The sequence below is a fragment of the Varanus komodoensis genome, unplaced genomic scaffold (assembly GCF_004798865.1).
Source record: "Varanus komodoensis strain SLA01 unplaced genomic scaffold, ASM479886v1 scaffold15, whole genome shotgun sequence".
NCBI classification, from domain to species: Eukaryota; Metazoa; Chordata; class Lepidosauria; order Squamata; family Varanidae; genus Varanus; species Varanus komodoensis.
The window spans coordinates 9,625,911-9,695,951 of NW_025335440.1; the positions used below are offsets into that span (position 1 = coordinate 9,625,911).

The 70,041-nt window shown below is 48.9% G+C and overlaps 2 protein-coding genes across 3 annotated transcripts in view; one reads left to right on the forward strand and one right to left on the reverse strand.

Annotated features, from left to right (window-relative positions):
* The first annotated feature begins 12,496 nt into the window (after positions 1–12,496).
* Positions 12,497–44,221, forward strand: CSRNP1 (cysteine and serine rich nuclear protein 1). Of its 2 annotated transcripts, XM_044424806.1 has the most exons (5): positions 12,497–12,710; positions 30,994–31,197; positions 36,859–37,118; positions 38,193–38,489; positions 39,859–44,221. In XM_044424806.1, exons 2-5 carry the CDS (start codon positions 31,020–31,022, stop codon positions 40,882–40,884), a joined length of 1,761 nt encoding a protein of 586 aa, XP_044280741.1. In that variant the 5' UTR covers positions 12,497–12,710; positions 30,994–31,019; the 3' UTR covers positions 40,885–44,221. The 2 variants fall into 2 exon arrangements, with proteins under 2 accessions (XP_044280741.1, XP_044280740.1); XM_044424805.1 differs by lacking the exon at positions 12,497–12,710 and having other exon boundaries at positions 29,096–31,197.
* Positions 44,222–53,500: 9,279 nt separating this feature from the next.
* TTC21A (tetratricopeptide repeat domain 21A) overlaps positions 53,501–70,041 on the reverse strand; it is a 36,234-nt gene continuing 19,693 nt past the window's right edge. The window contains exons 16-29 of the mRNA XM_044424995.1: positions 69,934–70,006; positions 68,797–68,907; positions 66,829–66,967; positions 65,117–65,223; positions 63,902–64,090; positions 63,153–63,263; positions 62,192–62,273; positions 61,757–61,907; positions 60,678–60,842; positions 59,261–59,456; positions 57,200–57,424; positions 56,430–56,550; positions 55,004–55,071; positions 53,501–53,638 (exon numbers count right to left, since the gene is read on the reverse strand). Of these exons, the coding sequence (XP_044280930.1) occupies positions 53,561–53,638; positions 55,004–55,071; positions 56,430–56,550; positions 57,200–57,424; positions 59,261–59,456; positions 60,678–60,842; positions 61,757–61,907; positions 62,192–62,273; positions 63,153–63,263; positions 63,902–64,090; positions 65,117–65,223; positions 66,829–66,967; positions 68,797–68,907; positions 69,934–70,006 (1,816 nt within the window). The 3' untranslated portion in view covers positions 53,501–53,560. The remainder of the gene's footprint in view (positions 53,639–55,003; positions 55,072–56,429; positions 56,551–57,199; positions 57,425–59,260; positions 59,457–60,677; positions 60,843–61,756; positions 61,908–62,191; positions 62,274–63,152; positions 63,264–63,901; positions 64,091–65,116; positions 65,224–66,828; positions 66,968–68,796; positions 68,908–69,933; positions 70,007–70,041) is intronic.

The following is a 70,041-nucleotide window of genomic DNA, read 5'->3' on the forward strand; positions in this document are numbered from 1 at the left end:
CCCTTGTTTCAAATCATCCTTTCACACCTATCAGAAGAGCTGAATATGACAGTGAACCAGCTGCCTGGAGAGGTCATGGGCTCTCCTATTAGAGTTATTCAAGACAAAACAGGACAGCCATCTGAATGGGATGGTGTAAATTGCTGTCCCTGAGCTTAAGTGGACTCGGGGGGGGGGGGGGATGGTGGAGGACAGGAAGGCCTGGAGGAATGTTGTCCTTGGGGTCGCGATATGTCGGGCATGACTTCGTGACTAAAAACAACAAAATTGCTGTCCTGCAATAGCAGGTTGGACCTGATGGCCTTCATGGCCCCTTCCAACTCTACCATGAATGGTGCTGGACAGTTTGCGGGGCTGGCATTCATAGGGTCGTCATAAGTCAGAGATGACACATAACAACAGCAAATGATACACACAGGGCAGCACAGGTCACTTCTCTATGGTTTTTCCACACATTTTGGATTCTCTGGTGTTTTCTCGATATTCCTTTTTTCTGGGCCACATTAATTGAATGAATCCAGCTGAAAAAATGCAAGACAAACTCCTTGAAAGGACACGCAATGTTTCCTGTATTCTTGGCTCCAGTCCCAGCTGAGTGTCGTCCATCCGACCCTCGTATCTTCTAAAGCAGCGGCCTTATGAAACGGGGGAATGGAATTCATAATGGAGGAGACATTCGAGATCCAGCCAGACAGCCATCTGAGAGGGATGGTTTAACTTGGAGTTCTGTACAGAGCAGAGGGCTGGACCTGATGGACTTCTTGGCCCCTTCCAACCCTCTGTGAGTCTACTTTTGTTGAAGTGCTGGGGGTGGGGGCATACATCAGTAGAGGGGAAAGCGGCAAGTCCCAAGGACTGAAAATACCGACATCTTTTAGCTGGACACTCCTGTCAAGACGCTTAGGCATGTCAACCCTTCAGAAAGAGGGGCATGGGGTGGAATCGCGCAAAATCCAGGAAAGGGGCATGGGCGTCTAAGAACTTAAGAAGTTAGGCTTAGCCTCCAGAGCCTGAAGTTCCACACCCCTGCTATAAAGCAACGAACGTACCTTGTTGGTACGTGCCATCAGGGCATCTCCCTCTACAGATGGAAGCCCTCCAAGGTGTCCTGCCCTTCACAGCCCTGCTCAGCTCTTGCAAATTTGAGGCTGCAGCTTCTTTTATGAAGTCAATCCATCTCGTATTTGGTTTTCCACTTCCTTTTCTTCTGTGTACAAGATTCCCTGGCATGAATGTCTTCTCCAGCAAGTCCTGCCTTCTCATAATGCACCTGAATACAACAGGCTCAGTTTTGCCATTTTTGTTTTCGGGGAAAATTCTGGCTTGATTTGCTCGAGGGCCTACTTGCTATGGGTCAGACCAGGGTCTCTGCAAAGCTCTCCTCCAACACCATGTTTTGAAGGCATCCATTTCTGTCCTGTCCTCTTTCTTCACTGTCCAACTTGCACACCCATCCAGGGTGATCAGACCTGCAACAGTGCGCTTGATTTTGGCCTTTGGTCTCTGGGGAAACATCCTTAAGGGAAAAGCAAACACATTTATCCTGACCTCAGCCTTTGTGTGTTATAGCCCACTTCTTCAGATATATGGAGTACTCGCAGAGTTTCAGGTTCATGTACCACTGTACCTGTGATGGTGAAGAAGGAAACTAAATGCGGGAAGCATTGGAGAGGGACAATCACTGTGTGAACGATCACAATGCTACCAGCACAGGCTGGGAAGCCCATTAACACATGCAGTGTGATTTTAACCCCACCCCCAAGAACCTTATCCCAATTCAAGCCTCAGGTAGCCAAGGTTCCCTGCTCTTTTGAAATGTTAACTTCTGCAGCTGAGAGCCAAACTAGATGTGCTGTTAAAGGCAAAGGCTAATTTGTTGGGTATTTATATAGAGAATGAAAATGGGGGCGGGGCCTGAAAAGGAGTAGGATCAGAGCATTCCTGGGGAGGGACATTAACGCTTTCCTGTGCTCCCTGCCCTACACAAAGGAAAATCCTTCTTGTAAAGTTAGCATTTACGTTTTGTTTGATCCTGTCCCCTCCCCCAACAGTGTTTTTTGCATATTTTCCTAAGGCTTGGATCTAACAGCAACCCCTCTCTTGCCCCCAGAATCTGCAGTTTAAGTTTTGAATGCTAAAGAAGTGGATCTTTCGAACAGCAGTCCTAAATACTTCTACAGTGAGCCCCACTAAATACGGGGGACCTCGTTCCAGGGAAACATCGAACTGTAAACAGGAAATACCCATAACGGCACGTCCCAAGCTGGGCGGCAGCTTCTCCCACGTGTTGCTGTTTTTGCACTTGCTTTGGCGTCTCCAAGTCACCGCGATCCAGGCTGTAGTAATACCTAGTTATTACCGGTGAATCCCTTGATGACAAATCCATTACAAATTGCTTGATTGCTTTCTTCCTGGAGTGGCATTCGTGCACAACGCTGCGATGGCACCCAGCGCGAAGGGGGTGAGCCAGTGGGCATCCCCGCTTCTGCAGAAAGGGCTGCTTGCGGCAGTTCCCACCCAGCTGCAAGCTGCTCCCCCGCTGGTTTTCCTTTTGCGCTGAGTCACGCCCGAGACCTGTGGCCTCCTTCCTTACTCAGCAGTTCTGTGCCAGCGCCTTCCCTTCCCGAGCCAGGGCCCCTTGTGAGAAACGGGGCAGAGCTCGGCTCCTTCCTTTATCTGCCTCTTGTTAAGTGGGCTACATGGCATGTTTACATTACAGCCAGTCATTTCCTTTACAAGTCTCTCGTGGCTGGAGAAGCTCACTTTAGGGCACTCTTACACACCCCTGCCTCGCACGCACATCACTGGCCTCACGGTGCTAAGGACCTCACCACTATCTGACAGCCTCCCACTCAGAACCCCTGGATTTTGCCCTCTTTCTCACACCACTTTTGTGAATCGACCCCTCTGTCTGAAGCAGGGCGATGTGGCTTCAGTTCACTTCTGCTAAATCCTTCCCGAAGCTTGGCAAGTCACAAGGGCGTGTGAGGGATGGGGGCTGCTCAGCCTCTTGGCAGAGGCTGAGCGATGCAGGAAGGGAAGGAGTTTCGCTGTGGTCAGGAGGTTTGCTGGATCTCCCACGTCCGGAAGCTTTTGCCTATATAAAGACTTAGACTGGAAGCTGTCTGCATGTGTCACTGCAGGGCCGTGCCGGGCCTGAGCTGGCCTTCGTGTCACTCTGAAGTCAGGCAGTGAAGTCATGATGCTCACAGGGGGAGGTGACCTGTCTGGTTACGCGGCACACACAGAGAAATCTCTTGCGGCAACTGTGAGCCTTATACATCCTCCTGACGTCCTGCAACCCAGGTGGGAGGGTGCAGTGACCTGCTTGTGGGCTTCCTGATGTGTGAACCAAATACTGGACTGGGTGGGCCTTTGGGCTGACCCAGCAGGGTGCTTCTGATATTCTTCTGCAATTGAGTGTCCTTCAGATGCGCTGGACTACAGTGTAGTTGGGCTTGGTGAGAGTTGTGGTCCAACCCATCCAGAAGACACCAGGTTGGAGAAGACTTCTTTGACCATACCATCTCCCTGTCCCCTGTGCTCAGGTTTCTTTTAGGAGCTAGAAGGAAGCACCTCTGATGGAATCTACAGCTCCCATCATCTCCCCATCTGCAGGACGGGCTGAGGAAGTTTGCCAGCAAAGTGCGCCAAATTTCATTTTTTTTCACCTAATGCATGCATGGCTTTGTAACAGAGCACCTGGAAAGCCTTGTGTTGCAGTACACCCTGCAAATATTGTTCTGGGTGCAGTTCCCATCATCCACAACAACTAGGTGGGAGTTGGGCATCTCAGGGACACCAGGCTGGGGAAAGCTGACAGAAGGTTGTTCATTATTTTCCTAGCATATCTTTAATCAAAGGGGCGATTCCCCTTTGCCTTCACCTGACTGCCAGGGAGACTTTTGCAACAGAAATATTAGTACGATATTCTGGCCAGGGTGGGAGAGCTAGCTCAGATAGTGATCCCCGGTGTAAGAAAAGAGGAGTTGTTAAACATTCTAGCATGCTCGTCCTCAAGCCCTCATGGCTGCACAGTGCAACCTCAGAACAGCCTTCTCTTTTCCTGTGCAACCATTCTGAGTTACGGTACACCACACTGTTGGTCACTTGCGATAAGCTAGTGTGTAAACAAGACCTCCTACCTGATACCTATCAAGGCCACGATTTTTTTCTTAATTTCTTTGGTCATTGAATTCACATACTTCCTGACTCTTACATCTTTCCAATTCCTTGTTTCAAGCCACTTCTAAAATAGGGAATTCTTGGAATTTGGCACGTTCTCATTGTTGAGCATCACATTCCTATAGGTTTCCCCATTGGTTTGGGTGTGAATTCCACTGCTCGCCACAGGATGAGCTTTCCAACTTGAGGGTGCACTGGCTTGGCACAATTATGAAGAAAATCGGAGTGCGTTGGAGCAGCAGCGAGTGTCCTTTGCAGAAAGTGTTGGATCTGAAGGCAGGATAGGAAAATGCTGAGCCTTGGAGGCCGCAGAACGAGCTTCAGAAACTTTTTGTTCTCAGGGGCTTCAGAATCATGTTGGGATGGGACCCCTTTTCTCTTTCTGCCATCCTGTCCCCCCCTTTCTCTTTTGCCACCCCTTTCCTCTCTTTTTCTAATACTTCCCTCTGTCTTCCTCATTGCCCAGAAGAGGGACAAACTGCTGTTGAAAGAGGTCTGAATGGATCTTCTGCAGAAGGCTATTTTAAATTAGGCCAATGAAAGCATTTATGTATGTATGTATGTATGTATTATTTATCTTATAGATAACTAAGTTATAAATTTATAACTTATTTATTCTATATTGCATTAATGCATTAAATGAATGAAAGCATTAATTTAGGCATTAATTTATGGCCCTGCCACAGAAGCTATATCTAAACTATGGACTAACAGTGCAATCCTAAACCTGTCTACTCAGTTGAAAGCCCCACTGAGTTCAATGAGGCTTACTCCCACATAAGCGGGTACAGAATTACAGCCTTAGCTGCACACTTTCCTGGAAGTAAGTCCTGTTGAAAGTGGTGTGCTTTACCCCTGAGACAAATATGCACACGATTGCACTGCTTAAGTCATTTAATAGCCATTCCTGGGCAATCCTTGCACCTGTGCCATGACAAGGGCAGGTGCAGTTCAAGGTTTGAGGAGGCAACAGGCTTCTGGTGGCCCCACGGCCTCTTTTCCAGGGATCGGCTGTAATTGCCTGGAATGCTAACCCATGACGTTCTGGGATTAGGGCTCTCTGAGCAGAGAAGCCCCCGTGTCTTCTTCAAACTACATTTCCCAGGATTCTTTGAGGAAAGCCATACCAGTAAAAGCTGGTATGAAGCCACATAAACAGGTTCCTCACCAGAATATTGAATGCAGTAACAAGCATAATAAATGTGTAGCCAAGAGGGCCCTGAGCAACACACTTAGCTGGGCTTAGCTCCCCATTGTTATTCAGTATTTCTTGAACACCATAGGTTTTTCCTCTTGCAAAGACCTCCTCTCCACTTTTTGTCTGCACAACAACCCTGTGAGGTGGGTTTGGCTGAGAGTCAGTGCCTGGCCCAAAGTCACCCAGTGAGCTGTCTGGCCAAATGAGGACCAGACCCTGGACCCCCCGAGCACTCTAATTTCCATGCCATGCTTGCTCACGGTTACCCAAATTGCAAATTATAGGGCACTTTGAATAATTAGAGCCACAAGTTTATGTTTAGACAGAATGTGATCCTACAACTGCCAGAATTCCCCAGAACCATTACCTGGTTCCAGAGAAATAGTTTCGCTATAGCTAACTGAACTCCAGATATACTGAACTTCTCTTCTGCAGCCAACACCGTTCCTTTATTTTTAAAATCCACAGCAAAAGAGAATGAACAAACCCCATTCACATATGGTCTAATAAAGAGTCTTATGTTGTCCTTAATTTTTAGTTTAGATGTTTAAAACACACCAATACAAACCCCCTTCTGCTGTTTTCCGTGCATCGCCATTCTACCGACAGGACCAACATTACACTAATGATCTTTTTTTTTTTTTACAAGAAACACTTTCAGACAAATAGGTCTGGCAATTCCTATTACCTCATGGCGACCCAATGCAGAAACCCTGGCACACCTTAGGAGAATTTCTGAGTGCACCAAGTAATGAAGGTTTTGTCCTTTCGAGACAGGGAATGGTGGTTAGGACTGGCTGCATGCCAGTTCCAAAGCTGGAATTGGAGACCGGAGAGCTGGTGCAGAGGAGAACCCTAAAAATGGGCTTATTACAGGGACTCGCTGCCCCATAACCTCTCTCTTCCGTTTCATGAAAAAGCTCTATTGTAGCCGGCCTTTTTTCCTCCTCTTCGGGGGTTTTCTCAAAGATCAGAAACACCCATATTTGAAGTGCCCAAGAGAAGCATTTCTATTATTGCCTAGCCAGCTTTCGTGAAGGTTAGTAGTTTGATAGGTTGTCTATCATCTGCAAGGCACTACCTTTGCCATGCCGAGCAATGGAATTGCACACACAGGATCTCTTCTGCAGATTTGTCAACTGGTACGTGCTCTTTTAAAACAAGAAAGGATTCTCTTTGAAAAAGCAGCGGGGCTGAACTGTTTGTGAGTGTGTGAGGCATACAGAAGTGGGATCCTCCTGGACATAGGCCAGGACAAGTGCCCTGTGATGCCGACCCCTGGCGCCCGGTGGCTGAGGATCTCTTAAAAGGGCTCTCTCAGTTCCTTCATCAAAGGACAGTTTTTCCAGGCTGCTTTGGGGCAGGCCATGCTCCTTGTGCCTCTCTCTTTCCTGACACCCTGAGAACACCAACTACTGGGAAGGTTAATTGAGGACAGCTGTGATGTTGTGGGTTACGCAGTAATGCCTTTGTCTCCAAGGATGTAATCAGCCTATGCAAGGTACAGGTCTGTAAGTGTACCTCTGCATCTGCTCCACCCTCTTAAGGCAGCGGAGGCAATCGGTTCCAAAGCAGTGTTTGGCTGCAAAAAATGAGGTCTAGAAACTTCCTTTAGAGGCGGCATTCTGCGTCAGGGGCTGTACAGTTTGGCCTCTGGCGCTGCCTTCCCTGACCACTTGCTTGGGAGTAAGCTCCACGGAAATCAGTGCGACTAACTTCGGAGTAAGTAGCTTTGCCTTACCTTGTCTGCTGCATCTATGGATGCAGTTCTGGCTTGACCAGGAGTGGCCAGAGAAAGAGAGGTGTGCTTATGGAAGCCTCCAAATGCAACTTTCAGCCGTCTGAGAGAGACCCTGCTCTGCCTGGAGATGGGGGCAGAGTGCAGAGCAAGGGACCTCTTCCCCAGGGGAACTTGGCACGGCCAGTGCAGGGTCACTCCGCAAAAGAGCCCAGTCAGCTGAAATGAAAGGGGGAAGCCAGATCCAGCCTGTCAGGTAAGGGATTTCCCCTCGCGAGGTTGGGGGGAACCCCTTCCCCGTGCCCCCCTCTGCTAGCCAGGCACGGTAGTTGCGAAGGAGGACAACACATATCTTGGATCTAATCTTGCAAGCATTCTAATACCGGTTTGCCACTGGCAGGGTTTAGAAAGGTTATTTCTAGAAAACCTGGAGTGTTGGGAAACAAACTCACTAGGGGCAGCTTTAGATTGCCACTGTGCATTCACCTGTGGGGTTCAGCCCATGGGCCCTGCCCTTCTTCCAAAGAGATTGGGGAGGGGGCATTCGTCGCCTCTCTTGTCTTCTCAGCAACCCTGCAGGGTGGTTTAGGCTGAGAGAGAGCCTGACGGGTCCAAGGGCACTCACTGTGTAGCCCTGTATATGTCTCCTCTGAAGTAAACCTCTTAGTTCAGTGGGGCTTAATCCCACGGAAGTGAGCACAGACTAGAGGAGGTTGTGAGTGACTTGAACTCTCTCCTGCCGAGCCTGACATGCTAACAGTTCAGTACACAAACCTGAAAGCCGCTGTGGTGTCGTGGTGAAGAGCACAGGAGTGGGTCTGTGGTGATCTGGGTTCTAGTCCCCACTCGGCCATGCAGCCAACCGGACCTTCACAGGCCCAGCCAACCTAACAGGGCTGTTGTTGCGGGGATAAGATCAAGAGCAGCAGAATGGTGTCAGCCATTCTGGGTGTGTGCAGCTTATACAGAAGTTAGCACCCACCACATAAGCCCCCGTCCCAGAACAAACGGGAGCTTGAATCTGCAGAGTGGCTGCACAACAGCCCAGTGGCTTATTACTACTCGGATGAACCACAAGGGGCTGTTGTGAACCGGCCCACCATGGTGATAATGGGGAGGGGGGCGCCCATGTGTGTGCAGTTGGGCAGGATCAACATTTATTGACTGCTTTACAGTATCTATATATCCCTAAGTATAGTAAATACTTTAGTACGTATTATTTATATGCTTGTTTATTGTTTTGGAAGCTGTCCCGAGGCTTATGCAAATAGAACGGCATACAAAAACTCCAAATAAATAAATAAATCCCACACTCGATTACCTATAAACAACAAACACCTAAATGCAGATCTTTCCCTGTATTTGATTATGTCTCTTATTGTTTCAAAAACCAAGCAATTGCCCATTAGTTGAACTCAGCACAATAACAGAAGACAAAGCAGGTTTGCTCTTGCTATCAACTGGTAGAATCCCGAGAATGGGTTTTAATTGCCCTGCCACGCCACGCCATGGCAACCTACTTTGCATGGCTGCTCTGCCTTCCCTCAGAGAAGTGATTTGTTGCTGGAAACACCCCACCCCAGCAGCCCCAAGGACTGGAGCTTTGCTGAAGTGGGGCGACCAGGGATTTCAGCTTATAGCTCTTAAAGAAGTGGTGGCGTTGCGTCTCTGCAGGCCCCGCTTCCACTACACCACCGCTTGTGGAGATTTCTGTCTTTCCCCTGTGGGGCCAGAACACCCCGGGGCATCTTCCGGATCTGCTTCAAGGCAAGAGCTGACAGCAGCTTCTGTCTTGCCCCATTCCTGCCCCTTCCCCCAAGTTCAACCTCAGTTAAGTTCACGCTGCAGCAAACGCACATCAACAGAATGTCCAGGAATGTGATGTACAGGATGCATAGCTTATCAATGAATCATTTCTACCTGATGTATTTTCCAGGAAAGCCACAAACTTAGAGGCCCTTGTCCCTTCCAGAAAGGGTGAATGTTGGAGACGCGTGGGGAGGCGGGATGCAGGGGGTGGTGAGGAAGGCCTGGCTCGGCTCGCATTCAGCAAACTGGCAAACAAGAGCAGCAACAGCACTATCTGTCCAGTTTATGCAACACATTGTAAAGCTAAACGCTCGTCCTGTCCAAACGCAGAAGAGCACCTCGTTCCAGCAGGCCAGGCGAGCTGCCAGGACTGCAAAAGACGTGATTGGACAAGACACATTCCCCCCCTGCCCCCTTCCTGCCCCTTTCCTAGCACTATTATCTTTGTTTTGCAATCATGTGGTCTGTTGTTCCCTAGGAGCTTATCTGTCGTGAAGTTTTAAGCAAGAGCAGGTCTTTAAAAAAGAGAGTCCACTTTTAAAGTGTGAAATGGCAGACTTCTCCACAGAGCACAACTGCAAAATGAACTGTGGGGCTTATGTCGCTCAAACCAGATTCCACAAAAAATGCGCCAGAGTTTGAATTCTCCAGAAGTTTTCATCAGGTTAGGTGCTTTAAATCCCATCTAAACCTGGAGAAGAATTTTGCAGAACTAGAAAGATTGTGACTGATGTGGGATTTTGATCATTGCTGCTAAGCTGTTACATGGAAAGGCCTGAAGCTGGAAATCCAAATGCCAACCCTTTGCCTATTAATTAAGCTGTGCACGATTCAGCAAAATGCTTCTCCACATAAGTGCTGAGGTGCAGCAGGAGTGCAGAAACATTTCCATGCTCTGGTGGGCATAAGATTGCAAGGGGAGTGCCAACCGGATTACTGATTTTGCTCCTTTTGCATGTTCCATCAAGAATCTCACCGAATCAGACACTAGCTTGCTCTCTCTTCCCCACCCCTTAATTCTGCTACATAACAGGCAGAAATGTAACAGGTGGAACTTTTCCCACTCACTGCATCTGCAGACTGCAGAAAGCCACACCTATTGAATTTCTGCCCAGCCAGAAGCACTGTCCAACATTGTTTACTGCTGTGAACAAGGTTACATTTGCCATGAACACCCAGTACTTCTGCTCTTCGCACACTCTCACCCCAGGCTTAAATCCAGAAACCATGTTAGGGATAGGGTTGACTTTGGCGGCAGCCCTGGCCAAAGTTGAAGGCCGAAGTTCCCTGAAGGCCACCCCCCCTGGACATTTACTGAAATAAAAGATCTCTCTTGCACCTGGTCTCCCAAATGAGCCGGGCTTTTACCCACATGGATTTCACCTGCAGCCACCCCTTGCCGCTCTCTGCCTGAGGTTTTTGCTGGAATCAACTAGTCTCCCTTTTCACAAATAGGGGTGTCCTTGGGAGACAAGGACATGCAAAGACGCAGAGCACTGCACACCTGAGCATATGCTATTTGTTTCTTGTTTTCGTCTTGTGTGGCTGAGCTCTAGATCTTTAGGTAGCAAGTTTTGCTCCTGTAAACTGGTGTCGTTGTTGCATCTTCCAAGAGCAACCTGAAATTGCAGCGGAAGCCATGGCCTAAGGGAGGTGCGGGTCTCTCCCACACTGGAGGCATGAAGAGGCAGTTGGGCAACTCGGCCAGGGATGTGTTAACTGGCATCCTGCACTGAGCCCCTTCCAACTCTACTAGTCTGTGATTCTGGAACTCCCAGTATTTCTGTGCATGGATGAACTTGCAACAAATTTCATCTCCTTCATTTCAGTCGGTCCTGCTGCAGTGAAAGGCATAGCTGCAAAAGGTGGAGGAAAAAAAGAGCAATTTAGTTCTGCAAGGGGTGTGGGGTGGCAGTTTAAAGGATCAGAACTACTTTTAGAACATGACAAGAAAACAAATACAGGCCAAATACACTGCCTTTAAGGGTTACTTTTTGCATGTAAGAGTGTGCGGAAAGGACCGTTGTGCATCAGACAATCTACTCTGCATAAGGGCCCTGATCCGCCTCAGAGGCCTAAGTTAACTGCTTTTAGCACTTTCCCCCAGGCGTAAAAAACAATCCGAATTTGGTGTTTCGAGTGTCTCACTTTTAAAAAAGAAAGCAAGTTTCCGCTACAAATGTATGGCCCCAACAACAAACCTTTACAGGTAGTGGTGTATTTTCAAAAGCTAAAGTGTGTGTGCAGGGGGGTGCATGCAGCAGAGACTTCCAGGTGCCGCGCACGTGTCTGGATGGGGGGGGGTTGCTTCAGTAGCTTGCAGAGCACTTTGCCCCCCTCTCACCCTAGCAACAGCAAGAAGAATTGCGCAAGAGAAGCTGAGCTGGGCAGACTGCAAGGTTGTGCCCACGTCCATGTGGGTGCTGGGGGAAGGCAGAGCAGCCAGGGCAAAGAGCAAAACAGGTCAGATACAGAGTGCTCGCGGGGCCTTTGCACAGGATAAGTTCAGCCCCCCCCCCCGCCCTACCCTGCATAAATCTCGGAAGCCCCACTGAACACGCGCGCAGCGGGGAGTAGGTAGTATCTCTCTCTGCAAGCATACACGACGGTGGATGCCGCGTAAACCGGTATGGTTATGTTGGCCGGGAAAGAAAAGCCTTCCTGCATGCTGTGGGGAAAAGCAACTCCATCGCGTGCTTTTTAAAAAATCCGAAATAACGACTTTCTTTAAAAAGAAGGGAAATGAATGAAAGTAATTATAGAATTCTAAACGCCCAAAGGCGGGGGCATCTTAACATCGCAAGCCCACTCATGCTTAGTCAGAGGTAAGTCCCACGGAGGTGAACGGCGCTTATTCTGAAGTAAGGGCATCTGCAGGCCTGGGAATAACCGCCACGACCAGACAGAGCGCTGGGAGGGGGTCAGCTCGCAGGACGCCTGGCTCGTCTGAACGAGCGACACGCCACGCTCCACAGCAGTGGCGCGCGTTGCCCCGGGGAGTGCGCGTCCCACTGCCGGCCGCGAGGGGATTTTACTCGCGAGTACCGCCCCCCAGCCCCCGCAAGGGCCGGGAGCAGCCCCCAGCCCTCGTCCTGCGTAGGGCAGACCCGTTGCACTGCGGGTCGTGCCTTCAGTCGCGTTCATTCCGATGGTTCTATTCTACTCTACGCAGGGACACTTCTGAACCCTGTCCACGGGCGGGGAGGGGGCTGAAGAAGTCCTGCAGGGAAGCGTGGCGGGGGGGGGGGTCGAGGGCGCGCGCGCGCACCAGCACGCACTGCACTGGTTCACGTGTGAACCCGCACCGCCGCCGCCGCCGATTCCGGCTCCTGCGGGGGCGCGCGCTCCCGGTTTTCCGGGGAAGGAAGGGCGGCCTCTCGGCTGCCCGGCGTCTCCTCCTCCTGCCGGGCACTGGTGAGACGGACGGGAGGGAGGGGACGGGAGGAAGGAGGCGGGCAGGAAGCGGCGTGTGGGCTGGGAGCGGGCCGGGCTCTCGGCTGAGGCTCCCTTGTCACCTCCTGCGTCAGAGCCCAGGAGTTTTCCACTGACGAAAAAGGGCAGCGCAGCGCAGCAGCAGCTGCTGAGCCTGGCGGAGGAGGCGGAGCGGCGGCGGTTCAGTCCAGCGCCAGGCACGGCGAGCGGCGCAGCCAGCAGCCTCTCCGTCTCCCCGCAGTCGCGACGACGATGAGAGCTTGAGCAGCGCCGCTCCTCGCCTCCTCCTCCGCCTGCCCCCAGTAGCAGCGGCAGCGGCGCCCGTCCGAGGAGCTCCCCGCGACGCCGGTAGGTGCCTCGGCGCGCCCGGCTTGTCGCCGTCGGGCCAGCGGCAGCGTCTCGGCTTGAAGCGCTCGGAGCGCCTGGGCGCCCCCAGCCGGCGCCCGCGGGGTGGGGGCAGGAAGCGGGGTAGGAACTTGGGGGTGGGGCGCCCCCGTTCTCCCCTGGGGTCCCCTAAATGGGGGCAGTTGTGGCAGGGGGCAGAACGGAGGCTGGGTGGCGAGGGACGATGGGCATTGGAGGAGGGGGAGGGACCGGATGGGGGGCCGGGCTGAGTTGGCGGCGCTGTGGCTCAAGATCTGGTGCAACCGGTAGGGGGCGCCCTGGAGACAGGGGAGGAATAAAGCTAGACGGGCAGGACTGTACGTGGAGCTCCGGCTAGTGAATGGGGTTATTTATTTATTAAAACATTTTTATGCCGCCCCATTCGCCGAAGCCTCGGGGCGGCTTACAACAATTAGTTATGGAAGATATGGAAGCAGGGCGAGGGGTGGCAATGAAGTTGGGGGTGATGAAGCTCGGAGGTGGACGCAGCTGTCTTCTGGCGCTCCACTCTGGCCTTGGGGGCGCTGACTGCTTCAGTAGACGGCGGTACGTCTAAAGAGACGGGGAAGGGAGCAAGAAATCCTTCGGGGGGAAGGGCCCTGTTGGAGGAGCAGAACAGCGAAGCGCCAGTGCCCGGCCTGCAGGGGGAGCTGTAGAGCGGGCGCGACGTAGCGCTCCGGCCGTCTGAAGGGGGCGCGCGCCGTGGGGTCGCTGCTGTGATTGCGGGGGCGCAGGATGCGTCTGGCGGGAAAGCCGTGGCGCCTTCGGTGGCAGCGCGCAGCAACGGATCGTGGCCTTCGAGCTGGAGAGCGCTCTGGCCCCGCAGTGGGGAAGCCTGAGAGCGGGCGCCTTTGGGAAACCCCTTCGGGGGCTTGCCCTCGGGGCATCTGGCCAAGGGCGTGGGGCGGCCATGCGCGGGGGAGGGGATGTTGCCGTTCCTGCACATCGTCTGAGATTGGGAAGTCGCTTTCCTGGGCGGATCGTGGCCCCCGCCCTGCTGGCGCTGGTGGTCGGCGCCCCCGCCGGCGCCCGCGCGCCTCCCGGCGCGATTTGCTCATGCCGGACGCTTCCCTTGCACCTGACCTCCGCCGAGGCGCCTGCTCGGCTCCCGGGTTCCTCCTAGCCGGAGAGGCGCCGCGCCTCCCTCCTCCGGAGCCTGCTTTTGTTGTTTTGGAGCCAGCGCGCGCGCGCAGGTAGAATCGACTTCTGCGGTTTGCTCAGGTTAAGCAACTCCGCCGGGTCCAGCCGCGCGCCCCCTCCCCCTCTCCCCCCCCTCCCCCCCCGTTACTTTCTAATGTCCTGGAGTGGATCGGCAGTAAAACAGTTCAAAAGAAGTTAATTAAGTTTCCCAAATTCCCTCGCCCTCGGAGCTCACGCTGCGCGGCCCCCCGCCGGGCCGTCTCTGAAGGGCCTGAAGACGCGCCCCACCCCCGGGGCAAGGTACCCAAATGCGCGAGGCTAATTGGGATTTTTTAAATTTCAAGGCGCGCACGCGCCGCCCCCGTCGCTCCCTCTCCCGGCCTGGCCTTTCCTGGAACTGAGGAGAGGGAATCCGCTGCGCCTGGAAGCGAAGCCGCTCCTGGAGCGCGGTCCTGGCCGCAGCCCCCCCGTCCCGCGGGGATGTTCCGCTGGGCTGGCTCGCCGCCGCGTCCCACCCTCCCTTGGTCTGTTTTCCTGCCCCTCGCCCGTGTCGTAGTTACGGGGAAATACTACGCTTTGCTCGAAGCCGCTGATGCCAGGGGGGTGAGTCACGGTGCCTTCAACACGGGCTCTTGGGACGTCAGAGTTCCCGGCGTTGCATCACGGCCGCCGCGCTGCCCGCCGCTGAATCAGGGCGGAGGAATTCCGGTGCCACCGGTGCCCCCTGAGCGAGCCTTGCCCGCGTAAGAGCCAGCTCCAGCTCTTCCCCTTATTTTTTACCCCCCGGATTATAATCGGACACCCGGACACACAGCGTAGCATTGTAGTAGGAGTTCTTTGGGTAAAATTAATTCTGGTTGGGGACACCTCTTGTTGATGGAGAAAGGAGGGGGGAAGTCGCATAAGGATTTTTATATGCCAGGGAAGATCATTTTAAAAGAACTGGTATGCTATATTTCTGTACTGATCCGATGTAGTAAAATCCTCAAGCAGCCACAAATCAGCTTTCTCCAGTCTGGTGTCCCCCAGATGTGATGGGAATACCACTCCCTGTGGGTTGTGGATGATGGGAGTTGGACTCAAGCACACCTGGAGGACACCCAGTTGGAGAAGGTTGGTAAGTGAGCTTTTCTCTTTGTCTGAGGCTGCTTGCTTTGCGTTGTGATGGGGCAAAGCCAGGCTAAGACTGCCCCCTTCAAGATGACGTGTTGAGCTTCATTTCAAGTCAATGCCCGTTGGATCTGGTTATCTTGTGTCATGGTGTACCTACTGTCTAGTAAGGGTGGCTTGAATTTGGTGTGGTTTCCCAGTGAGTCATCAGGGTTTGGCAAAAGTCAGCTCAATCACCAAGAATTCTCATCTTCTATTTTCCTCTGTAAAAAGGATTCTTGTAAGCTGAGCATGAGGAAGCCTGTTTTAAGTCTAGAGAAGGAAAGGTTGGCTAGTTCCTCCCTTCCTTTGATACAGGCCTATTTCCAAGGGAGTACTAGCCATATTATCCACAGTGTGATTTATTTGTTAACTTTTTGGCACATTTTGAGGATGTGTTAGTCTTTCTGCCTGTCAAAGCTCTGTGAAATCTGGAAGTCTACATAGTTTGTTCAGAACAGAACTAGCCAAATGGGTCTTTTCTTTTTGTGTTCCATGATGTGTGTGTCTTGCTATTTGCCAGGACCAACAAACAACAGCAGTTTCTTTCTTTCTTTTTTCCAATTGCAGTTTTATAAGAACTGCCAGTCTCTTTCCCTCTCCCTTGTAGCGAGAGCAACACCTACTGGTGCAAAGTTAGATTGATCCGTAATAGCTTTGTTCATGAGACGGTATGCACCCTGTGGGCGAAGATGGTGCAGGGGGTGGGTGTGGGAGACAGACAGACAGACAGACAGACAGAGAGACAGAATCCATAGCATTCCGAGATAGGACAGTTGTCATACCCAGATTGACTGAAAGGTGTTTGCAAGCAGTGGTTCGGCGTGTTTATCAGCCAAAAGAGATTTGCATGTCATAGAGTGGATCCTCTTGGTCTAGAGCAGCCTTTTCCCAAAGGAACAACTCCCATCATCCCCAGCAGCAAGTGTATACCAGTTCAGGGAGAAGGCTGTGTTAAAGTGTCCCTTATAGTGTCTTCAGTCTGTTCATTTTTCAATAAGAAGGATGAAGTCAGGGCAAGTGAAATATTTTTAATCACTTGCTTAGTTTGGCTTTTATCCAGTTAATTGATTAAACCTGTGCATATTAAGCAGAGAGAAGACCTGTGAGCAATGGGCCTTTTTTCTGTCTGAACATGACAGGCATGTCCCTTAAGAGACCCTATGAAGAGATGGATTTTGGAAGACCTAAGCACGCATAATGTGCCCAAGGTTGTATGTGAGTCCTCAGACTTTATAAGATTGTGCTTCAGCCCTGTGCACACTTGTCTGGAAGTCAGTGGAATGAACCCCCAGTAGACCTGCGCTGCATTGTGCTGTTGGAGAGTGTGGCTGTGAATTGAAAGAAACCCAGTGCCCTTCTTTGGGGTGTCCTCAGGTGTGAATAACCTAAAATTTGATGCATGCATTTCTTTTTGCCTTTAGAAATCTGTAATGCAGAATACCCCTGATGGGCTCTGGCATCTTGCACTTACCATCGTGGCTTCAGTATTGTGGAAAATTCAAATTTTAAGAGGTGTTTGGTACGGAAATGGAGAGTGTCCAGCTAAGATCAGTTGAGTGCAGCTCTGCTTGCAGAAGTTCAAAGAGTTGCAGTTTCCCTTCAGGGTGGTTACTTCTTGGGAAGAGCTTGGCACATTCCCCCCCCCCCCCCCAGAATCAAATGCTGCCTCTGGAACTCCGCCTGAGGATTGGCCCCTTGGTTCAAAGTCCCCTGTGCAGTTTGCTGCTGCTCATTCCCCCTTAATTGATTTTTGTTGCTTTCAGCTGTACTTCCAATGCACTTTTAACAAATCCTAAAACATTTTACTTTTTTTCTAAGTGCCCTCACATTCCTCCCCATGGAGGACAACTATAAACCTGGAGGAAAGATAGTTAACTTAGTGCCCTCTTGAGTTACATGCACCCTGGGACAAAGGTGGCATTTGTGCACACAGATACTGTCTGTGGAGTATGGGGGAGAGGGTTAACCATAGCAAGCAGGATGCATTGACGTCTCCATTAAAGAGCAAATAGTTTCCTATTGCACCTTGAAACAATTTGCAAACATCCTCACAGGGGGGCCTGAGCTACAGGTTAGCATTTGCCAGAGGCAAATCAAAGAGTGAGATGACAAGGTCCACCTTGAAGAGTGTGTGAATGGCACAGACTCAAGGGATGCTCTCTGTTTATGGGGTGCCACTCCGCCTCCTCTCCCTCTGTCTCTCGTTCTGTTTGAAGTTGTGCATGGGATCCGAGGTAGCAATTCAGCTGTAGCCTGATCCGAAAGTCCTTTGCGCAGCTGTTGGCTGTACTCTGTTGAGTGGCCAGCCTCTCTTCCTGCCACAGTCCCCTACCTGCAATGGGCAGGGGGTTGGCCTACTTTGCAGGGTTGTTCGTAAGGATTCCCTAGTGAATGTATACGGTGTACCTTAAGTACAGGTAGCCAGGTGGCTGGCTATTTCTCTGGCTGGGGCGCTGCTCTTCTGTCGAAGAGCGTGGGGCCAGCTGTCTTGTGCAAGGAGACTCGTGGGGCATTGCAGCTGAAGCACTGGAATGATGCCTGTTGGAGTGCATCCTTGGCTCACCGTGACTCCAGCCGACGGTGGTCCCCCCCTCCCTCCCACATTTCTCCTTTTTGCCTTTCCCAACCATCTTGCCCTGCAGCTGTGTTGGACTGGGACTCTCATCATCCCCAGCCAGCAAGGCCTCATTCATCACCGTTCTCCCTGGCAGTATGGTTTAGCTTGGGTCCTTGCAGGTCAGCGTTAGTCCCTAGCCATGGATTGCCAGGTGTGCTTCGAAGGCAGTGCTTTCAGCCAGCCTCGTCCAGCCCTTTACTGGGCTGTTCTGCATGCAGGCCAGAGGTTGACATGCATAGTCCTGACTTTGACTGGAAGCACTACACTATATTTGCCAGAGCCACCCTTGCTTGGGTGAATAAGTCCCAGTGGATGGAACTTTGCTTGAATTTCTGAGGAGCAGGAAGAGTCTGCAGTGGCTCAGTTGTTGTTGTTGAGTACCAAACTGATTCGGCTGCTCCATCTACCACTGATCTCCTTGTGAGTAAATATGAGCCCTGAGATCAAGCTTGGCAGTATCAAAAGAGAATAATCTTAGCATTAAGAACATTCATATATGCCATCTTGCCCATTCTCACAACAATCCTGCCGAGTAGACTGGTGTTGTTGTTATTTATACCCATTTCCATGCTGGGTTCTTGAGGCCATAGCAAGTTGAAGGCCCAGACTGGTTCACAGCCCTGCATGTCAGCTTCTGGGCTAGCTCCCTCCTGCAAGGCCTTTCCCAGAAGCCTTTGAAGCAGCCACGCCGTATAAAGTGGCCAGTTTCTGTTTTCCTCTCTGTTGTGATTCATGCAGAAGTTGGATTCAGTGCAAATGCCCCTTACCTTTTTTCTAGACTTGTGACAGGATGCCATGGATACCACTTAGTTTATGATACAGGTGTCCGCTTCCTCCCGTTCCTGCTGCTTTTAATTTTTTTATTTTTTTTGCAAGCACAGTGATTGTATTCTAAGCCCATCCCAATCTGGCAGCTTAATCCTGGCAGCCGGCTTCCTCCTAAAGTGTCTCCAGCTGCTGGCCGGTCTCCTGCATTAGCAAAAACGGGACACAGGAGCAGCTACATTTAAAGTTAAAAGGCAGAACATACAATGTGTACTGACCAAAGGACCAGCTTGGGAGCTGCTCTGAATTATTCGCTGGGGCAATCAAAGAGGGGATTCGCCTAGGTGTGGAGAGAGTGCCCTTGCAAATTTGCATGGCTGCACTGGCCACCCTATTTGAATCTGGGCTTAAAGTCAGGCATAAAATGAACCTTACTTTAAGCCCAGATTTTTCTTGCAGGTGCATTTATCACTGATTCACGTTTCGTGATAAACGGCGGGTTAATTCAAGCAGCCAACCACCCTGCCTGCGGGCACATGGGAGCCTCTGCTACCTGTAGCAGCTCCTGGCCTGGTTGGCTACTACAGTGAGTAGCTTGCTCTGCTGTCCACTGCCTGAGCTAGAGGAGGAGAGGGAGGAGGTACCCAGGATGGAGTGCAACTCTGAAGAACACCTGTCTGACTGTAGTGGTGTGAGATTGGACCTGGGAGCTGCTACAGGCAGGGGGAGGCTTCTGTATGCCTGAGCTTCAACGGGTCTGTTGACAGAGAAAACAGAGTAAGACCGAGCCGCAGTGGTGCTAGGGTCTTTGTGTGTGAGGCTTATGCAGGAATGCGCAGCAGCTTTCTCATACTTCTGGTGGTGGTATTTACAGCAAGACTGTCTGATTGGTGTAGTCCAAAGTACTGGGTTCAACACATCGTGCCCTCAGTCTGCTGTAAAACATCTGGCTGGGTGGAGCAGGAGTGCCTAGTAGATGCGTGTGTATTCTGTGTTTTAAAATCGTCAGTTTTCTGCACCAAGAAAGCCTAATCCTGTGGCCCGATGTACAGATTATATGAAACAAATCAAATTGGTGTATCCTGAGCTGGTGATAATTTGTTTGCTTTAGTAAGTCAGAAAGAGGAGGAAAAGTGTTAAGGCCTTAATCCTGAACCACTGTAAGCATTGTTTGCTTCTGTCCTTCCTTTTCTGAGAATTCCTAGGGACTAGAAACTTTTTCTTCCTGTTAAAAGGAAAGGCTGTATAAAACAGCACACATTCCTCTTGCTGGGGCAGGGCAGGAGAAGGGAGAGAATTGCTTCATCAGTCTCTGCTTGCTGGAGAGAATCCCTCCCCCCACTCCCAACTGATTCATGCTTTTATTTTGAGATGGGAAATGTGCAAAACTGCCCCCCCTCCATTTCTGTCCTGTGGCAGGCGCTGTGTCTATTTTTAGCTGCAGAGAGGTTATGAAACCTTAGAGCCACTAGGCTTTAAACATAGGCAGCTTGAATGAAGCAGGAATCCTGGTTTACTGTTGCTGGAAATCAGTCTGTTCAACTGTGTCAGCACTTCGTGCACAAGGAAGTCTTCCTCTAGAGAAGGTGGCTTTCTCTGGGTGCTTCTCTGGGGTGCAGCTTGCTGCAGAGGAATCCCCCCTTTACCAGGGTGCACGGAAGGTAGCCTGGAATTTTTCACAAGAAAGCACCAAAGTTATTGTCTCTGCATGTGTCAGGTCTGCCTGTCTCTTCTTCATGGTTCCAGCGTATATTCCAGATCTAGGAAATATTTCAAATTCCTGGGCACCAGCATCACATTTCTGTAGGTCTCCCAGCCAGCCAGGCGACATTCTTTCTGCATGTGACAGGGATGTGTTGATCTACCCATGGGACCAGCTTTCCCAGAGAGGAATGCTCTGGGTGTGTAAATAGTTCTTCTTTGGCTCACCTGGGGTGACTCTTCCTCACCTCCGAGCAACCAGGAGAGGAAGTGTCTCCAAATTCTTCTTCCAAAGGAAGGTTCACCCTTTTCCGAATCAGAAGAGTCGGAACAATTTGTGCAACGTGGTTGTAGTGGCGGGGAAGGCAGTTGCCACCGGATGGCTTGGGCAGGAGGGTGCTGTGCCAGCCCTTGCCGCTAGAGCTTTCCAGAGACTGCTTCCGCCCGCCCCAGCTCAGCCAGCGTGTGTGCAGGGCTGGGTTTTTGCATACCGAGGGTGGCAAACTCTGGTTAACAACCACTGACCTTGTGTTATCCAGGGGCAGCAGATTAGGGAGAAATGTTTGCCTTGACCCCACAAGAAGTGAAGGGGCTGCTTTTATACCGTGCCAGACTATTTGTAGTCCTGCAGGGTTGGGAGAGACTGAGGCAGGCCTCTTGGTATCTCTCACCCAGGGTCTGGGGAAGGGAAAGGTCTTTTCCATCACTTGCTTTCCGATCCAGGGTTCAAAGCCCAGGCCAGGGCCTCCTGTGTACAGAGCAACAGCTCTGGTCCCTATCCTGCCGTTGCAGAGCCTCCTAAAGCTCGCTCTCAACTCTCAGTGCTCCAGACATTTTCTTTGGTGATGTCAGGTTTCTTCAGGAAAGCACGCGTTGTTATTTACGGTGGTGCGGTCTGAAAATAACTCCCACGTAGGTGGGTGTTAGCAGCCTGGAGCTCTCGAAATGTGTGTGTCTTTGCACACTGCTGCCGTTGACTTGGCTCACTCGCGTTCTCAGCGCGCAGCTCTGTTCTCAGTCATCTCTGCCCAGTCTGGGGACCCCCGTGCTTGACATCGGTGCAGCCGGTGCGAAAGCGTCTTTGGAAAACGCTGCCGCAGCCTTGGGAGCCTTTGCCTCTGGCACTGGGACGACCCAGGAATTCTCTTTCACTTCCCTCGTGCTGACAATGCCTTTTCATAAGTTCAGGAAACCAAGTTGTTTCCTTGGAAGGAGAGCATGAAATCCAGAGGGAGAGACCCACCAATCGTGGAGGTTCGGCTGTGGTTGCCCACTGGTGCGGGGAAAGGCACTCTGCACATGGTTGGAGACACGGGTGTTCCTCTTTCACATGGCACATGCCAACACAGAACCCTTGATCCTGGAAGAGACTGGCAGTGCGAAAAGTAAATGGGAATCACATGAAGGAAAATGCCAAAGGATTCCTTGCAGGAGGAGCTTGCTGTGCGCAGATCTGAAAAAGAGCTTCCCACAACTGCATATTTTGACACACAACGGTTCTCTCCCTACTTGCAAAATGACACGATTAGGGAGGCTTAATGCCTGTGGCAGCTTTAAAGACTGAGAGAATACAGACCCCATTTGATAGTAGATTTTAAATGGGCGGAGGATGGTCTGGAATTGTTCTTACATGTATCTGCCATTGTGTATGCATTTTGCTATTTCTTCCCTTGTTAGGGACAAGAATCATTTGTCTTGAGAAACGCCACTGCCTTTGCACAAACACAAGTTTCTAGTCCTTATGGCTGCATGGCAATGCCTGAAGGTGTCTGGGCGAAGCCTAGTTCAGTTTCAAGTGCGATCCCATTCTGAGCAGTCACAGAAGTACCACCTTCATTCTGAGCCGTGTTGCTCCCTGGCTTTCTCTGAAAAATAAGTCTGCATCAACAGATTGGTTTAATCTTCTTAACTTGTACAGTCAGTTTGCAAATGAGCGTGCAAAAGTTACTAGTCCACATTGATTTTTTAAAAAGCTAGCTCACCTTTTCCCTTCAGGGGGCAGGCAGAGGTCTGGGGTGTGGTGACTGTGTAGGCAGAAGGCACGGCAATACTGCTTGGCTCCAGGACTTCCACCAATGTCTGTTTCTTGCTGCATTTTGTGGGGGCTGCTTCCCTCTTTTCGGCCGACTGAAGGAACTTGGAAGCTGCCCAAAGGATACTTTGCTGCAGCTGTTTTCTTCCAAAAGGCTTGCTCCTGACACACCTGTGGAGGAGGAGAGCAGAAAGGTCTCTGCCCCTCAGCCTTGCACATTCCTGCCCCCTTTGAGCTGGCCTGGAGGGAGCTCCGTACAGCTTCGCTTGCCATGACCTCCACCCCTCTTTTCGAAGCTGGCGGTTCAGAGGAGAGTGGAATGCACATCTGGGCTGAATATTTTGTTAGGAAAGTATTCCCAGGATAGTCAGGGAAAGCTGTGCCAAAGAGGAATTCCTGCGGGTTTGATCTGCTCCATCATGTACTTTCTGTTTTTGAAAAAAGAAAACGAAAAAAATGAGGTTGTTCTCAGTTGAGCAAGATGAGTAAGAAGTGGAAGCCCGGGACAAAATGTCTCCTGGCAACTTCACAGAAGGAGAGGAGTTCATATTTTTATTTCTTATTACTTATACATAGTATAACACTCCATTCCGCTCTGCCTCACCCTTTCACTTAGGCCAACTTTTCCGAACTTAGCTGAGGCAATCGCTGATGTTCTTGTTCTGAGTGAAAGCTAATGGCAGATGTTGACCCTGGATGTCTTCCCTGTGGGATATTTATTTATTTATTAGGTTTATAGCCCGCTTTTTTCTTGCAACAAATGCAAAGCAGCTTACATCATTCTCTCCCTCCTGTTCTCAGTCTTATTCCCACAACAACACCCCTGTGAGGTAGGCTGGACTGAGAGTCTGTGACTGGCCCAAAGTCAGCCCGATGGCTCCATGACCAAGCAGAGACTAGAATCCAGATCTCCCAAGTCCCAGCCCCACGCTTTAACCACTGTACCACACTGCCCCTCTGTCTCAGGATATGGGTTAGTAAGAGGCCTCCCTGGCTTTGTAGGGTCTGCAGCCCTTTGTGCTGTGCATTCTTTGCTGATTTTGGCATCTCTGCACCGTGGGAGAAGAGAAGCGGCAAAGGTGGGCTTGTCCATGGAGGAGGAGGAGGGGGTGGATGTGGCAAGCTGTGAATTGTGCAGGGCAACCATGCCAGCCACTTCTAGGGCCCACAAGAGACTTCTGTGTGTGTGTGTGTTGTTTTTTTTTTTTTATTGGTTTTTTCATTTGCAAAAGTGGAAGCTTGGAGATTTGGGGATGGGGTGAGGTTCCGCAAGGTTGACCTCTCAGGGGCCTGAAACCGTGGCAAGGTCTTGGTCACCTTGAGCCTAAGGTGTTCTCCGTCAGGAGGCGTCCTGGGAAGAAATTGTTGGCAGCAGCATGGTCGTGGAGACCACAGGATAGGAGGAGGAAGACATTTCTTTGTTCTCTCCTTCATCTTGCTCCCTTCATCCTCCAAGCCGTATATGCAGTTGCCTTTCCTTCGCGTTGCCGATCCGTTTGGCAGGGCTGGGAATGCTGGGAACTGCACTCCTGACAGCTGAAGCAGCCAGGGTGGGGAAAGGCTGGCGTAAGCGCAGGGCTGCCAGGCAGTCTGGGCTCCCCCACCCCACCCCACCCCGCTCCACCCCAACCAAGCCAGCGCTGTGGGTTGATGTGGTTGCATTCTCGTCTTTATGGCCTACATAAGAACCCGGAGTGGAGGTGCTGCAGCAATTAAGTGAAGTACTCAGATGTTTTTGGAGCCATCCATATTTATAGGTGGGCCTTTAGGTTGCCCTGGGCCAGAACTGTGGCTGGTTATACTGGTTCGAATTTGAAGCAGCTGGAGCCTTGGGACTGTGCGTACGCAACAGTGGTGATGTTGCCGCAGACATTAAAATTCGGCACCTGATGTGTGCAGCCGTGCTCAGGGTCGCTGTGTGGCTTCTCCGGAACGCTCAGGTTCACACGTTGGCCCTGTATTGTACATAGTGCGGCGCTTGCATGTTCCAGATGGCGGCTGAGGCTGAGAAATGGCCGGCTGCTCTGCAGAAGCGGGTTTGGCTTTTCTCAGCCTCGAGCTCCCCCAGTGTGTTGGACTGCAACACCATGGCTCGTGCTGGCTGGGAACGATGGGAATTGCAGTCTGGAGTGCACCACTGGGGAACACTGGCCTAGCCAACTGGTCCCCGCCCCTGTTCAATAAATTACGGTTTTTGCATGGTGGGAATCTGTGGATTCTCTCCCCGCACCCTGCGCTTTGCAAAGAACCCCAGAAGAAGTGTAATGGAAAGAGCTGCAGCTTTGCTCTTCTCTGCCGCCGCTTTGCTGAGGTGGGAAGCTGCCCTCTGCAAACTTTACCTAGGCACCATTCCAGTTTAAACCAATAAAGCCAGGAGCTGAAAATAGGCCGAGGAATGGATGGGGTGAATAAGGGGAGAAAAATTACACTAAAAGCTTTTGCCCATTAATTAAGAATACAGCCTGGCTTGATCTGTGCATATTATATTGACAGCATCATAAAATAATGGAACTTGCTCTTTCCCCTCTTAAGTGCCCCTTTTCCTCATTCATCCCATTTCAGCAGAAATAATTTAAACTCTCTCTGTCTCTCCCTCACTCCCCCTCCCTCTTGTAAAGCCTGGCTGTCATTAGAAGTTGTGTTCTCCCCCAGAACACCTGGAGGGACTAATAGAGTGTGTCTGACCACGTGCAAAGTGCCTTTGTCCCTTCCAGCTTAAGTGTCAGGTCTGGTTGAAGGAGCACGTCTGAACTGGGTGCAGCTGCCTTTGTGAATGAAACTCTTCGGACCACACCTGAGCCATCATTCTCTCTGGCTGAGAATTGAGCTCAAAAGAGGAGGTTCACACATCACGCAGATGCAAAAAGCCTCATCAGCATTTGTCTCTGCAGAAGGCCAGTGCCAGCTTCCTCACGTGCGCACCTGTATGATTCATGCATGCGCAGGTGTGCTGTGTTGCACGCACGCACGCATGCGTCCTGTCCTTTCAGTGCATTCTTCAAGTGCATGTTGAACGTTCGTCGGGAGCAGGCCTGAGTGCGGAAATAAGGAACGTGCGGGGAATGAATGTTGCCTGCTGCATTGCACCCTGTTTGCTTCTACCCCCACCCCAGGGGTGCATGGTGGTAGAGGCCTGCTTGGAGAAATCCCCATGAGGCGTGCCGGGCATGATGCCTGCCTGGTGCAGCTCAGGAAAATGAGCCAAACCTGCTTAAAAAGTGCAGCCGTTCAAGGCAGGAGGAGGAGGAGGGCTTGCTTTCTGCCACACCAGTCCTCCCCTGTTGGGCTGCCCTGAATGAACTCCTTGCTTGTTCGCAGAGCGTGTGGCCGATCAAATCTTGGTCAGCTTGGCTGTGGCCTCCGAAAGCATGCAGGCGCCTTGTGCATTTACCTAGGTTGCCGCTCAAGCCAGGCAGGCAGGTTTGTGTTTTATATCCTCGTGGGGACCGTTGCCTTCTGCCCCTTCACCCCATGGCAAGGCAACACCTTCAGGGGAGTGGCATCAAAGGGGCACAGCTGTTTTGCTGGCACAGACCGGAAAGGCGCAGCTCACCCGTGCGCCCTCCACTTGCACGGGAATTTCCCCCTGAGCACCGTGCCTCCAGCTGCTTTCGATTCACGAGCCCTGCCAAAGCTCGATGGACCGCTTCCAAGGGGATAAGCCAGGTGTCTGCTAAAAACGTGTGCCGGAACTGACAGGAGGTGTCAGGGCTCCTCTGGATCGAGGCCAGAAAGCCAGGAAAGCCAGCCCACCTGGGGCCGCTGTTCCCTTTCTTGGAAGTAATGAGCTGGATCGCAACCAAGGGAGCGGCAGGTCAGCTGGGAGAAAGTCACTGCAGGCTGCAATCCTGCATGTCCGTACAAGGGAGTAAGCCCCATTGGATGCACTGGCACATACTTCAGAGTAAACACGCTTTGGATTGTCCTGTGCAGGAGGAGACTTTAACTGCCCCAACTTCCCTTGTTTCTTGCCACTTCCTAGTTACCTGCGTTTTCCCATCCCCTGGAGCACCCCTCCCACCTCCAGAGTCTATTAATGAATAGGCAGCCTTTTTTGGACTGCTGCTCCCACAATCCCTGACCATTGGTTGTGCTGGCTAGTGCTTATGGAACTTGTAGTACAGAGCATTTGGAGAACACCAGGTTGGCCAGTCCTCTGTCAAAGTACAGGATGGGTTTGCCCCTCTCCTGGCTGGGGCAAATGGGTGTCACGAGTGCAAGATGGAAATGCCAGACCTCTGGAGAGTTGGGGCTTTGAGGGTGGTGCCAGGCTGCTCTGAGCAGTGAGCCTTCCATCTGAGCGGCTGGCGAGGTCTGGCAGAGTCCCCATGGGGGGGGGGTGGTTCTGTGCCCAGGAAAAGAGGTGGGTTTCTACTGCATCAGCTCTCAGGTTGTGGCTGGAGTCCACTCGTGCGCAGGTCTTGCTTACCCCTGTGGAACAGATGGGTGTTACATTCAGAAGGAAGGCAGAACCTGCTGCCTTAATCTGTATCTTGTAATGCAACAAAAGTTTTCCACCATCGAAGGTCAGCAAAATTGCAGAGTAGTGCCTGCTTCTGGTGAATGTTTAACTTTTCTTGCAGCGAAAGCTGGCCTTTGGAAAAGCAGCTGTATCCTGCATTTAACCCTTGCAAATGCCATCTTCCAGGGGCTTTAAATGCGTGTTGACAGGGAAGGCACTTTGTGTGGGTTTCTGAAGACCAAGCAGATGTTCTGTTCCACCTTTGGGGCGGGGGGATGTTTCTCCACTGCTTAACATTCTTCTGTGCAAAAGTTTTAAAAACTTGAGAAGGAAATTTTGAATGCTGAAGTGTGATGTTGATCTTCGTATCCAGCAAAATGAGATACCCGAATGGGACTTTTCTACTAAGAACATAAGCAGGGATGGGGGTGTTTCTCGTCAATTTTTTCCTAACATTTAAAAAACTATTGCCCGTCTATAGCTAGAAAAACGGCACAGTAAGAAGAGAACAGCAGTAGAATCTGTCTCCCTACAATGCTAGTTTCCTTTGGCAGGTAGATGGCAAAATTGCAACCTTCTCTCCCTCCATCCCTCGTGTTTGGCACAAAGACTGAAACTGACCAGTCCATTAAACCACCTTGTTTTGCTGCCATGTGTAGATCCGAATTTGATTTGGGAGCTTTGCTGGGCATGCGTATGATGGAAACGGCAAACATCCCTGAGATGACCCAGAAATGGTTCTAGTTTAAGGTCAAAACTTTCTACCTTTGAAGGAGAGCCTCAGGTTGGGAAGTTGGGCGAGTCCAGCTTGGAGTCCAACTCGCAGCACACACCCAGCTTGCGCAAACCTGCAAACCTCCTCACAACAGCATCTTCGGTACATCGAAATGCAAGGGTGTGGTGAGGAGCATCTTTTCCTCACATCCTTTTTCCAGCCTGAGGGTTGAAAGGGGAGGCCGGTTTTCGCCCAGGCAGGCGACACCCCCTGAGCTGCCCCCTCCAGGCCCCTCCGTTCTGCTGTGCTGCAGCTGGTTGCGGATGGGATGGGCGGAGAGGTGAACTGGTGTGTGGGACTCTGGTCTGAGTCACTGTGTGAGTAATCGCTTTTGTGTTCATCCTGGCTCAGATAAACAGACAGTGAGTTAAGTAAGGAGCACCAAATGCAGGGATGTTTTTGAGGCTGAGGGAGCAGAGACCCTGCTGGAAAATTCTCCTCTGGACAGCAAGAAGCAAGAGCTGGTGAACCTCAAAAGGCTAGGTTCCCTTCTCCTTCCCCCAGTACCCCTGGGGAGTGTTGGTTGCAGCCGTTCTGGCTTGTTGGATGCCAGATCGGGGGGAGAGAGTTGTCCTGGTGCAGAAAGTCCCGTTTGATCCTCAGCTCTTCCAGGCAGGGCTGGGGAAGATCCTGCCTGAAACCCTTGGGGAACCAGTACCTTCCCATGTAGAAAGGACTGGGCTAGAAGGACCGGCTAGGTCAGGGGTCGGCAGCCTTTAACACTCGAAGAGCCATTTGGACCTGTTTCCCGCAGAAAAGAAAACACCGGGAGCCGCAAAAGTCTTTTGACCTCTAAAATGAAAATGACACTGCATATATTGTTTTTTACCTTTATGCGATGTATAAAAAGACTAGAGTGTGTTGCATTTATGTGCCGTGCTGGCGCGGATCAGCGGCTGCAAGCGATGGATTCAAGAGCCACGTGCGGCTCTGGAGCCGCAGGTTGCTCACCCCCGGGCTAGGGACATGCTGCTCCAGCCATGGCCTGAGGAAGCCCCTGCTGTCTTCCTGAAGCTAGTGCAGCGCTTTTGCTGATTTTGAGTGAGGAAGCTGGGCTTGCTTGGGCCTGCAAAGCATTGGGCCGAGCGCCATGTCGGTCCATCCCTTGAGCTAAAGAGCCAGGCTGGTGCGGTGCTGCCATGGGGTGGGGCCTGCTGTCGTGAGTGGGCGGGCCAAGCAACGGGGCCCCGCCTCCACGCAGGGCCTTTGGCGCAGCTGCGTCCTGGCGCTTGCAGAGGCGGCCTCTTGGGGGACTTCTAGTACCACCTGCTTTGGAGCAATATTTGCTAAAGCCGGCTGCTCTCCCTTCTGTTCTGTTCTGTTCTGTTCTGTTCTGTTCTGGGGGTAGCAGAAAACACCCTTCCCGTACCTTGTGACCCCTGCATGTGTTTACCTGCAACTTCTATCATTCCCAGCCATAATTCTTGGTTGGAAATGACAGGGATTGTAGTCCATCACATCTGGAGAGTGCGAGGTTTGGGGGCGGGCAGGGCTGGAGGACCACCCGTCTTTCCTATTTATTGCAAAAGGGTGTGAGGAAATCTTTTTCGGTGGGCATTGGAAGACCCCCTCCCCCAGTCAGTTCCTTGCCTCAAAGGACCACGAGGCGCCTTCAGGTTTTTGGAATGGATTCCAAAGACGTTGCGGGGCAAGGTCTCCACAAGCTGGGCTTGCTTGGGTCGCTGGGGGGTGGGGGGGCACGGGAGGCAGAGCAACGCTGCTCGGTGTCTTTGGCCTGGTTCCGCCTCAGCCGAGTCTGGGTGGCTCAGCCGAGCGGCACGTGGTGAAGGCCAGACAGACTTTGAGAGCGGCTCTGCCAGGGCTGGTCTTTCACCTGAGAGAAGCTTGGTTTCCTCCGCCGCAAGGGGAGGCCAGCTGGATGGAGTTCTCCGCTCGCTCGTAATTAGCCTCAGCTAATGCTGCGGCCACGTGGGAAGGGAGGGGATTAAAGGCAGAGCCCCGGCAGCTGCCAGCCGAACGTGAGGCGTCCTGCGGTGCTCCAGATCAGGTTCTGCAGAGTGGCTGGGTTCCCCCCTCGCCTCCGGCTGCTCCTCTGGCAGCTTTTCCAAGGGTGACGTTGGGAGAAGTGAAAGCGCCGCCCGCACAGCAGTGAGCCGACGAAACCCGGGCGATTCGTGCCTTGGGCCTCTTCTGGCCTGTCCCCCTCCGAACGACCATTTTGGCATTCCCTTTAGGGACCCAGAAATAACTTGCAGCACTGCAGCTTTGTGTTGAACCTCAGCACCCATCCTCCCCAGCACTACAGGCCATGCACAGCTGCCTGTCTCTTCTCCTTGGAGCAGCCACACAAGCTCCTGGATCAGCCTTCCCAAAGCCCATGTCCCCCAGATGTTTTGGATTAAAGCTTCTAGCATTCCTGGCACTTGACCTTGAGGGCTGGGGCTGATAGGCGTTGATGTCCAGAACATCTGGAGATGTCTTCATTGCCTGGGTAGATCAAGGCCTTCAGAAGGAAGAAGGGATCACTGGTGAAAGGCCCTCAAGAAAGGAGTTCTGCAAGCTGAACCCGTCCCTTGACCGTAGTGGTCAATTCCAGTGTTTTCTTCTGGTTACAGCTGGTCCTGTTGCGAAGGGTTGCAGGAGGACCTTCATGTTCCCCATTCCATTTTCTTCCCACGCTCGGTAGTGACCCTCATGGCTTCATTGCGCACTAGTGCAGCAGGTGTGCCTCACATTCAGAATGTCCCAGGTCAGGCACCTGCAGCTAAAGCATCAGGGTTGATAGAAAAGTTAATCCAGGTTGTTAATCCTGTATTAAGTCTGTTGCGGCCCCTCAGTTTTAGTGGATCATCTGTGAAATGGGCATCAAAATGCCCTCCTCCTTTGGAGGCATGGTGAGATGCTACTCATGCAACACTTTGCATACTCAGGTGCTTTAGAAACTGCCAGGGATGTTGGACAGGGCCGGTCTCTCTTCCCCTTTTGTCTCTCTGTTAGGGGCCTCATCGCAGTCCTGTTGGTTGTCAATTCTCCGTGTGTGTGTGAAAGAGAGAGAAAAAGAAAATTTAATAACAGCCAATCAAGGATCATTGTGCAGCTGCAATTCTTGCCAGCACTTTTCTGTACCAGGGAGTTCAGAATAATTCTGCAGGGAAATATGCTTGGGAGGAAAGCTTTGCCACCTCTCTAGAAAAAGGTGTCTTTTAGCACTTTGGGCAGGAGCACTTCTTTCTGCTTTGTCCCGCTGGCCAAGCAACTTGCAGGGCACCCCCAAAGTGCATTTCAGAGCTTTGTGGCAAAGGCAGGTGTCAATGAGAGGGGAGCTGCCCACATGCGTTGAGCGCATGCCTGAACAAGCCGCCTGGCTTGAACACGTGTGACGCACCTGCATCCTCTCCTCCATGCATGGAAGCAGGTCGGTGGTTGGTTAACCCAAGCTGGTACCCTCGCAACACCTTGGCTTGCAGGTCCCATCATCCCTGGCTGGCATGTGCTGGGAAACTTCCAGGTGGATGCTGGCATTGGGCTCAAGCAGCATTTAAAGAGCCTGCAGTTTCCTTCTCCAACCGGCTTTATCGAAAAGGCTTGTCCAAGTTGGCACCAACTGTTACTTACTGATGGCTGTTCCCCCCTCTCTTCCAGAGTTATATGAGACCTCCTCACTCACCATGACGGGGGTATTGAAGAGGAAATACGATGAATTGGAAGATGACACCCCCTACTCCTCCTCTTCCTCCTGTTCACCCTTCTCCTCGTCTTCCGCTTCTTCTGGCTGGGAATCGGACGAGGAAAACTCCCGAGGTGGAAGCATCAAGCCCAGCTTGACCTTATCCTCCGATTTCACCCGTAAGTGTCTGTGTGCGTGCTCAATCATCCAAGTCTGCCTTTCCTCCAGGGAGCCGCAGAGAGTGCGCACAATCCCGCTCTGCCTAGTCCGGCCCTCGCCACAGTATCCTGGGGGCTGGATCCAAACGTAGTCCTGCCTGGAGTAAACTTGTCAAAATGGATGGCAGTTGAGTTTCTCATGACTGCTACATGTATGGCTAACAGTTTGGATGGACCATCATTGTTGGGATATACTAGGATATTTCTTTAGGATGTGGCCCTATGCCTGTTAAGCAGAAAGAAGTCAACCAGCCATGGGAGTTGTAGGATTTCTTTCTGCCCAAACAGGCAAAAGCTGGCACCCTTAAAAATGTATCTGTTGCCCTTCGAGGTGGTTTATGGTAAGTCAAGGACAGTAGAGTTTGAGCCAATGAGAGTAAACAAGAATACTTTTCATTCTCGGCTAGAGGACAAAGACTGTCTAATCTGAGTTAAGTGATTCGTTTTTTCAAGAAAGTGTTTCTGAAGTGAGCAATGAAATACTGGCAAATTACCCTTAGGCACAGTGGGTTAATCTTTTTTATTTTCTTAAACTGGCTGATTGGATACAAACAGAATCCAGTTCTGGGTGTTTCAGTTTACTCAGCAAAACAGGCTGAGTCTGCTCCATTGATGTCTTCGGTCTGTGTTCAGCTGAACTGCTGGAGAGATTCTTCCAGACACTGACCCATTTCGCATCTTTTGCTCAAGTCCGACATGAACTGTTAGGGCAACATCCTGTAGAAATACCATCTGCTCCTCACCCAGGGAAGAGCAATAGTTTTAATCGATATATCTTGTCTGGGGCCACTGGGAATACTTTGCTTCTCAAGTCCACTTAGCAGTCGTTTGCAGACCTGCTGCACTCTCAAAATGCTTTGAAAGTCTTGATAACAACAAAGGATCTCTTTCTTTTTGTACTTTGCCTTTTGTGCCATAACAATGAACTTTCTGTGTTCCAAGTCATCTTGGAAAAAAGCACTGCAGGTAGGTGGAGGGGAGAAGGGAGACTGCAGAAACAAAGATGATGAGGAAATTATTTTTCTGATATTTCTTACTATTGATAGTGAGGGTGAATTATCCTGCAATAGCAGAAATGCTTTGCTTTGTTTTCTCTCCTTTCTGTATGCATCTTGATAATGAATGAATCTTTCATTTGATATCGCTGAGCAAAATCAATGATAGAAATGCCAGCAGACTGGCAGAAATCTTTCCTCCTTTATTTTTTGACATTTCTATATTGCCACAAACCCATAAAGCACAACATAACAAAGTGTATATAAACATCTAAAATGACAGCATAAAAGCAAAACCAGAATACACCCTAGCACCAAAATACAACATCTTTTAAAGCCATAGAAGCTGAAACACTAAAATGCCTGCACAATAAGCTTCCACGTGGCACCAAAAAGACCACGGAATGCAGATTCCCAGGCAAGCTTCTTTGAGAAGCTCATTCCACCGCTGCGGTGCCACACCAGAAAAGGCCCTGCTCTGAGCAGACAGCTGGAAGATGGTGCTAAGGCCTGCAGAGTATATACGGCAGGACACCATCCTTAAGGCAACCTGGCCCAACGTCATTCAGGGCCTTAAAGTGAACACTGGTGCTTGCAAGTTGGGCCCAGAAAGCAGGTTGAGGATCAGAGCACTGGCATTCACAGAGCCTCGTCTGGGCCCAGGTGAAGTTTCTGGACCACTCAAAAGCACTGAAAGTATAACTAGCAGTAGAAATCGGAACTTCAGATTACCGGAGCCTGGAGAAGTGTAGCCGTGCAGTTTTTGTCTAGGGAGAGCCCTTGTTGAATATCACCCTCGCGGAGGCCTGCAGTGTGGGGTTGTCTAACTGAGCTCCAGAGTGCCCACAGCGGCCGGGGCAGGGTCCCTGTGCCTCACACCTTTGCCAGGAGCTTGGTGAGAAAAGTGCAAGGAACGCGCAGGTCTGTTTGCTCTGCGGATCCTTCCCAGACCTGCTGCTCCTGCATTTGCTCGTGCAACTTTTCCTGTAACTTTTTGCAAAGCTCATGAAAAAAGAGGCGGGGGGGATCACTTGTCTTTGAAACAGAATGTGCAAAAACAGTTAAATCCATATTTCTGCAGGGGTCATGGAGGATTAAGTTGAAAATGGAGCCGCAGCTTAAATCACTGAAGCTTTCTCCCAGGAGTGTTGCGGATAGCGGATTCTGTTTTGTGCAGGGTCAAGGCGGTGGTACCTTAAATGTCTCCGTTTGCCTTGGCACCTGCCCTTTGTGGAAGGAGGGCGGGATGTGGAAATCTGGCCACTCCAGAGGCTGCGTTTTTAATCCTCTGCTCACAGATTCCTTAGTGGCTGTTGCACTCCGTTCTCCCCCAGAGAGGCTTCGGCCTCATTTATTTAATATAAGGAAGAGTTGTGCCAATTTTAAGTAAATGGATTCCAGATCGATCCAGCTAAACCAGCACAAATGTGTATCACGGATGCACTTACATTGGTTTGACCCCGCGCCTCTCCCATTTAATTGAATTCAGTAAATTGCCAGCTTAGGCTAAACTGCTGGAAGCTGAGCATGTGCCGTTATTCATCGTCGAGGGGGGAGCCGTTTCTGTCTTTGCAGGAAAATGATTTCGCTAGGATTAGGGATGCTGTGACCCATCTCTGCTGTTCGGAGCCGCGTTGGGTTTCTTCGGCGTGTGCGATAGAAATAAATAGTTTAGAACAAAGGGCTCGGCAGACTCCTACCGCATGTTGCTGGGTGTGCACCAATCTGCATATTTTGGCTACATGCACCTGATTTGCATGCTATTTGCATAGCCACAGCGGGGGCCAGGCCACAGCTGGTGGGCATGCTGAGTTTACTTTGGTGATGGCGTTCTCTGAATCCGCAGCCCCGAATGTGGAAAGTGGATCCTGAAGTGGGGTGGGCACAGGATGTCTCCGTTCGGAGCTGCATTTTTTAGCATTTGGTTTGGGAGCTTTGCGTGGGCGTTCTGCCCTTCACACAGCTCAGGAATTCCAGGGTTGGCTTCTGATAGTGGAGGCACAGTTGAACACCTTAAAAGCAATGTTTCTAGCCCTTATGACAATGACAGCGGCTTGTATTTTGTTTGCTTGGTGACATTTAAGATGCCGGGGCATCTCCATGCCCCCCCCGCCCCCGTGGGCAGCGAGTACAGAGGACACAGTGCACAACAAACACCTGATCGAGCTTTTTGTTGTTGTTGTGGCTTACCACAGAAGCTGCCCGCTTCAGTTGCCTGGCTTATCTGGGTCTGGAATTCTGTTTTTCCTCCCAGGGGATGCCTGGCTCAGGCTATCGGCTCCGCCTGTCACTTTTTGCTCTGTTGCGTCTTCCCTTCTGCAGCCAGCCAGGTCGGCTCAGCCCACTCTGTAGGGCCCTGGCTCAACGTTTGCATTTGGCCGGCTTCCAAAGGTTCGCGGAGAGCAGCAGTGCCCCTGTGGAAGCGATGGCCTTCTGCAGAGGCCCGTTTTGGGTTGCCATGGCCACTTGAGGTGCAGGTGATTTCTGAGGCAAGAACCTACTTGGTGGTGGCACCCTAGACTCTGCAGCCCCCTTTCCCGGGAGATCTGCCTGGCTTTCTTGTGAGCTGCCTTGAGAACACCTGTCTGAAAGAGTGGGTCCCCAGAGATCAGGTGTTGCCCTATTTCTCTTGGAATTCTTAGCTAGGAGCGGAGCTGATGCCCCTGGCAGCTTTGCTAAAGGCCATAGAGGCGCGACTGCCTGCAATCCCAAGACATTCGTTTGTGGGGCTAAGCAAGAGGGGCAGCGGAGACAAAGAGCTGGCTGAGGCGCCAGCCCCAAACCCACCTTTCTGGTGCTCAGCAGTCCCTTTGTGTCTTTTGTGTTGGGGTCGGGCAGCTCTGGGGGGGGCTGGCTTAGTGCTGTTCAGGCGGGCACGGCCGAAGGAGTCACACAACTCCTGCCGCAAGCCGGTCGCAGGGCTGTGCTCACGTCTGGGAGCATCTCGGCGATGAGGCGCCGCCTTTGATCTGTGCTCCTGCGTGTTCTCGTCCCTGCAGTTTATGGGCCACACTGTGTCTCTCCCCACCTGCACCCCCCCTTAAAAAAATCTGCCTGAGCTTTAAAAATTTGCATGGGCAGAAGCAGGAAGCCCCCGAAGGCAGCAGCAAGGTTACATGGCAAGCTTTTCTGAAATGCACCCCATGGGCGGCACGGAGCTGGCCTGTTTACGCCGGGATCACCTGGCAGCAGAGAAGGGCGACTGCAGCTGTTCTCAGATCAACCCCCCGAGAGCAGAGCTGTAGCTTCACCGTTCCTCTCAGTGGGCAGCAAGAGAAGCCGCCATCTCCGCCGCCTCCAAGCAGCTGTTTTGCTGCTGATCTTGTTCTTCTGCAAGCTTCGGCAAGAACACTGTTTGGGTGTCTGCGTTTCCGTATTTCTGTGCAGGCCCTCTGAGTCTCTTGGCTGATGGCACACAGATGTCACCCGTAGAGAGTTACAGGAATCCGCGATGCATATTTCAGGCCCCCACCCCAGTTGTTCGTGGGAGACGCGCTTCCCTCGAACCCGCACAGCAGCTGCTACCGTGTGGGAATGCTCAGCAGCACAGCTTCATAGGTGTGTGTGGGCAAGAGCTGGCCCAGGCACACGGCAGCATCTGGCGCGGGCCTTGGGGGACCGTCAAGTTCCTGTACATGTGCATTGCAGGGGAGCCTGTTGGGGGACAGTCCGAGCTAGGGGAGGCTGCTGCTTGCTTGTCCTGACCCAGGGCTTGGCAGGGAAGCCCTTCAGCAAGCCCGTGTGCCCCCCATCCTTTCTTAATCTTCATTTTGGGATGATGAAAAGAATGCCGGACTACCTTATAGGGCTGTTGTGAGTGCTAAGGAGCATTAGATGATGTATTTACTATCTTGCAACAGTGGGTTTGCCGGGGAGGGGGGTTCCTGGGAGAGAGGGCAGGTCAAAAAACCCAAGAACATCCACAGAAAAAGAGGCCGTTCCCTGTGGCAGCATTGGCTGATTTCGTTTTGTTCTTCTGCAAAAGTTTTCAATGAATTTTATTAATTGGAGAGCCACTTGGAGAGCACAGTCAAAGAGTGGGAAGACAAGCCTGCCAATTACCTTGTGCTCTTCTTCCCATGTGCGTCTGTGAAAGAAACCACTTGTTGCAGCGGTCAGAGTGTTGCGTGGTTTTGGGGGGTGGGTTGGGGTGCAGAGGCCAGCTGCTGGCTTGGACTCCCCCTCACCCTTTGCCAGTTTCTTTAAAAAGCTTTTAAAAACCGGAACCGGATGAACGTTTTGCCTATGTCCTGTACTTCTGGCATAAGAGTTGGGGTTTTCCATGGTGGGGGATTCAAGCTTGCACCTTTTTCTGGTGTGCAGCACACTGTGCGGATGATGAGGTACAAAACCTGCCTGCATGCCTTTTTCGGCAGAAAGAGAACATGCAGGAGGGGCCCAGTTTCTGCCTGTGCAAACAGGCCCCCCCAGCCCCCCCCCAGGGTAACCTCTGCCGCTTGTGGAGCTCCCAAATCCTGGCTTTGTATGCGTGAGGGTTTTTTAAAGGAAGTCCCTAACTTTCATGGGAGTGGAGCCCTGCTGTGTAGGCTCTTGGAAGCCGGCCTTGTGAACCTCTCTGCACGGAGCGATTCCTGGCACTCACCGCCCTCCCTTGTTCTCTCTTCAGCGGCGTCCATCCTGAAGAAGAGCAAGCGCCTGAAACGGAACAGCGTGGAGTTCGACCGGGTCACGGTCTTCTACTTCCAGCGCTGCCAGGGCTTCACCAGCGTGCCCAGCCGCGGGGGCTGCACCCTCGGCATGGCCAGGAGGCACGGCTTCGCCCGGGAGTTCACACTGGCGGAGTTCTGCAAGGAGCAGGAAGCGGTTCGGCGGGAGAAGCTCAAGGAGCGGCTGAAAGAGGAGAAACTGGAGGCCTTGAAGTGGAAGGTGAGTGGTGGGGAGGTGCTCTGGGGGTCCCCGGTGCAGCTAGCTCTCGGCGCCTGTGGCTAAACGGATTGGGGGTGTAGCCCGTGGCGAGCAAGCATCACCGGAGCGGGGCCGCCGCCAGCACAGGCAGGGCCAGCTGCGGGGCACCAGGAGCCTGGCCTCCAGCAGGGCGTCCTTCCCAGCAGCCCCCGTAGCATCTGGCCGTGCGAACGGGCCCTTCACGAAGGCGAGGCGGCTTCAGTGTGGGAGGAAGGATGCGGCTCTTCGTAATCCGCATGAACTGGTAAAGCAGTTCTTCCAGCCTGGTGTCCTCCAGATCTGTTGGACCACCATGCCCATAAGCCTCAGGCCAGCGCATGGGAGTTGTAGTCCAGCACAGCTGGAGGAGCCCATGGATGGAGGTCGCCGTTCCCCGCAGCTCCGCGGTCGGTCCTGTGACACGGTACCCGACGTTGCGATGGTGGCCATGGGCTGCCCGCCTCCCGATGGGCTGCTCTCGAGGGTGCAGTCAGTGGAAAGGGCTCTGGCTGCGGTCCTTGATGGGGGAGCGGAGGCAGGCGGGAGAGGTGAGGAAAGGATGCACGGGGCCGTTCCCGTCTTCTGCGGTGGGAAAATGGAAGAGGCAGGAGCCCAGGAGGGAGGCAGCGTGGAAGGAATGCGAAGAGAGGAGAGCCGTTTGCGGGGAAAACCAGCGTCCCCCGTTTGGTTGACGTAGCCAGCCCACTGCGTGGCTGCAGGCCTCTTCAGCCTCTGCTTTTCGCACAGTGGCCCAGTGTGGGCCGTCACGGCTGAGCTGGAACCTGGTCCCAGGCTGCCCTAAATCTAATGGGTTCGTCTAAGTCTAGCGCTCTGTGATAGCCTTCCCCAGCCTGGTGTTCTTCAGAAATGTTGGGCCTCAGCTACCATTAAGCCCAGCCAGCAAGGCATGCTGGGAGTTGTAGTCCACACTGGAAAGGCCCCAGGTGGGGGAAGGCTGTTGCACCACAGTCGGGTCACTACCTGGGGAAGGAGTCAGGGTTCAGGTGCAGCCTCTTCACCAACACAGCTTTCCCTGCCATTCCCTTTTCCAATCAGTTGACCATGAATGGTACGAAAGAGTCTGAGGAGGCCAACCAGCTTACCACGGAGGACATCTCGGAAGAGGACATCGACGCCAGCAGCCTGGACCCCGAGGAGGGCTTCTTCCTCCAGCCCTACCCCGCCAAGAAGAGGCGTGCTCTGCTCAAGGCCATGGGCGTCAAGAAGATCGACAAGGAGGAGAAGCGGGAGCTGCACAGCATCCGCCTCTCCCGGGAAGACTGCGGCTGCGACTGCCAGGAGTTCTGCGATCCGGAAACGTGCAGCTGCAGCTTGGCGGGAATCAAATGCCAGGTATGTGGCTCTCCCTTCCGCAGCTGGGACCGTGCGCAAAACGGGAAACCGGAGTATCTGAGCAGGACACACCGGTGCCCCCTCCACGAGGAAGTGGCCCCCTCATTGGCAGAGGGTGAGCAGGGCAAGGGCATCTCCGCTCCGAGCTGCCCCTGGGGGGTCTCTTTGGGGCTCATCGCTCTGCATTATGTCCCTGGTCCAGTTGGTGATGCTAAAGGGAAGTGCAGGTGTGCCTAAAGTGTGACTTGGCACGTCTGTGGCGGAGCTGAGGCGAGCGTCGAGAGATGCTCTGGTTGCTTCCTCCAACTCCGTGTCCTCTGCCCCCTGCTGGCCCTCCTCTTCCTCAGCCCCTTGTTCGGTGGCGGAGTGAACACCTGTAGGCAAGGAGCACAAGCAGGTGGTGCTCTCCATGCACAGAGGCGTTACTGGACAATGTCCTCCTGGTTGCGGCCACTAAACTGTCTTGTCCCAGTTGCAGAACCAGTAGGAAAACCTTTACAAATTCAGCTCTTGCAGGGATTGATTTGAAATGTAGATCTCTGTTTACCTTCTGGACCACGAGTGGCCAATTGGTGGCCCTCCAGATGTTTTGACTAACAGCTCCCTTCAGCCCGAGCCAGCAGAGCCACAGGGTATGGGGTCATGGGCATTGTAGTCCAAAATGCCTGGAGGGCAGCTGGTGGCCTATCTTTGAACTAAGCCACCTAGGCCAGAATGACTTAGAAAAATGCCTGGAGGAGGAAGAGGACGATTACGACACTGCATTTATACCTCGTCTTTTTTCCTCTTGTGAGGAACCCAAGGCAGCTTACACAGCCCCACTTTATCCTCACAGCAACAACCCTGTGAGGTAGGCTGGGCTGAGCATCTGTAACTGGCCTAGCATCACCCAGTGACCTTTATGGCTGAATGGGGACTAGAACCGGGATCTCCTGGGTGCCCCGTGCGCTGGTCTGGCAGCGGCCCTTCACATGGAGCATCTCCAGGCAGCGCGTCGCCCTGCTGAATCGACGTTGGCGGGAAAGGCTTGTGGCTTCCTGGAGCCGAGCCTGGCTTGGTGTCAGTTCTGGGCCATAAGTGAATCACTCCACATAATTAGGCCTGTCTGCCTTCTTTTAAAAAGCAAGACGACTCCTTCCCATGAGCTGGGTTCACATGCGCTCTCTCAAAAGTGCTGTTTTGTGCATGACGTGTGAGTGAACCATGGGGCACAAATTGCCATGTGTGAAACTTCCCTGCTGCCCACTCAGATAGCTCAGCCGCGGGACTAGGCCCTCTTTGGCTGAGCATCCGGTGCAAGGAGAGAGCACTTGGGAATGCGTGTGAGATGAGCTTCCGCGTGGCTAACCCCGGGTGTCTCTGCCCCCAGATGGATCACACGTCGTTTCCGTGCGGTTGCACCAAAGATGGCTGCGGGAACACGGAAGGGAGAATTGAGTTCAACCAGGCCCGGGTGCAAACGCACTTCATCCACACCATCATGAAGCTGGAACTGGAGAAGAACCAACAGAGCGGCGAGAGGAACCCTGCGGCGGAGCCCACCTTCAGGGACCGGCCCCATCCCCATCCCCATCCCCTTGGGTGTCCGGTGGGCAAGGCGGCCTTTGAGGAGAGGGCTGTGCCCCTGGCCCCAGCCTTCCAGTTCAGCACAGACCTGGAGGCGATTGGGGAGAACAGCTGTGGCAGCGACATGACCGACTCCTCAGTGTCCTCCGCCCAAAGCGAGGACCTGGAGGAGCAGTACGAAGCCGCCCCATCCGAGAAGTCGCAGTCGGACGTGGATGACGACGGCCTGGCCCGGATCCTCCACTTCAACGATTCCGACGCCGAGGACGACAGCAGCACCGCCAGCAGCTGCCAGGACAACCTGAGCTCTTTCCACCCCACCGGCTTTTTCAGCGTGGACGTGGAGAGCCAGCACGCCACCCACGCCGCCGGGCGCTCGCTGAGCCACTTGCCGACCATCACGGAATGCCTGGATGAGAACGCCAACCAGGGGGAGAGCTGCTTTCTCGGGGAGCCCTCCGCTGGGCCCCTCTGTGGGGGGATCTCTTCCTGTGCGCAGCCTTCCTTGGTGGATCAAGATTCCAAGAGTTACACAGACCTGAGCCTGTCCTCGGACTCTCTGGATTTTTTCCAGTCTTTCTCGGATTACAACCTGGGACCTCTTTACAACTCCTTGAAGGAGTACGAGAACTTGGACAACTTCTCTGCTCTGCAGCTTCAGCTGCCAAACTTCCCCAGCTTGTCCCAGCCTGGGGATCAGAGCACCTGCTTTCTGGAGTCTCTGATTGGCTTGTCTGAATCTGTCCCAGAAACCCCTGCGCCTTTTACAGACAATCAGCTTCTGGAAGATGCTATTAAGTCATCGCTCATGGAAACAGTGAAGGTTTAACTTTGGTTCTTTTTAAGAAATGAGGTGGAGGAGAGCCCTACATGGGCTAAAACCCCATCATGAATAAACAAACTCTCCTTGTAAGAGGCAGAAATGTGACAGCTCTAACTGAGCAAATTTAAAGTTTTGCTCCTTTTGGACACTTTGGGCAGTGGGGTCGGGGGAACTGCAGCTACAATCAGTTTTCTTACTGCTTGTGCAAAAATATTGGCCTTTTCCTGGCATGGGAGGGGTGGGGAGGGTGGGCAAAAACAGAAGAAAACTTTTGCAAAATAAACACAATTTCCTTGCTTTTGTATGGGGTTGGGGGAGGGAGACCTTGTGAAAAGTATTCCTTGTGTTTTAACACGGCGGATCACCCACAGAGCACCTTCTGCAAACATTTTCAAATGTTAGCAGATAATTTTTTCAAACGACTTTGGGAATTATATTTGTAATTATATTTATTGTGGCATTCATTTGCTCAAAAAGCAAGCTCTTGCTTACATGGGAAAACGTTTACAGAAAAAAGAGGCCCATACACTATTCTAGAGACATCTTTCCCCCATCCTCTTATTTATTGCAAAATTGCAATTTTAAGTAGCCACCGAAGCTTGAACTGAGCAAGAGAACTTATTTAAATTAGTAATACCTCAGATGTATTATGTGTACAATCATATTTTTTGCATAATATATCTGTATTTATTTATTTGTTCCTTTTTCATACCTGAGTAGCACTGAGTGTTGGCCAAGGACCTGAAAATGAGGTCACGTCCTCGGCAACCCGGGGCTTAAAGGCTGTTCTGTGTTGGGTGCCCTATTTGTTTTTGTTTTTATTTTCTTTTGGCTGAAAAACCAAGAAATCACTTTCAAGGTGACCAAAGGCATTTGGTCGTCCGTCTTCTGCTTAAGCCGTACATCTACACTACAAGCTTAAAATCCTGTTTCGTTCCCTTGGATTCTGCAAGAGAACCTTGCGGACAGACCGTGCAGTCTCAGAAAGGGGTTGAGAAGCCCCCACTGCAGAGGGTCCTCACGGGGGACGGGGTCTGCTGAACTGATTCTGAATCTGTTCAGCTGTGCAGAGCAGAGGCAGGCCATGATGGAGCGTTACGGGCCTCTCCATGGTCTTCTTTCTTGCATATGGGCAGCCCCGCATCCTGTCTCTGACGGTGAGGCGTCATGCAGTAAGAGGGCTCGCCCTTACGGGAACTCACAGCCATGGCTAAGAAGAACATTTGAGCCTTGGGCAGCCAAAGTGTGGGGCATTCCAACGCTGCAGCAAAGCGAAAAGGCACGCTCCGTTCTTCCAAGCAGTCCTGCATCTGTCGAGAACTCCTGTGCTTCAGTTTCAGGAGATGGGCTGTGTGTTGTTATGATTCAAGAGAATAAATGAATCTTGGTTTGTACCATTCCATTCTTGTATAAGACTTGTAGCTGTGTGTGTGCTGTCCATGATTCTACTGTGGGTGAGTAATAAAACCTTAAACTATTAAGAAAAAAAGAGAAAAGAAATGGTATGAATTATTTAAAAAAGAACAAAGGTTACATTGTGTTGTAAATTATTTTCTAATTTATTTAATTTACCGAAGGACTTGGCCATGAGATCTTTACAGAACAGATCTAATCTATTTATGGTACCTTGATACACAGAAGAGCCCAGGTCTAAGTGCTTCTCTGTTCTTGGAAGTGGAAAGGGTGTTTTATTAAAGGGAGAGAGAGAAATCCAAACCAGACACTGGCCAAAGGAAGTTATTTATAGAAGGTACACAAATCATGGCACATTTCTCATTTTTGCTTTTATATTACTATTGAAATCTAAAAGGTCACAAATATATATCGACTTATAAGTAATTGGTTAAGATGAACATCTAGTTCAGGCTTCCCAAAGGCAGTGCATTACAGATGTGACTACAATGCCCATAATGCTCACTGTCATGTGGTTAGTACATGAGGCCTGTGCAATGTGTATTGATCCAGTCTGTTTGTTTCAGATGCTCTGTCTCTGTGATCCTTCAATCGAGCAATAGCCGCTTCTGAAAAGTAGCTGGGTAGATTGTAGTTGCTATTATTGGGCAGCTTACGTCCTTTGAGGGAAGCAACCTTGAGCAGAATCTGTGCACCCCCGGCCCCCACTCCAGCTCTGCTCAGCGCTCATTTCCGTGAAACATCTAGGGGCACAACATGTTCGCACCCACCTGGTGGTGTCTGGACTGAATCACAACCCTCTCTCCCCCTTGAACTGCCACTCTCAAAAATCAGAGAAGCTACTTGGAACAGCTGAAACGGAATTAATAATCAGAAGGTGTAACAGGTGGCCATCTCTCACAGAATTCCCTTCGGCAAGAAGAGATGGATTGTTTTGGTTGGCTTGATGGCTGGATAGACCCTTCCAGTGCAGTTGGGCTAGACTGGACCACAGGACTGTTTTGGCGAGGAGAAAATGGGCATCCTTGCATGTCTTAGATGATAAAGTTTCACTTTAACTTTTCCACAAAGTACCCAGCATTTCTTACACACTGGAACCCTTTGGGAAGACTTTGCCCCTTCTGGTCTATGCAAAGAAATCTCTTTTTAAAAGTGTAGTTAAAAGAACATCTCTCCAGAACAATGCAGCATCCAGTGCAAAAGGGCAATTCCTCTGTGAGCAATTAAAAAGAAAAAGTATTTAACTTTAAAATATAGATCTATATCCCTGTTTTTATTTAATTGGTAATTTTTATTTAGCCTATATTAAATATTGCTTTAAAATATGTTTGGTACTGTTTTGAAATTTGGGGGGGGGCACTAAAGCAACAGTTCTTAGAACATTCCTATGTTTCTCTGCGTATATGTTTATATACGTTGTTTTAAAACGAATATTGGGAGACGGGGAGGAAAAATTATCTCCAGCCTTCATTGTTCCCCTTGATTTGATTCACTTTATGCTGGTGCCAAGCATTCCTTCCTCACCCCCCTGGGTGCACTGAATTGTAAATATATATACAAAAAATATTTTCCCCCTTTCTGTATCTTGTATAAAATGTTGCCCTGTTCAGGCAGTTTTTCTTTAAAAACAAACAAAAATAAAACTTGGTATTTATTGACACAATCTGTAATTCTCTATTGATTGAAACACTTTGGTTTCAACAGCTTTGTTTGCTTTCTTTGTGTATATATTGTGCTTAAGTTGCTTAAAGGTACAAGTTAAAATGCTTTTATTTTTATCTCTCTCTTCCTCCGTTTTTATTTGTAGTTAAAAAAAAAAATCCAACCAACAAAGCGTTATCTGCCCACACACTGCTGTCTCTCATTTCATCCAAGTGATATGAAGAAAATTTCATTACACTGTCAATAAAAACAACTTTTGCTTTGGAAATACAGCTCTCTGTACTTCTTCATGACTCTGGGGTGAAGTTGTGGGCTGGTGGGCAGGGCTTGCGGGGTGGAAGGTTAATGAAGATTGAATTTGTGCCCCTGTGAAGACCTTCCGAGGCCCCGCGGAAGTTGCTGCAAGATTCCTTTCTTTGCTTCTTGCCGCCCAGCTCTGCCCGCTTATCCTTTGTGTCTGCAGCAGCGGAGCGAAGGCAGAACTGGGGTGAAGGACGCCCCCTTCCTGGGGTGCGAGGCAAGCTAGATAATGCATAGGCATCAATATCCAGTTAAAGAACTGGTTGCACGGGAGAGGTGCTTCGTGGTTTTAAAAATGCAGCTGTCCCCTGCAGGGAAGAACCTGCCTTGTCTTAATCCTGTTGCAAAAAAGAACCGAGTGCGTTGGGGCCATTGGTTCCTCTGGTGCTGGTCTGCCTTGGCCTTTGACGTGCTGGCAGGGAAGCGGGCGGGGGGGGGGGGCTGCCTTCCTTCATACTGCCTGGCAATGGTTGTCTAGGGTTTCAGACCAGGGACTTTCCTGGCACTGCCAAGAGATCCTAGAGAGGGGAAACGAGCACTTTGGACATGCTCCGTGCCGTCAAACACTGCAGGGAGCTTGCGCTCTGCATGCTTTCTCTGGAAGTGCACTGGGTGTTGCTTTTGGGTGGAGCTGGAAAGAGGCTAATCTCATCTGAACATGGGAAGAACACTCAGAAACCGGTGCATGCTTGTTTACTGCTTTTACCACCCTCTCTCCCTCGCTGCCAAAATGAGCATGGCCAGCGGAGCCAGAACACCTTTTGGGAATGCTAGTGATGTCTTCCACACAACACCCCATCCCAGCACGGCTTCCCATAGGTTTGAGAATGTATGCCGATCCCGATCCCAGGCATAGGCGAAATGACGTAGGATCTCCTCTCCACAGGCAGAGTTATACACGACCTATTTCTCCTGCCACAAGTAAAATTTAACCCAAATTTTCTCCTTCGAATCCTTTTTATACCTTTCCTTTGCTGCCCACTTAGCATCTGTTAGAGTCACTTTTGAATTCCTAGGTTGCACCTTGGCCAAAGCATCTGAGTCTTTGAGGAAAAGGAAAAGTTTCGAGATGTAGCAAAGTTCCCCCAGAGGGGTATCAGCAGGAATGGATGAATATACCCATGGCAGTTTCTTGGGGTTTTGTCCTGAACTTTGTGAACTGTTCTTTATTCACCTGAAAGACTTGAGTATTTTTGTGTTTGTTTCTCCTAATATATGCATATGTGTATACAAGTGGCTTACCATGTACATTTTTTGGCAAGCTAGCTCCCTAATATAATGCGTTTTGATCCTTATTTTCACTAATGCATGCATTGTAAAAACATTTTTGATTGGAGAAATCTGTGACAAGATTCAGAGAAGTGGATAATTGCGTTTTGGTTCAGAAGTGCCAAATTCGGGCAGTTCACATTACGATGTAAGCCAAACATTTCTTCCACATCACTAGATGCCAGAGAATGTGGCAGTTCTTTGCCCGAACATATGAGAAGTTCAAGAAGGGCGTCTGCAAGGCAGATTTGTGATTCAGCCCTGCCGGTTTCAGGCCAGTTCTGCACCGCATCCTCCCAGACCTTTTGAATAAAATCATGAAGGGGCAGCTGAATTTGATACGGAGAAGCCCCAGGCAAAGATAGCAGTTCAATTACCTGAGGAAATTAGCATCAAGAATTGTGTGGTGTTCTGCGAATAATGCTCCAAAATTGAATTAACCTTACACTCTGGCATGAAGCACTGTTTATATTTCAGTGTGGGCTGCCGATTAAGATGTCTTCTGTGAAGGAAGAACGCAAGCAGGGAGTGAGGTGCAGAGTCCAGATGTGCATTTTGGGGGGCAGGAATCGCAGAAGGGCCGTGGAGATCGGCTTCTATGGGTGCAGGTTCTGCACAACAACCGAAGGAAGCTTTATCCATGTGTATTGAACTGGCGGGCGCTCTGGCTGGGGTGTGTGGCCAAAGCGAACCATTTGGGGGTGGGAAAAGGATCAGACTTCTTTGCAGAGTAGGTCAATCAACGATGATTGACCGTGACAGCAAAGAGCGAGATGCTAGGAGCCAAATGACAGAGAAAAGGCCATCACTTTCACCGAGAGGATGCTGGTCCAGACAGCCGCTCCGTCTGACCCCGGGAAAGCGTTTTCCTTTTCGCTGAGGGCCTGGCCACAATTTCAGATTGCCTGACGGGGGAGAACTTGGAATCCGTGGCGATCCTGCTTGCTCAGCCTCTCGTTCTGACAAGGAGGACGATGCTTCTTGAAAGCAGTCCAATGGTTGAAGTTATTTCTGGGTGGCCAGGCTGGAAGAACAACAAGCCTTACTGTTAACAAAGCTTTTTTTCTTTTCTTTTTTCTTTTTAATGTATGAAACTTACTGGCGCCTTCTGACAATTCACAGAATGCAGCATTCAAGTCTTCCTAGATTGATGGCATGCGGCAAACAGGGGGTGGCCAGCAGAATACAGTGTTAAACAGAGTTCACTCCTATTCTATGCCAAAGGAGGAAGGGCAGGAAAAAAGACAGACCACTCCCCTGGAACTGAAGGTGCTGTTTCCCAAGCAGAATCCCACACCCTTAAGGCCTGTGCTTGAATAAAGACATTGATGTGTGCCTCAGTTTCACGCGTGGTGGGTGTTCTGTGCCAACCCTCCTCTAAACCACAGTGTGCAGTTAACAAAGCCAGTTCTGCGCTCTGAATGTATCTTGCTAACTAGCATTTTGCTTCATTTGCACTGCTGGTGATGCTTGCGGGGTTAATTACCATTTTAGCCCACTTCTTGATAAAGACTCTATAGAGACATCTGTCCACAGTCCAAACAGGTTTCAGAAATGAGGAGACAAATTTACTTGCTTTGCCTTCTCTGTGGAGACAATATTGCTTGTGTGTGTGTTTGTGTGTGTGTGCAAGAGAGAGTGGGCGGGCAGGGGGAAGAAAGTTTCAACGACATTTCTTGGATTATTGTTACTGAAGGAGCTGAATTTGAGATCTCAGGTTGCCATATCTCGCCTTGGGGATGCTCAAGTGGTTTCAGAAGCAAATAAAAGCGAGACACAGTCTTGCTCAGCGAGGGATTGTTGTAAAGCAGATGTCGGCAAAGGAGGAATGGACCATGCTCTTGCCCAAGCAGAAGCGATGCAAAGGCCTGTGCAACTCTTGACTTCTGTAGCAGAGCCTGGTATGCTGAAAATTCCCGGTTTGGTGCGTGTCAGGGAGGGAGGTTGCAAAGAAAGCAGGCTTCGCATCGTGCCGGCCATCCTCATCAGAGCGGGCAAGCCTCACCTTCGCTCTGACTTAGTTTTGTGTTACCGTGACACGAGGCCTGAGATTGGAGAGCCGAGAAACCAGGCGGCCTTGCGGCATCATCCAACGGGCACCACAGCCTGATTCATGGGGCAGCAGCAAAAGAGCAGCATTTGATGTGTGTGTTCAGGGAATGTTTTGTGCCTCTGCCCCAAGCCCCAGGCACTTTGTACGGCCCGCTTACTTCTCTTGATCAGAATACCGTATACCCGGCAGCTGAATGGGTACGCCAATTCCTCTGAGAAAGGTCGGGTCTGAGCTGATGCTAGAACTGCGATGGCCCTTTCATGCCTGCCATTATTAAGGGAGGGCTACCTGCCCGTGAACCTTCCCTTGTCTCACAGGGTCTATCAGTACTTAGGACGGCCCAATCCTACTAGGAAAGCTCTTACTGTGCACCTCAGGCTATGGACGCCAGAGAGCCTACCAGCTTGTACTGCAGGCAAGGCTGCCCACTCCACCTCCTGGTATTCAGCGGCCTCTTCCTCTGAAGACGGGCACTCCATTTGCTGGATGAACGGTTGAAAACCCCTTGCACATCCCCTTGCAATCACAGCTGGGGGCTGCCACCACCCCTGCTAGCAGGGAGTGCCATAGATTAATCCAGTGCTGTGTGAAAAAGCAGCATGCATCCTGTTTCTGCGGAAGTTCATCCCAGACTCTTTCACCAAATGACGTAAAGCTCTATTATCACCTGGGTGTGTGTGAGGCAATACCTTTCTCTATCCACTTTTTCTACACCTTGCATCATTGCATCAACCTCTATGGTTCCCCCAGCACTGCCATTTTTTCTAAAGCAAAAAGACCCAAATGTGCTAACTTTTTGCTTAAAGAAAAGGTGATTTAACCCCTCTATCAAACTGATTGCCTGTTTCTACAACTGTTGTGACTAGATGCAATCACAGGGCGACCAGATCTTGCAATGACTGAAAGTTCAAGTGTTTTAGGTGAATCCACAGTGCCAAGGAAGATCTGCTCCTCGGCAAGCAAGCTCTGAGCTCAGAACCCACAGGAGGAGCCAGCCAGGGCAGGTGGTGAAAATGCCACTCATTCCCCTTTTTCCTTACACATTTAGCAAGATAAATCCCGCAGCTGATCTAGCTGAGCCACCATGAGCAAAGGGGTGTTCCTCGCCAGTGCCAGGAGAAAAAGAACCGGTCATGTCAGTAGCTGATCGGCACTTAGTTGGAGTTCGCAGGCAAGATCCGAGCCTGGTGCAAGCAAAGAACACGTGGGCTCTGTAGGGCAGGAGGAGGCACGGTGGGCCTGCCAGCCCCACCCCACTCCATGCATTCACTGAACCTCTGAAAAGGGGCGGCTATAACAAAACCTTAGGGAAGGCAAAATCCAAGCTGCAAGAAACACAGGTGAAGAAGAACTAGCTAGCAGGAGGAGGGGATCTCTATGGTTTGACTCTAGAGCTAGTCAGTCATCAATTGGCAGCAGAGCCAGCTGGCACGATTCAATCGTCAAGAATGATGGGGGTTGTAGACCAACCACACCTGCAGGGCCACAGGTGCCCTGTCTGTGTACTAAGAGAGTATGCAGCCCACTGGGAGAACCCAAGAAGTACAAATAATTACTCACAATAACAATATTCCATTTCAATATCATGCAGTGATCGGATTTCGGGTGTTTCTAGGCCTTCTGGAAAATACAGGTTTTCCCATTTTATCCTCACAATATCCCCCATAAGTGTGTCAGGCTGAGTGGGGGTGACTGGCCTGAGTTCACCCAGTGAATTTCATGACTGGGGAGAGATAAAATGAATCACAGGCACAATCTTTGGCATGTTTAGACATGCAGAGGCCTATGACTCCCTGTCAGTGGGGCCTACCAGGAGTTATAGGACCTTTTCTGCCTGAATGTGCATAGGACCGTGCCTTAAGTGATATATAAGACTGGACTGCTAATCCATGTTGCCTCAAAAGAGTTTCATTGAGTTTGATGAGTTAACAGGTAGGTGAGTGCAGGAGTGCAGCTTTGATAGATGGTCTAAGGGCTCTTTCTTCAATTGAGCAACATCTTAAGAAAATAGCACTGAATCCCAAAAGAATTGAGCTAATTTCATGGCGCCCCACTGCCCTCTGCACCTTGTGACCAACGTGCTCAGTATTTTCTCGGCCTCTTGTCCAGCTCGCATGGTTGCCATATACATACCACAATAGGCACATATGCAGCAGGGAAGAAGTTGCAGGAAATGAGAGCTCTCAAATGGATGCAAGTTTGCCTGACATGCAGTTCATGAAGGCCCTGCAAGTTTCATCCTTCTCCCTTGGTTGTCTACCCCACAATGCTAAGGAGTTGTAGGCACTTTCCAAAGGTGAGGCCTTAACCCTTTCTTGCCTCCAGTCTGTATTTCTTTGCATTAGGTAACCATAGGAACAAGTTAGATTTGCTTTCACGTTACCCTGGCAATAGGCTGGGCAACTCCCAGCTGATCTGCAGCCATGCCCAACCTTCTGTAGTGTGGATTGTTAAAAGGAAGAACGCGAGCAAGAAAGCCATCCTGCCCCCACCCAAAGAAGCCTGCTAACCAATAGATGTCTGTCCCCCCATTCCCACCCCTTTCTCTCCAGAACACAGAAGGAAGAACTTGTCTAGCCCAGCAGCAGGTTATCTGTAAAGGTGCGCGCTCTCGCTCTCTCTCTCTCTCTCTCTCTCTCTCTCTCTCTCTCTCTCTCTCTCTCTCTCTCTCTGTGTGTGTGTGTGTGTGTGTGTGAGAGAGAGAGAGAGAGAGAGAGAGAGAGAGAGAGAGAGAGAGAGAGAGAGAGAGAGATTGTGTGTGTGTTAACAGTAGCAATGATTCAATGGCCTCTGGTGGTTATAAGCAACGCAGTGCTCCATAGTCGTCCAATAGCAAGCTGCCATGGGATCAAAGAAAAACGGGTGTCTCTCTACAACACAGGCTTTGGCTGTTTGTAAGTCATTTTCTCTCCTCTGGGAACCACAGGGACTGGTTCCTTGTGAGGAAAGGCAGGTTTTCTCAGGAATAGTAGAACTTTCAGCACCCTCACCAAACAACCCTTTCTATGATAGCCAAAGTGGTCTAAAAGCAAGATACATAGTGGTGTGAAGGAAGAACTCCCTCCAGAAGAGCCCAATGCTGGGAACAATAGAGGGCAGAAGAAGACGGGGACGGCAGAGGATGAGGTGGCTGGATGGAGTCACTGAAGCAGTTGGCGTGAGCTTAAGTGGATTCCAGGGGATGGTGGAGGACAGGAAGGCCTGGAGGAATGTTGTCCATGGGGTCGCGATGGGTCTGGCATGACTTCGTGACTAACAACTACAACAAAAAGAGAGGTGGGCATAAATCATGCTTAGAACATCACACATTAGCAACATGTTCAAAATGCTTTCTATCCATCAACTCAGCAGGCCTTACAAGGTTGAAAGATAATACTTAGAACAGGATGAAAAATCTCATTTCATGGCAGTAGATACACAATGATAGTTCATGTGGTCAACATACAGAATTTGTGATGATGAATTCAGCCACCCAGCATTGTGTGGATGGGCTGCATGCTCTTAAAGATGCCTAGGAGGAGTCCAACAGCAGCTGCTCTCCTTGTGGCTGCCGGGGTCACCTACTGAAGCTGGCCACGATGTGCAGGATCTCTGCTTTCCACAAGGGGCTGGTCGCTCCGTCGACAACACACAGGGCACCTGATAGGCAGCTGGGCTTGCTGTGGGTTGTGCACCCTTCCGTAGTCCTCCCATGGCTACCCCAGAGGGTTCAGCAGCAAGATCCGCATCGCCGGTCCACCCCCGCCCTGATCATGAGTGCTGTTTCATTCTCCATGGGTCTTTTGCTCCTATAACCAGTTTTTTTCCTAGAGATTGTGATCTCTGGTTCAACACCCAGTTTTCAGAACCTCCAGTTCAACAGCCTGTGAAAGCCTTTCAAAATGCTCAGGCAGCATATTGGAGGGGTTGTTAGTGGTTGGAAAACTTTTTTCAAAAATGTGGACATTTAAAAAATGTAGTTATACCTGCGCAACTGCGGAGGTGTGTAGTTTTGTGCACACAAAAGGGGGAAGGCTCGGCAGGGTCAATGTTTTAGAAAGCACCTGTTGTCAAAATGCAGCAGGAAGCCAGCCTAGACATGAACCCAGCAAGGGTCCAAATAGGGGTTTCCTTTCCTTTGCCTTCTTGTGACAGCTGTCAAAAGGCAAGCTGACAATGGAAAGCAAAGGTGTGATTTTTGTTTGTGAAAGGAATTGGCCACTAAATCACTCTCTTCACATCAAGAGGCCTCATTGGCGTCACTGTTTTATCACTGATTAAAAAAAAATGAATCCATTTTTGAGCAGGTAAGTTAACTGGATGAGGACAGTCCACTTAGCAGTACATGGAATCATGGGATTAAATTTGGAAGCAATGCTCTTCATTCTTATTCAGTTCATCGCAAACATATAAATGGAAGAAAACACACTTCAGAGTCTCCACATGCATCTACCATTCCGTGAAGAGGGTTAAATGTTAAAAGCTGGAAAGACATTGCACTTCCGCCTGTTGCGAGGTGACATCTCCACCTAGTGGCCAGACACAGAAATGCCAGCATTTTCGCAAACGTGCTAGGCACACATTTCTATACAGGGAGAGAAGGGGAACAGGGTTGTTTCTCTGGCCACCTGTTTCTCATTAATGGCCACCTAGCAGCAGCCAGTCCACCAACTCCTTTTGGCCCCTTCCTGCATTGTATTTATTAAGAGTACCCTGAAGATTTTATAATTGGGCAACCAAAACTGTAATGTGTGACCATGCTGATCGGAAATCTGAAAGCAGAAGTATGCTCATCATGGAGGTATGCTTAGCAGAGAGATGAGATTGGCTGCAATTTTCTGGTCAGTGGACCGTTCCACGGTGTAAGGGTCTCAGTTGGCTTGGCTAAGGCACAACTTCTGCATTCTGAATAGCTCCAAGCACTTCCCTCTTAAGACGGAAAGCAAAAGTAACAAGACTCCATGAACAAAGGCACGGGTGTGAGGGCTTCTGAGCTTAAATTAAGGCCAAAGGGTCTCTCAGCAGTAGCACTCCAAGGACGTTGTTTGTGGCTCCAGGAAGCTGTGCTCCACTTCATGTACAGACCACAATCTTGGCTTCTCTGACAACCGTTTGGGACTCCTAAAGCTTCCGTCTGATTTTCTTTGAATGGAACAGAAAGGGGTTGTACAAGCTGAAACTGAGGTCAAAAAGCCATACTTTTCAAAATCATGAAAGAGTTTGAAAGCCAGAATCCAGGGCCAAAGCATTTCTCCTCAATGGGCACGAATCTGAAGGCAATAATGTGATGCATCAAGCTGTAATGTTCACGCGCACCTTGGGTATGACGGAGCCAAAGCGGAGCACCTGTGCATTCCACTGATTTTAATTAACCAGTGAAGTGCAGCACTTCCACAGGTCACTGAAGCTAAAACCAGTGAGAACTGCAAGTGCTTTTACGTTGGCTGGACTGTGTCTCCTTCTTTTCCTATAACACTCTTAAACCCAGTTTGCACTGCTGCAAGCAAACTCAATTGAATTTAACCCCCTCCATCTACACTACACGTACAGGTGTGTGTACAAGGGGGTCCAAAGGGGCTGTGGGTGCTGCCATGAGTGCTGTCCTTAAGGTCCTTAATCCCCCATACTTGTGAATGAACTATGAACATCCTGAGCTGCTGAAGCTTACTTGTGCAGAGGCCGACACCTACTACCTGGCTCAAGCATCTAGTCCTGATAGAGGCTGAAGAATTGCCAGTGCTTTGCTGAATGTGCAGTGGGTAGAAGGGAACACAATTCACATAAAAGTCTAGAACTGACTCCTGATGGGATGCGCCGTTTCAGCATACACAGCTAGATCTAATTTCTTTCCCAAGAAACCACTTTGGCACATGCTATGGTTGCTTTTAATACCACCAATTAGGGAGTTTTAAACTGTATGAAACAACTTTATTGAAAATTATGGTCTTGCGCTGAAACTCCATTGACAGTTTTCAGGGAGTGCGGGAATGTATATAATTATACATTCTACGGTTTAATAGCTGCTTGGGCCTTTTCCAAAATTTCTTCTCTGATTTTTGGATAATCTGGGCATGTCTTCAAAACCTTTCATAAAGAAGAAATGAATGATTCTCACTATTTTTAAAAAATTAGATGTACAATCATAATATATATTAGCAGCTACGAAACTGAGAGCTGCTCTACACAAGGCATCTATTGTGTGATCGCTCACTCACAGAAATTTAAAGGCTTTTCATGTGCCGTCATCCTCTAGTGCTTCTTCAGCCATTTTTGCAGCTCTTATTAGTGCAAGGATAGTCTGGCATTTCCTAGATGGCATCATTATTAACTAAAAAAAAAAAGCCCAGTGTCCTTCTGCAGTTCAGCTCTATCCCACAGCACCACCTTGTATTGTGAAACGGAAAGGCAGAGAGGAAAACTTCTGGGACAGGGTGCAGGGAACCCTCCTGTGAAGGCTGTGCTAATATCTCAAGTAGATCAGCCCTGTGGATGCGTCCAGACAGGCAGTTTCTTGTACTGCCACTCAAAAATGATATCTAGCCATTTCATCTTTCCCTCCTTCTCTTCAAAAGAATAAAAGTCAGAAGCAGAAGAGGAAAAACCTGGACCCTTTATTAAATTAAGTAAATGAGGCCAGGGGATTGCACAAAAGCCTTGTCTGGAACTACCCTAAATCCCCCCTGAAATCTATGGGAAGCGACTTGTGACTTGTTAGTCCTTTTGATTTCAAGGGAAAGCAGCAACTTGGTCTAGATCCAAGCCTGTGTTCCAGGAAAGCTGGGATTCTGCAGAGGTTTAGCAGGAGTTTCTCAAAGGGGAGGTCAGTGATGGCATCAAGCTTCCCCCACAGTGTGCAGCTGCAGGACAGCTCTGGGCGTATCTGTGTATGTGTGGGACTGTGCAACCCCTGTACAATCTGTGACGTCTCCAGCATGACTGACAACACTCTGTGACAAAGGCACAGGAGTTGCCTTATTGCAGAATCAATGAGGAAAGGGTGCCTAGAGAGCAAAAACAACAACAAACACCATTGTTTCCAGCAGGGGCCCTCAAATTTTTTCACCAGGGGGCCAGCTGAAAGGTGCCAGCGCTGGGCATGGGCCGAAAAGGTGGTGCCAGCAGTGCATGCGGGCTGGTGAGGGGGCAGGGGTGGCACGTGTGGGCGTGTGCCCTGGGGTGGGGGTGGGGCACAGGGTGAGGGGAAGTAAGGCGAGGTGGGGTGGGCACACACTGCAAGGCAGGCGCACGAGGCAGCGGCTTGCTCGCTTGGACATCATTTTCTCTGAGTGAGCAAACCGCTGCCTCCCTGCACATAGGGTGAGGTGGGCGGCAGCGGGCGTGTGTGTGAGCATGGGCAGCGGGTCCAGATGGGCATGGTGGGCCAGATCCGGCCCCCGGGCCGTAGTTTGAGGACCCATGGTTTACAGAACGGGGTTCTGAAGAACTTACATCATGGCACACATCTATGGCTTCTACATATCTTTTATCTTTTAAGTAGTTGAAAGCAAGTTTAAATCCTAGAGGAAGAAAAGAAAAGGTGGGTGGTTTACACAAGATCAGATGGTAGCTAAAATTAAAATTGTAATGAGTGATGGTGACAGATACTGTGATTTTTTTGGTTGTTTTTGGCTAAGGGAAGTTGCCTTTTTTAAAGCTGAAAATAAGTGTCCCATTATGACTAATTAAGGTTGCAATCCTATACACATTTTCCTGGGAGTAAATCCTATTGAATTCAGAGGTCTGAATAGAAATGCAAAAATTATGTAAGAATTGGAAACCTGACAAATTTTACTGGGTTGTAAACTATTTGAAAAGTTTATTTGATTGAAATAGAGAATTTAAGATTATTATTTCAGGATTACTGCTTCTGTATTTTCTCTCTCAACTTTTATTTTTACTAGGCTCTCAAGTTTCCACAAAGTGAAAGAGAATTTGTTGATACATTTGCAGTATGATAAAATTTGCAAACACCATGATTTTAATAACTTTAATAATAATTTCAATAAACTTCCCACATGGGCAGGTGTGCTCCAATGAATATGCAGAGCTTCCTTTACTCATGGGTGGGCTACCCCATTCACTTCATTGCAGACATAATGGGTCACTTTGCACATAAAAGAGCTCCTAGTATGTGTGTTGGAAGCATGAGTGTTTCTGATCATGCAAGATATAATGATATATTCCCATATACTGGAAAACTGGTTCAAAATTGCTATCCTTTGAGGCAGGACCTAAATGTCTCTCACATATCAAATGCATAAAGGGAAGATAGCTGAGATAGGCTAGAAGTATAGTCAGTTTCTTGTAGTGCTAAGCTATTTTGAGTGGAATCCAATTATAATATATGTTAATTGCTCTATTTAAGAAGCAATTTCATGGCTAAGAACCTCCACACGTATTTTGGCTTATCTGCTGCATTCCCAGTGGAAATTGAACCAAATGATTGCAGATTTAAGGATGATAAAAGTTATAGTCATCCTAGCATATATGCCTATTCCATTGTGCAGGTAACAGCAGCTTTAAAGAAACTGGCTGGTATGTTCTTTGTTTATAGGTCTTCAGTACTTACAAAGACTCTCTTTGGGGTAAGTAAGGCCTGTGCCAGGCTTGAGCTGCTTCATATTGATCACTGTTTATCAACACATAAATACACTTCCCTAGAAAGCAGGCTTTCAAGGTGACACAATAAAGCTGCACTCCTTTATACTTCCATGGAAATAAAGCCAACTGAGCTCAGTGGGGCCTACTTCTGAATGGACATGCAATTGCCCTTCACAATTCCAAGCTTGACTGCAAAGAAAACCTTGCAAAATGTAGATCTAGGTGTCACAGCACTATATTAGAGGAAATGGGAACAAAATGGTAACGTACATACCAACAGCAGGATTCGCTTGGTAACTATATTTCCAAGCTAATTCATAGTTAGTTGCTGCATCCTTGTATGCATTTTCCTTTTCTGCAATGAATCCCAAGCATTCATACGCTTTAGCACATGACTACAGAGAAACATGAAAGACAATAAAATATGCTTTTAAAAACTATAATTATAATAAAAAGGGTTGCCAAGGATTCTGAGCTATTAGGATCTAAGAATCCTAGTAAGCTAGATTTCCCAGGCTGGACCTGATGATCTAATGAGAACGTAATCTGTTGTGCCTCTTCCCAGTAGCTGATGCTCAAAGGTAAGTGGTGGAAGAAAGGAAGGAAGCAGGGAGCTTACAAAGTTGTCAGGAAATGTGAAAGAAAGGGAAAGGTGGTTAAATAGACTATTCCTACAGCTGGGTTCCTTTCCCCTGATTCTCAATAGGCTGGATCCTTATGTATTTTTACAAAAGTATAAGAACTTCTGTATAGCCTGAAGTGCCTGATCCTGCCTAATTGTGGAAACTAAGCAGAACTGTCCGTCACTGGAAATTGGACGGCATTGCGCAGTTGGGTGGACCTGATGGCCTGCTAGGCCCCTTCTATGCCCTTTCATATGATGCTATGAAAAAGCAAGCCCCTTTTGAATCAAATAGGATGGGTTTTTACAATCAGGAATTCAGTCTGTACTTTGAGCATAAGGCATTGTTGTGCCTAAATCAACTGCCAGCTTCTCCTGCTGGTGGGGAGTTCTGCTGCAACAGTAGGCTTGTATCAGCTCACCTTATTGTACCGTAAGCAACGCTTCACTTGTTCAGTTGCAAGGTCAAACTTCCCAGTCGTGCAGTAGATATCTGACAACAAGATCCACGCCTTTTCCAACTCTTCCGCATCTGTCAAAGACCAGTTCACTTTAGTCAAGCGCTTCAGCTGGGTCCTGGCTTTGGCGGTATGTTGAAGAATCATATACGCTTGAGCCATTGCTAAAATGGCTGGAACGTTATCCCTCTGTCAAAAGAAACCATATAGAGTAGTAGAGAGGCTTCCTGTTGTTTAAATTCCTGATCTGAGCTGTGAATTTCTCCCTCTGGGATACTAATCTCTTTGCCTTTTGTTCCATAATTCAGGAGTTAACCTCTGGTGCTGTGTGAGGCACAAGTGAAACATTTTGTGTGATTCTGTGCTGGTTCTGCCTGTGGGCTTACTTTCTTCACAGCTCCAAGTTGGGAGCCAGTGGGTGGGTGGGATTTGTGGTCTGCTAAACTCTTCCCTCGGCCCACTTGAAACATCCCCTCTTGGCTGCTTTCTCACTGCGGGGGGGGGGGGGGGGCCGGGAGCCATGCCACAACTAACTGGTGTGGTAGGCCACTCACGTATACTTCTGCCTCATGCTCCTGCCACTCTTCTCCCTCTAAGCCTGGGAAGGGTGACCCCAGAGACATAATCTAGTTATCAGTGTATAAGATATATAAGACGAAGAAAAAAAAGGTGGGGGGAAGCCAAGGGTTGTTCTAAGGATTTAACAAGCAACTCCTCATTTAAGCACCTTTACAATAGACGAAGGTCTCTATCAACCACTCTCCCATCCCACCCATTCAATTCTCAATCAAATATTTAACTGGTCTATACAGTTAGCTATAAATCTCAGCATTGCTTTGGTACTGATAATCACATTTGTACAAATTATATTTTCTTTAACCATTATTTAAATTGTTCAAAGTAAATCTATTGATTTTGAGTCAAATCTTTAACTGGTCTTAAATATGACACTGAGACTCAACAAGACAAAATATGCATGAAGAGCTTGATGCAGAATCTTCAAGAAGAATTATAAGCCCACCAATGGGAAATCTTATGGATGAAAGACATAAAATTCACTGCATGCCAAGCGCTAAGAGAAAACTGGTATAAGATGCATTTCTGGTGGTATACTACTCTGAAAGATATACAGAAAATGGACAGGAACTATAATGGAAAAATGTTGGAAACGCAAAGAAATGGATGAACATTTTATCATATATGGTGGACATCTGATAGAATAAAAATGCTCAAAATTGCAGAAAATACTCAAAATTGCCTTTCCAATCAATGCCAAGAACGTGTTACTGAGTATTGTCCCAGAGACTATTCCAAAGGTTATGTCAGAATTATACAAATATATGATAACAGCAGCAAGAGAGATAATTGCCTCAAAGTGGAAAGCTGCAGATTGCTTAGCCATTGAAGATTGGTAAAAGAAGCAAGCTAAGTACACAGCAATGGCAAAGCTTTGTTGTCAAGCTTTTGCTTAATATTAAGAAGCTGTTTCTTTTAGAAGTAAAGCAGGCAAAGTATGCAAAATGGAACCAGAAACAGCAGCCCAACTACCTACATTTTACAAGTTCCTAGACAACATCCTGACCCTCCAATTTCACCTCTTCTCAAACAGCACTTTACCATGCTTAAAAAATGGAGAAATGGAGTATTAGTTCCAAAAGTGAAAGTAAATGTATTTTCCTACTTAAAATTGCTTTATTCATCTATACCACAGTGCCATCTAGATGTTATGCAGCAGAAACACTGGGAAGAAAAAGTTCTTTACATACAGTTCAGTTCACAATTATGCAACAAACCAAAAACAGATGTAGCAGATTAACAGTCTTGTGTAGAAATGCTCACAGTGGGCTTTTTGGAATTAGGCATTGCCCTTGATAGTATTTTGAAGATACAGTCAAAGAATTACAGCCCACCTACCCTACTAAGTTTGGCAAAATATTAACTTAAGGTGGCAGCACTATAAAACTGTGACCGTACACTGCACCTGACCATATCCACTGGCTTTCACCACTGATTTTCTTACCTTACCTCATTTTGGCCCATTTCTGTAAATACTTTCAGGGCCTTCTCCACATTATGTCTCTCTTTTGTGGCCATTAAGCAGTAGCTCTGCAACATCTCCACTTGATTCTGGCCCTCCTGTGAGTGAGGGTAAAATTCTTTGAGAAGTTTCTCAGCCGTACGTATTCCATGCTGTTCAGATTCCTTCTTCTCTTTTATATTACTGTTTAAAATGAAAACATTTGATATTTCCCAGGCTTTCAAGTGCTAGGTAGCATTAAAACAACCTTGCTAACTTCCTCTTAGATCAGTAAGGCTAGTATTGCTATCTGATTTAAATCACTCCTGACTTATAAACAGAGGTAATAATTTGTATAGATATTAAGCCAAAACCAAGGAATTGCTATGAGCTCATCAGGAGGTGGCTTGTAAGCCACGGTTCTTATGGCAGTTACTCCAAACAGGCTGTTGCACCCAGATCTGAATGAGAAGGAGGACACTCCACAGGTTACCACACTGCCAGATCACATTTCCCCCTTCCTCCCTCAGCAGTCCATCGAGCATCCTTTACAAATGAACAGTATGGTAACATCTGTGTTACTGTAACTGTATATATTATTCATAGGCAACAGGTGGTGAATATTTAAAGGCCAGAGTATTTAGGTTGAATTCTGAAAATCTGGAGGTTCCAGTGCTTTCTAGATTAACCTACATCGTGAGCAAAATACAGCTGAAAGGTAGGAATGCCAGACATTATTCTGTGTCATACCCTTGATCCATTTAACCCAGTACTGTGAACACTGACTGGCAGCTGCTTTTCAGGGTTTTAGGCAAGATTCCTTTTTAGTCTTAATGGGAGATGGCATGTATCAAACCTAAGACCTTCTGCATGCAAAACATATGTTTTACTACTAAGCCTCAGACCCTATGGTTTTACTTTATTGATGGTTGTTTTCTACATTCTCTGGTAAACTGTAGCACCAGTTGTGAGTCAATACAGCACCATCTTTATATACAGTATGAAATGATACAATTGAAACTGAGCCCTACTTCATGTTTGTAGGGTGCAATCCAATGACTAGTCAACTCTGGCTGGCTGGCCAGTGTTGGGATTTGGAGTCCCAGCTCCATCTTGGAAAGAAGCTCTGAGGTCAGAGCTGAGACTCCAGAGTTGGAGGATTCTCCCCTTGACCCCATGGTTCTTTCCGACCTTCCTGTCTCCCACCCCTGGTGAGGGTGCAGGGAGGAGCAAGGCTCTGCCAAAATATGATGTATCCTTAGACAGCTGAAATCAGTCTTCTCAGGCTTTAGTGGAAGTGCCAGGATGGTAGTCTCCACACTCCTGCCTTTCTCAGTAGGATGCCTGCAATCAGATGTGTTCAGAGGACTACAGACATCCCCACTGTGTCCTTAGTCTTAAATATATTAAGGAATATTCCTTTACCTTGCATCTACAGTGTTTTGGTTCTCAAAAGTCTCACCACCTATTATCTCTTTGTCGGGATTTAGGCATATCTGAATCATATAGCTCAAAGCTTTCTGACCCCAGTCACTATCTTTACGAGCTTTGTTGAAGAACTTCAAGGCCCGATTAGGCTGCATCATGTGCCTATGTGTGAAGAGAGGGATTTTAAGACTTAGTGTTGCTAACAAAGAAATAGCTGCACATTGGCTGGGTTCACGCAGCACAGCAAACGACTCTGCACTGTTTCCATGGCGCATGGATTTTTGCCTGATCTTACTAGTCAGATGATTATGTGGCTACATGGGCAGTGCTGATTCTGTACTCCTTGCTTCACCCTCTTGCCCTCGCCACCTATGCCAGCAGCCCTGGCAAGTGACATTCCCATCCTTTGCCTATTCTTGCCTATGGACCACAAAAGCCTCCTCCATATTGGTCTGTTGTAGTCCTGAGATGGGTTCCCACCTCTCTGCTCCCAAGGGCACCTGTACATCTGCAATGCTTCCCAGCCATTCCGACCCTGACAGAGATTTTTATTAAATTAAAATAAATAGTTTTGCTGGGAATCCCCCCCTTCTCCCACCATGAATTTTTACACTGTTTCCTTGTTTCTAAAACATACACATGATCCTGGTTTCCATCCAATATTGGCAGGAGCCTTGGGAAAATTGATGAGAGCTGCACTTTGCTGGCTGTTATCAGCTAGAGCCCATTGGCCAGGGTGGCAATGCTCTTTTTGCTGCTCCAGCCAAGGGACCCTTAATTTTTGTTCTGACCAAGGCTTAATGCATGGTCTCAGTTTGGATGAAGAATTAAGCCATGGTAGGTTATTTAAACCCTCTAACAAGCCATGGGTAAGCCATGGTGGATATCATGCCATCCAAACCATCAGAAAGATCTAAGTCTCCTACAGTGTCAGGATCCAAATATCTTTTCCCTTCACAGCTTCTATTTTCTTTTTGTAAAACCATGCTAGGTTTCACCCACAGATTACTCCTCTTCACACCTTGTTAGGGCCTAGGTCTCTGAGATTTCCATAAAAACTGCTGTCTATGACTTACCAACAGTACAGTCCTATGCAGTAGTTATAACCAGGCTCCAAAGGTATCCGAGTTGATTTTTTCTTAGCCAGTTCAAAAAATGGTGTAACTCCATCTAGTTTACCACTTCTTCTTAGCAAATCAATCAAGCTTTCCATTACTGAGAAATTATCTGAAAGTGTTCATCAACATTCTAATATCTTCACAAGTAAGTTCTTATTGACATGCAGGAGCCCCCCAAAAACATTTCACAGATGAGATGAAAAGGAACTGCAAAACCCTGCATTTTACATCTATGTATACAAAAATGCACACAGGTCCTTTCATCATAATGTGTCTGGTTTTATTGCATACATTTGATTTTATTGTATTTTAACTTGTTTAATGTGAGCTGCTTCAGATGCCCCCTTAGACGCAAAAGATAGCATATGTTTTAGTTTTAAAAAGTTAAAATACCTGGCATTTTTTCCAAAACGTTTCGATATAGATTTATAGCTTGTTCATACCTCTCTTTTCGAAACATAAGGTTTGCCATCATCTACAAAAGAAAAAAACATTCCACACTGAAGCCAGCTGTTCAGTGCTTCAGGAAAAACTTGAAATTGTGAAAATGTCCTACCTGGGTAACACTTCCAAGTAGTAGAGAAACGTGTAAATCGCACGTAGATCATGTTTGCATGGCAGTTTGCACATACATTTACTTCACTGTGTGTATACATGCTGTTAACACATTGCATACATATGTGCTTCAATATGCATGTGGATACGCATTAACACATGGTTTACATATTTCTTCTGTGTACTTCCTATCCAAATAAGTAGTTCAATTATGCTTGAAAAGCTGTGAGTGCCTGTGCAAATGTATTCACAACAGACTTCTCTGTATTTATGCTTGGCTGTACAGGTTCACTCCTCTCTTAAATACTTTCCCCCCGGCATCCAACATGATCTGGAACATAACCCTACAGTTCCATCTGCTGCCCCGATCTTTGGCAACCATTTTCTTAAACTGTGGTGTCCTGTGGAGTTAAAGACCTTTTCCAGTGCTAACACTGAAATTAAAAGACTCCTTCTGTTTTCAGTGTATTTGTACTGGATGCATGGCGTGTGGTGAGGCGTATGGGAAGAAGAAGCATTGTTAGCCAAGGGACAGACGTTTGTAAAATCATGTATGCTTTGTGTCATCAAAACGTTTGTCAGACAGCTGTGCTACTGAGGCCAAGTGACACTTTCATCCCTTCACCCTGCGAGTTTGATACAGCTGCATCATAACACAAGAAGAAGCAGGGTACCCCCATCCCCAGCCTAGAGGCCGTGAGGTGGAGCAGTGTGGTGGACCATTAGATGAAGCAGCCTGGAATACTTGTTCACTTTACAGCAATACTTAAGTTTAGTGGGAGACACGAGAGCAGTGTACCATTGTTCCGATTTCACTGCTGTCATCATCCTGGAGGAGGAGAATACAGTAATGCTCACACTGGTCCGTATCCCCTTGCATCAGATATAGGCGAGCTAATTCTAATATTACCTGGAAAAAATGAAAATAATTTAATCAGGGACAGACCCTTGCTAATTATAATTAGGGATGCTATTGATAATTCTCTCAGATAGTTCTAGTCCTCTGGACATAGAAATCCACTTCCCAGGTATTTTGTTCTTATCATTCTCACCTGATACCACGGAATGGTATCAGGCATGCTGCTGGCCCAGACCTGGACATCCACAAACTGGTGTTGGTGTCTGACCTGACCAAGGAGTCCCAAGCCTGTGGAAGCCTTTCTATGAGCAGTTTGGACATTCACTGTGCAGTATAAATATCTCAGGGCAGGATCACCAGCACAGTCCCTCCCACATTACTGGTGTGATGCTCTGCTCATGTGCGTCATGCATGAAGGGTGCTCCAATGGTTACACGTGTCAAGCTGCTTTAGGGCTGTTAACATAAAATGAGCTAAGTTCAGTTCTACTTGTTTTTACTTGTATTTCATACTCTGGATGTTCTGTGTTAAGTGTTGTGAGAAGTAACTTGCTGAATCAGACCGAGGTCCAAAGTCCAGCATTATTTGTGAGTGTCCCAGCAACTAGCAGAGTTACATGGTCAATATTTTGCCCAGTTTTTACAAAAATATATCTTTGCAGGCTTCTGGAGATTTAAGATCACACCTACTTTACTATCTGTTGGAACATAGGACAAGGCTTCTGTGTAGTACTTCAAGGTTTTTTCAAATTCTTTCTCTGTTCGGTAAAACTCTGCAAACTGCACACAGATCATTAGTGCCACTTGCTTCTGAGGAGGGATCAGCTCAGGCTGTTCTAAGTGGACTCGCTTCAATATCCTTTGCTGGATATCATATGCCTTAAAAATGAACAAATGTACTAGGTTAGGACAGCAGGGAGTACACTCATTTGAAATGCATGCAAGCCTCTTCCAAGCCCCATTTCATCCTCACAACAGCCATGTGTGAGCCGTCCCGAGGCTATGCAAAGGGCAGCATAGAAATGTTTAAACAGACAAACAAACAAATGTCGGGTTGATTGGGCTGAGAGATAGTGTCTGGCCCAAGATCACCCACTGAGGTTCCAGACAGAGCGGGGACTTGAAGCTGGATTTCCCTAGCCTTAGTTTGAAACTGGAGCTGCTGCTTCTCCAGTTGGGAGAGGTAGCCACTCCACAGGGCAGACAGGCTGGACAGGGAAGGCAGACTTCTCTCCCTGCCTTTGTCTTTCCTCTCTGAAGTAGCCGCTGGTGGTAGGGCCCTGCCTCTGGAGCACAGCTGCTGCCTCTCCAGCCAGGACAGGTGATAGTGATTCCCCTGCTGCCCCTCATCCCCATTCCCACTAGCCAGGGAGGCATCCCAAGCCCAGAGGACTGTCCAGCAGAGTCTGTCCCTCCCTGTACTGCATGTGGAAGGGAGTGACAGGGGAGCCTGAGCAGAGCTGCCCCTCTCCACAGCACCACGCAGCAGATTCTCTCCACCCTTTTGCCCGAGCGTGGCTCAGGCAGCCCCTCCTCCTGCTCCTGTGGTCCTCTCGAGAGCAGGAGGTGAGGGCCCCTGATCAGCTCCCTCACCCTCCCTGTGGTGCTTCGGGGCAGGAGCCCTGGCTGCACAACAGAGACTGCTTGACAGCTGCAATGAAGTAAACTCTGCTCGCAATCACAGTGGTCAGAGCGAGGATGCCTCTTTGTGGTTTCTCCTGGAATGCTGCCAAGGGGACTGAAAAAGGACATGATGGAAGGGATGAGAGTTACCACCATGAACATGATTGGCAGTCAGGCACACTGAGGTAAAAAAATGGCAAAACATGGTAACCATGCAAGGTTGCTTGTCATGGAGTGCGATCCTGGCCAGTATGCAAGAATTGTACAAAGCTGATGTTCTACCTTGGTCAGAGTTTCCAGAACCACTTCTCCTTTTTTAGTTGTCTCATAAACCTTTGCTAGTAACATCAGGTTCTTAACATCCTTTATCATGGAGGGCAGATCATCAACTGAAAGATTAAATAGAAACAACCTTTAGTTTGCACCTGTATATATTGCTTGAGCCATCAGGAAAACAATTTTCTGCTACGCAAAACTTTAATAGCTACCATAATAACTAGACAATAGCTAGAAAGAAAAAAGGCTTTGACTGGTAAAACTGATATGTGAAAAAGACTGGAGAAGAATTTTGTTGGATGTGCTAAGAAAATTAGTGAGCTGGTGAAGGTCCAGCTTTGACTGGACTGCTCCTCCAGCCTTATCAGGAGATGAGAGCAGGGAAAAGAACTATTCCAGCAGCTTTGCTGAATGAGTATTTAATTTTTTTCCTTTCCCTTCTCCACCCCTCTTTCCTTGTATGCCATGTGTATCAAACTTGTGGGCAGAGACCTCTTTGCTGATTGATTATAAGCCAATCTATTTTGGCTGAGGAGTGGGATAAAAGCACTTCAAATAAATAAATATTGTCTGGAACTAACACAGACTTGACTTACTACACTTAAAAATACCTGCTAAACCTATACAATGAAGAAAACTAAAGATCAAAACTAGACATAAAGTGGGAAATTCATCTTTAGATCTCTTGACTTAAAAAAAGCAGTGGCGGTTAAACAGGGAGACAGACTACTTCTCTCAAGTGTCATTTTCCTAGTTGAAATCACCCCATACTAAAGCTGTTGGATGGGAAAGGAAAACATAGTACAGGGACTAGCACCATTTAATAGCAGCTTAGGAGAGGATTTCATGGGGGAGATGCACCTCCATTTCTATGAGTACATTATTTGAAATCAAGAAAAAAAAGTATTAGGAAAATCATCCATGAATCTTCCACATTATGCTTGCCAGTTTTCTCTCATTCAAAAGGAACTTATGCTACTAAGGCTGCCTGAGGTTCCCACAGTATGGCAGAAGGATGGAAACAGGATGGGATGGGTGCGTAATACATGATTATCTTCATCTATATTCTGATATTCTCCCATGAACTGCAGAAAGGCATACTTGGTTCCTCTCTTATATGTTTATCCTCACAAGCCTGAGAGAGAGAGACCAGCTCAAGAACACCCAGTAAGCTTCATGCCTGAATGGGAACTTGAACCCAGGTTTCTTGAGTCCTAGTCCAGCACTCAGATCACTACACCATGCTGAAACAATACAGTGGCAAGGCTGGGTGAGTTTGCAACAAGGAAGAGGACGGCCCTCACTCAAACGCTGCTGCAAAAAGCACATTCTTACACTTGGTAGAACTTGCCCCCCCCCCCCGGCCGTAGACACCACCTGTCCTTCGCTGAAGGCACTTGCATCAGCACATTTCACTGATGTTCAGCAAGCCCAAACAAAAGGAAAGAAAGGTCATACTGGATGACATGAAAGCTTGCTCTGTCTCCTCTTGGAACAAGTGCAGTGTCAGTACACTGCCCAGCAAGCAGCTGGGTGACTGAATAACTGGTCAGAAAAACGGTCAGTCAGGATCTTTCAATGCAGAAGTGTGTCAGGGCCCCAGTTAGCCTCAGCGTGCTTCCAAACTGAAGTTTAGTAGTGTAGGCAATACAACATGTTTCTACTTTAAATCAAGGTGAAAGCTCTGGCAGAATACACCAAGAAAAGAGAAATGCTACCTGGGTCATGATCTAGGGCTTGGTTTAGAACTTTTTCTCCTTTGCCAAATTTTTTGAGCTTTAAGAGGAGATCAGCAAGATCATAACACAAGAAGTCCTGCTCACTCATCTTGAGAGCAACCTCATAGTAATTGATAGCCTGAAATGAATTATACATTTCATGAACCTCAGTTAAGAGCTACACATAAAACAAGGTTTTCTGATATCTGCAAGTCTTGGAGCTCAGCGACGTGCTTCAAAAATATGCATTGTGCCACTCTTACCAGATTGTACAATTTTGCTGCGAGTTTGAATATTCCTTCAAACAGGAAAAGCCTATCAAGTGAAAAAAATGTCATAGAGAAGGTGAATCCATTACACTTCTATCTGGCAGATTTTTTTATTTAATGGCAAAGCATTCAAACATGCAACCTTTGACTTTTAGCCTGATAGCACCATGCGATTTTTCTGTTTGTGTACTTTAGTTCTACTTACTCCTGTTTTCATCATGTACAATACATGTAGTGGAGAGGAAACGTAGAGGAGGAGTCCACTGTGATGTTTTTTCAGAGCAGGAACATTGCCATAATCTGAAGAGTGCCAAGTCAATTGCTGGCGGTTCCTCATGCTCACAGGCAAGCTAAGTGATAGTAAGGCTTTCAGGGTCCGCCACTTTTCGTGGCAGATTAACAGAAATGTACTGTAACACCCTTAATAGAGGAGGGATGGGCAACCTTTTCTCCTGGAGGGTTGCACACAGTGCCAGATGGGAGGGCAGAAGATGTACACATTCTCTCTCTCTCTCTCCCCCTCTCACACACACTCTTATCTCCCCCCCCCCCCACCTGTGCAAGATTGTTGAAGAAAGGGGGAAGCTTTATCTCTCCCCAGCCCAGTGATTTTGAGCAGGATCCCTGGGAGGAGAAAGTGACTTTAACCTCTCCTTCCTCCCACTGAGTCCAATCCTGCTGGAACAGAAGGCTGTGGAGACAGCTATCCCCATGCACGTTCTTTCCTGGCAAGACTGGGCAATTGGGAACCTGATGGTGATGGGAAAGTCATACCCATTGCTCATTCTTCCCCAGGCGGTGGCTCGAGGTCTATCAGGCAGTCATGTGGGAATGGCCCACCTCACGTGCCTTATTTATCACCACCATCCTGACTCCAACAGCATGCCAAATAGCTTTTTGGCTGGCTGTGATAAGCCTGATAGCACTGGGGAGGGCAACACAGTGGCATCCCTGCTCTCGTGCTGTAGGGGAATTTGGGAAAAGGCAGTGTGGCCTCCAAGAGCAGCATGTGGTCCATGTTACCCACCTCTGACATGGACAAAGTCAGAGAATGAGAAAGATAAACAAGGAGAGGCCCTTCCCTTCAGTTCCTATGTTACACTAGCAGTTTAATGGTAATATTTAGTTGCAAAATGGTTTGCATTTCTAATTATAAGCTAATGGTTGCTTTTCAGCTGAATATATCTTATTAAAACTCAGTGTGTTTACAAGTTGAACCTGTGCCTTCATTAAACCCAATGGGGTTTACTCCAAAATAAGTAGCTTGTAGTCATGCCCTGTAACTTTGAGATTTCATTAGTGGTTTTTGTTTGTTTTGGACGTCTGAATTTTATGCTGGTGTAATTAAGCAGAGTACTTTGTATAAATAATAGAAAAGCAGATCATAAAAATATAGGGGTATGGCTCCTAGGGGATATGTCTATGGGGAGTAGTTGTGGGGGCTACCATGAAGTGCTCCTGTACTTCAAAATTTACTACTAGTAGCGATGCATATCCACTTGAATCAAGTACAAATGCTTTGCTTGGAACCACATAACTCTAAAAGAACTAAGCAAAATGATGCCAGCTCATGGCCATTTATACATAGACCCATGAGAAATTTCATTCATTGGCTAAATGAAGAGAAGATGGCAGGCTGCATGTTTCCTCAGCTTCTACCTTTACAATGTTCAGTAAAAAGAATGATCTGTTTGTGAACCTTGTTATATTGATGTGTGTACACATATGCTTGTCCAATTTTCCTTGCCACTGTTGCATCCAAGGGATTCTTCTTTTGAGCTGCTTCAAAAACTTCCAATGCTTTTTCAGGCTAAGTGACAGAAACACAGTACATATTGCAGTAATAATACTGTACACTTTATATGCAATAACACGAATGTGATTTTTGACATTTTTGTTTGTTGTTCTTTGGTAATTAAAAATTGAACCCATGCATGTCCCCTAGGAAGTCAAGCCCACCACATTCGAGGGGATGTATGCCTAAGTACAAGTGTACAGGACTGCAGCCTTCACTGTAATTTTATCTTGGGGATGCAGCAGTGATGAGAAAGGATCAAGAGGGAATTCTGTTGGGATTTTGAGCAGTTTCCACATGAACATCTCACTGGTTGAGTCATGTGACATTTGGGATTGCTCCTGGCCAATTTTAATCTGATAAGAATAGTTATCCTTAGTTAATGTAAATGTCCTAATTGCTGAAGTTAATGGGAAATAAGTTATTCACAACTATCTTAATGAAAGTTTCACTAAGTTAAAGACTACCTTTAAGAAAGACTGGCAGTATTAAAAGATTTGTTTGCAAAAGCTCTTCATAGAAAGACCTTTGCCAGAATCTGGTAAATTAGACAGATTGTGCAAGAAGGATATTCTAGACAAGCGCTCAGAGAGATGGTTGGACGTGACTCTCAGTTAAAATTACATAGGCCTAACTTCTCAAAGTGTGGAGAAAGCTGAGACCCATAGAGTCTAGGATGAAAGAAGATCCCAAGGAATGTAGAAAAATCAAATGGTCCGAGGTTGATAGACCAGAAGATTAAGTAAGCCTAGTGCATAATGAGGAAAGAATTCTGTAAAGCTCCTTGCCCAACATAGGCACTACGTACTAAATATAGTAAGGATAGGCAAGAATTAAATATGTTTTCCAGGTACCAAACACATTTTTTTCTAGCCTGAAAAAATGTTCTCATGTAACAGGAATAATATGTATTTACACAATATTTTAGTGTATTCAAAGCACTTTTCCTATAAAATACGTCTTAACATTTTTAGGAATAACATTTGCAAATTATTGGAAATCCCTATAATTTGACTTGAATAAACAATCTCTTTTACTAACCTCTTGAATATTCATATAGGCATTACCCAAAAGCAGGCTTGTATGAGGACTTGGCAAATTCTCACAGAGTTCACTAGATAAGAGAGGAACGTTATTTAAGCGATGACA

Bases quoted from the DNA above. Each gene is read 5' to 3' on its own strand.
- CSRNP1 (XM_044424805.1), top strand. From the start codon at position 30,969: ATGGCTGTTCCCCCCTCTCTTCCAGAGTTATATGAGACCTCCTCACTC. The intron at 37,119-38,192 runs GTGAGTGGTGGG...TTTTCCAATCAG, and splicing joins TGGAGGCCTTGAAGTGGAAG to TTGACCATGAATGGTACGAA. The intron at 38,490-39,858 runs GTATGTGGCTCT...CTCTGCCCCCAG, and splicing joins TGGCGGGAATCAAATGCCAG to ATGGATCACACGTCGTTTCC.